The following is a 69,052-nucleotide window of genomic DNA, read 5'->3' on the forward strand; positions in this document are numbered from 1 at the left end:
AGCATCTTCTCCAGGGTGTCCTGTCTTCTCAATATGTGGCCAAAATATTTCAGTTTTGCCTTTAGTATCATTCCCTCAAGTGAGCAGCCTGGCTTTATTTCCTGGAGGATGGACTGGTTTGATCTTCTTGCAGTCCAAGGCACTCTCAGAGTTTTCCTCCAACACCACAGTTCAAAAGCATCAATCTTCCTTCTCTCAGCCTTCCTTATGGTCCAGCTCTCGCAGCCATATGTTACTACAGGGAACACCATTGCTTTGACTATGCGGACCTTTGTTGTCAGTGTGATGTCTCTGCTCTTAACTATTTTATCGAGATTTGTCATTGCTCTTCTCCCAAGGATTAAGCGTCTTCTGATTTCCTGACTGCAGTCAGCATCTGCAGTAATCTTCACACCTAGAAATACAAAGTCTTTCACTGCTTCTACATTTTCTCCCTCTATTTGCCAGTTATCAATCAAGCTGGTTGCCATAATCTTGGTTTTTTTGAGGTTTAGCTGCAAGCCAGCTTTTGCACTTTCTTCTTTCACCTTCATCATAAGGCTCCTCAGTTCCTCTTTGCTTTCAGCCATCCAAGTGGTATCATCTGCATATCTGAGATTGTTAATGTTTCTTCCAGCGATTTTAACTCCAGCCTTGGATTCCTCAAGCCCAGCATGTCGCATGATGTGTTCTGCGTACAAGTTGAATAGGTAGGGTGAGAGGATACAGCCCTGCCGTACTCCTTTCCCAATCTTAAGCCAGTCCGTTGTTCCGTGGTCTGTTCCTACTGTTGCTACTTGGTCGTTATACAGATTCCTCAGGAGGCAGACAAGATGACTTGGTATCCCCATACCACTAAGAACTTGCCACAATTTGTTCTGGTCCACACAGTCAATAAATATGATCCCTACCAAAAAAAAAAAAGGCTCTTCTGGAGTCCTCCATAATTTTCCAAATGGGAAAGGGTCCCGAGAGAAAAATAGTTTAAGAAACACTGCACTACACCAAACTGGCTCTCATCTTTGAGAAGTAGAGATATGAAACGTGGCCCTCTGGTCACCTCTCCTAGTTTTTCTCTCTATGCTCCCTTCTTAGCCAATTAGAACAGCCACAGCGGAGAGGACGCTCCTGATTGGCGGCGTGGGAACAAAATGGCTGCGGAACCTGGTGTCCGCGAGACAGGCAGGAAGGGGGACCTTTTTAGTGACGGACCCCAGGAGCTGCGGGGGACCGGCCTTAGGGAGACCTATTCAGATTCGTGATTCTTCCGCCGCGTCGCCGTGGTTACCGCCTGGAGGGTTGGGGGCGTCGCTGAGGAGCATGAGCGCGGCCTTGGGGAAAGTAGGCATCTTGGAGGGGGGGACGTCCCCCTCCCGACCCCATTTGGGGTGCCTCTTCCCATCCTTCTCTGCCTGTTGGGGAGCTGCGGGTGGTCGTGGCACGGCTGCCCCGGGGATCCTGTACGGCCTTGGCGGCTGACCCAGCCTCCTTCAATCGGGTGTCCTCGGGGAATGGCTTGGATTCCTGCTCCCATCATGCCCAGCCGAGCCCATCTGGGGGTCCCCAGGGTGGGAAGCGTGTGCGGATGGAGGGGGGTAGAGCCTGCAAATGGGGAATTGGTGGATTCCCCGTATGTGGGTGCTTCTTTTGGTTTATCCAAAATTTGCTACGAGGACATTTTTTTCCATAACGGAGATGGAATTACTGAAACCCTCTCTCTCTTTTTTGCACTATTTTATTTATTTGGGATTTAATAGACTTTCCCCCTGCCCCAAGAATAGCTATTTTCTTCCTAAAAATGCTGGTAGATAATTTCAGTTTACTTCTTTACACATTTCTAGGCCTTTTTTTTTTCTTTTTAAAATGTAAATCTAGTGTCAGGACTTTCAACTATACTTGCCTAAGGGTATGTATATCATAAATTTAAGTCAAGAGTGCATCATCAAGAATGAATTTAGAATTAGGTGTTTCCCATGCCACTAAATATTATACTTTTGAAATTCCCTTGTTTTGCTCTATAGCAGCCTTTCTCAACCTTTTGACCCTGGAGGAACCCTTGAAATATTTTCCAGGCCTTGGGGAACCCCTGCACATTCAGGCTCAAAGATAGGCCAGAAGTCACAAAATTATTATATTCGTTTTACATGTAGGCCTGTATATATGCCTTGACAGTGTTCTTAAACTAAAAATAAAGAATGAAACGTACCTCTTTAATGTAAATTTGCCTGAATTTGAAATAATTTTTTAAATAAATCGAGATCTCCCAGGGACCTCCTAGTGACCTCTTGTGGAACCCTAGGGTGAAAAACCCTGAGTGAGAGGAACTAAGCAGAAAGAGAAATGTAGGACGTTTTTTGCAAACACAGCTTTGAAGGCTTGTACAATCAATTTGAGAAGTTTGCTGAGGAGCAACCTTGTGCTTTGGAAAGCTCTTGGTAACTTTTCTTACTTTTATAACAGATTATTTAACTTTTTTCTTCCAGGTGCTGTCCTTAGGAAAGGAATCTTTTTTAAAACAAAGATTTGCATTTTTCAGGTAAGATACACTGACCTGCTCTTCATCTTGTATGTTGTTTTGTGTCCTGATGGAAGATAGTACTAAAAGGACAGGAAGAATTCTTGATGCTCAGCCTTATTGTAAACATTCTAAGAGGGCAGCCATGTGAAAAGCTGCTACCAGACTCCTGATTTTCAGCCTTACTGGAAAACTTTTCTGCAGTTCTGATTTCTGGCAAGAATGATTGCTCCTTTCCCTGAAGTCTGTGGATTGGAGGAGTGAGAGCATCAGAAACAGAAAAAAAGAAAAAGAATAGGTGTCCCCACCCAATTTTGGGTCTGGTTGTAGCTATTGCTTGGTTCAGTCCCACCTAAAGAGGTGCTTAAAAGTTTGTGAGCTTTGGATTTGGAGTTTTGGATCATTTTCCTCAATAAATAAATGAACAAGTTTTTGACTCATTTGTTTAATTGGGTTCTCTATCTATCTCCACGTGTGTGGAGAACAGATAATGTTTTAAGTCGTATTTATGCAGAAATATCAAAAATTGTTAGGATTCACAAACTTTTAAGTATCACTAACTCATGTAAATATGTTGTTAAGGACATAGAGGTCTCAACATTAGAGTTTGCCCAATTGTGACTGGTGGCACAGCATCTGGTGCAAACCTAGCCAAGGTTGAGTTATTCAACAAACCATGGTGCAGTCTGATATGTGGGAATTGTTCAAACTGGGATATAGTACCAGGGAAAAGAGAGGGTATGGGTGTCTGTTTTCTTGAAAGAAGTCTACTTTTGATCAGACTTACTTCCAAATAAATTAATGCAGGATTTTTTCCTTTGGCTTTATGACTTGCCCTCTGTATAGATTTGCCAATTGGGCTAGGGGCCTTGCATTTTAATTACATTTTAATTGGAGAATCTCAGGAAGGCTCTGTAAGTTTTTGTACTGTGGAAGCACCAGCAGAGCATAATGAGGATTTATCTATCTGTTTGTTTTTTAGCCTTGCATTAAAATCGTCCAGAAGGAATCCAACCTGTTCTATAGGTAAGAACATTTTGTTTGTTTTTAACCCATTTGTCATAACCTGGGAAAGAGAATTGTCTTTGGGGCTATGCTGTGGTATAATGAAAGAAAATTATATTCTCCCCTCGCTGGTGGAAACAAGGGACTAGGGAAGGCACAGAGTGGGTCTTTCCCCAGTAATTTTCCCATTATAAAAATGTTTAAGATATACTAAACCAGCCTTTCCCAGTCTGTTCCCTTTGACATGCTGGATTACAACCCCCATATTTCCCAGCTACTGCAGTTGCTCCATGGGGATCGCATTGCTGCAGAAACCGTACACTGTGTAAAATAATATTCAGCCGCAACCAAAAAGTGTTAACATAAATAATCCAGTAATAGGCAGTTATGTCCTTCCTGTTTTGTATTTGTCTTCCTAAAAATACAAGATTAGACCAGCTGAAACCACCTACAGATTGAGGCCCAAGCTGATAGGAACCTGACTGGGTATCTCTAGGAAAGACCAGTATAGTTCCTATAGTACCTTCTCTCGGCTAATGTATATAAATCCTCTGAAGGTTTACTTGCAAAAAAGCCCCGTAGAACTCAGATTATATCCAAGTAAGCCGGCAATGAATTGAGGGCTAGTTTAACTGAACAGCTTGATCACCACGTTATTTATGAAGTTGGACTCTATCAAATTAGACTGTGGTTGAGTTCTCCTGTGCTAAATGGATATGTAGTTTGTTTTGGCTTTGTGTGATACGTGAAGCAGCCACTGTGGTTTGTAAACTATAGTTTATGGCTTAGTACTGTTGAACCCAACCAGTAGTGCTAACCTCGACTACTTAGAACAGAATTTGAAAAATGGATTAAGCTGAACTAAATTTGTATTGAGAAATATCTGTCATGGCTACTTCAGAAGTACAGTCTAGACCTTCCATGCTTTCTGTATTGTTTTTTTTCCTCTCTCTCTCTCTCTCTCTCTCTCTTAAAGGCAGCCTGCAGCAGAATTTTCAAAGACACTACAGATCCCAGCCTACCCACAGTATTGGCCGGTACAGACATCTCCTTCCCCCAGAGGTGAGCGTTTCAAATCTTAGCCTCTGCTGATTCGGTAGCTTCTTAAAGATGGATTTCTAGATGGACAAGACTATCAGCTGAAGGCTCTCTGGGTTAGAAGGGGGCTATTGGTTCCTCAGCAAAGCCAGGGCAGGGATTAGACATTTCTTGCATCTTAGAAGTTGACATTCCAAAGGAGTTGTAACTTAGCATTATCCTTTTCGTCATGCAGAAAAGGGAATCTTGACAAGTATCGGGGCGGGGGGAAGAGGAGCATTCACTGCAGCCTTCTGCTCTCCATAGTGTTTAAAGCAGGGTTTCCCAACCTGGAAAGATGTGTGGACTGCAACTCGCAGAATTCCCCAGCCAGTGTTGCTGGCTGGGGAATTCTGGGAATCGCAGTTCACACATCTTAAAATGGCCCAGGTTGAGAAGCCCTGGTTCAAAGTATTCTGTTTGCTTGTTTTTCTGAATTAGATTCTGTCCCTAGCTGCAGAAGGTACAGCAGAGACATATACAGGTAGTCCTCACTTAGTGACCACAATTGGGCCTGAAATTTTGGTTGCTAAGTGAAGTGGTCATTAAGTGAATCTGACCTGATTTTACGACCTTTTTTGTGGTGGGTGTTAAGAGAATCACAGCAGGTGGTAAGTGAACCATGTGGTCGTTAAGCAAATCATGTGGTTCCCCATTGATTTTGCTTGCCAGAAGCCAGCCACAAATGTAGAAAATGGCAATCATATGACCATGGGACACTGACGGTCATAAATGTGAACCGGTTGCCAAGCTCCCAAATCGTGATCATGTGACTGCGGGGATGCTGCATCAGTCATAAGTGTGAGGACTGGTCGTAAGTCGTTTTTCCCAACACCGTTGTAGTCTGAACTGTCACTAAACAAATGGTTGTTAAGTGAGGACTACCTGTATTCACAGTGTTGTGTCCTAACTGTGGCTCTGCATATAAGGCTTAGGTTTTGAGTTAAGAAAAGAACTTTGGTGTTTGCCAGTGTCCCAGCTCTTAAACTCTGCTCTTTCCCCCAGCCCTCTAAGAAAAGGAAGAATCATGTGGAAATGAAGGAAATTGACCCTGGCACAGAACACAGCTACGGAAGCTTGAACATTGTGGTGACTGGCTATGACGTCACTCTGGTCGAGCACTATGCTCAGTATGTTCATCGGCTGTGCAACAAGCTGTCCATCCGGGTGGTAGAAAGGTAAGAGGCTTGCTGTGTGAAGAGGTTACCTGCCCTTAAGATCCAGAGAGTTGCGGGGCTAAACCTCCGTGTGACTCGGGTGTTTCCTGACTGTATCGTTTCACCCCGAGGACCAGGAGGCCTCATGGGCGTGGTATGCCTCACCTTCCTGCTGAGTAAAACCCGCTGCTCTTTGGCAATATTAGTGGAATCGTCTAGGAGATGGCATGAAATGGGAGCATGTTCCCCCAACTGTGGGAAAATATATGCAGGAAATAAGTTCCCAAATTGATACAGGTAGTGCTTGCTTAGCGGCTTTAACTGAGACCGGAATTTCTGTCGCTAAGTGAAGCGGTTGTTAGGCAAAACAGAACGTGACTGTGCCGCTTAGCGAATGCAGTTCAAGGAGTCCTGGTTGCAGTGGTTAGGCAAGAACCTCACGCTCCTCCTGCCCCGCGTGAACAGCTGGTTCCGTCCTGCTGCCTTCTCCCCAGCTGGGCCCAGCGAGCTCCCTTCGGCAGACGAGGCTCCACCGCCCTGCCGCACTCACCTCCACTTCAGCTCTCCCCACCCTGGTGAAGGTGGTGGGTGTTGGCACTGTGCAAGGCCTCACAGATGCTGAGCAAACCACGTGGTCTTTAAGCGAGTGACGCAGTTCCCCATTGATTTTGCTTGCCAGAAGCCGTCTGGGAAGGTCAAGAATGGTGATCACGTGGCCACAGGACACTGACATGTGGTGATAAATGCAAACTGGTTGCCAAGTGCCCAAATTGTGATCATGTGACCGGGGGGGGTGCTGCAATGGTTGTAAGTGTGAGGACTGATCACAAGTTGCGTTTTCTGGTACCGTCGTAAGTCCAAACCATCACCAAACAAATGGTTGTTAAGTGAGGACTACCTGTATAAAAATAATGAAGGCGGGATAAAAAAAATCTGAAGTGTGCCTTGTTGAGTTTGGCAATATCCACCTTCAGTGCCAATTTTTCCCATCCATGGACCCGGGGCAGGAATTGAGTGCAAGCTGGGCTCCTTAGTGAAAGCAGCCTCACGCTTTGATGGAACCCAGGCAATCTCATTTGCAGCCCTGCTTTGCTGGGAAGAGCCTCTTGCACGCCTGGTCTCAGAGGCTGAAAGTTCATGTCTTTGTGCCAAACAGTGAAAAAAAGAGTTTCCCCTCCATTTCTCACTCTCTTCTCTCCTGTTGGTGGCCCCCCCAGCTATGCCTTGCCCACGAAGACCATGGAGCTGATGGTGGCTGGGGAACAGGACAACAAAATGCGTGTGGACGCCGTTCTGACCAGCCACCAGCGGGTTGTTCAGGTAGGCTGCCTTGGGGGTTTGGATTTCCAAAATGGCGTGACGGCAGGATGTCTGTCAACAGGCCTCCAGTTTCTTGCTTGAGGTCTCCCAAATGCCCACAAAGCAGGAGCGTAGGGGCTGAAAGGGCAGCGCTTTCAGGCCATGAAAGGCCCTTCTTGGGCTCCCAAAGCAGGGGTCAGCTCGGTCTGAGAGCTGCAGTCAAGGAACATAAAACCCTGCACCAACTAATAAGGAGAGCAAGCAAGGGAGGGAGGGAGGGAGGGAGGGAGGGAGGGCGGGCAAAAAGAGAGAACAGAAAGAAATAGAAAGAAGCAGCTTCCAATTTCTTCTGCAGCAAATATAAGTACAATTACAACATTAACTCGTACTCTGTGGCAGTGTTTCTCAACCGTGGCAACTCTAAGACGTGTGGACTTCAACTCCCAGAATTCCCCAGCAAAGCAAGGCTGGCTGGGGAATTCTGGGAGTTGAAGTCCACACATCGTAAAGTTGCCAAGGTTGAGAAACACTGCTCTGTGGTTACAAAAAAAGGCTCACTTTTTCCTGTTATCCAGTTTTTTTTCCCCTAATCATCAAAATCACAAATCATAAACTTTTAATAAAATTTATATTAAAAGAAGTTGCAGTCAAGGGCATCTTTACCTTAATTCTCTTGGAGATGGGCATTTCTGCCAGATGACCATCCAGGCTGAAGTTCAGCCATCTTGCAATTGCCCAGGCTGAGAAACTCTGCTCTAGCCCATTCCAGTAGAGTTCCAGTCAATCTTGTGGAGTCTGTTTCCTGACCTGGCCTACCTCAGAGGGCTGGCAGAGGGGGAGTGGATGAATCTTCGTTGCCCAGTTTACTGATGGAGGCTGTTAGAAAGGAAGACCATGGGGAAAGATCCACCCGTCCCTACCCAGCTGTGGAATTCAATAAATACTAGAGGAATGCAAAATGGGAGCTTGGGAGAAAAACGGATAGTGAAAATGATGAGCAAAGAAACCATTTTCCAGTTAGTCAGACCTCTAGTTTTATGCTGTGCCTCTGATCTTTGTGCTTGAAATGGATTCCTTATCTCTAGAAGGACTGAGGCCATCCATCATCGCTCTTGCTATCGTTTTATTATTTTTATGACAATAATCTAATCTCAAAATAATGTTTTCCTGTGGACGTTTTAATTCGGGTTGATTTTTGTATCAATATGTTTTGAAACAGAAACTGTGGGGAGTCTTTCTGTAAATTTAGGGGTATAAAAATTCAACAGATAAATCAATAGGCCACAACAATATGCCCCACTTTGCATTTTTGTTTTCTTTTTTCCTCTGGAAAGTGATTCTTCCTCCTTTTCTCCAGATTAAACAACTGAGCGCCGCGTTCAGTCCTATTTTCTTGGAAATTATTCAGAATAACCTGCCTGAAGGAGTCCATCTGCTAGTGAAAGAGGTATGTGGATTCTTACTGAAATATTTAGAGAAAAACCAACAAAAACCTGAAGGACAGGTTTACTAACTTTGACTAAATTAAACCTCAATTTCATAAGCTTTCATGGGCCGCAGTGCCCTTTGTAAGGCATATGCAAGCTCATGTCACAGTAAATTTGTCTCTTAAGGCAGGGTTCCTCAATCTTGGCAACTCTAAGCTGTGTGGACTCCAACTCCCAGAATTCCTCAGCCAGCAAAGCTGGGGAATTCTGGGAGTTGAAGTCCGCACAGCTTAGTTGCCAAGGTTGGAGTTGCGTTGAAGTTTGCACAGTTGTGTTGAAGGTTCAGCTGTGTTGAAGTCTGCACAGCTTAGAGTTGCTGAGGTTGAGGAACCCTGTCTTAAGGGACTACAAACAATTTTTGTGGTTTCTACATGACTGGAATGATGATCTGCATCCATATTTATGATCCACATCCCTGTTCAGCAATATGGATCTTGAATTTAGATATGCACAAAGATCTGTGTGTGTGTCCCTGTGAAGCATACAAATACTCCCCACAATTTGACCTCGGCATGCGTGCACATTGCATCTGAAGGAATTTGCATCTGACAGCTATCTCAGGGCACCCTTGGAGGGCGCTTTTCCTGGGACCCTCCCTTGAAACAGAACAAAATGTCCAGGGCCCCGGGACGCCCTCCCTGTTCTCCAGTGAAGCGCATCGGATGGCGACCCCTGAAAGCTGCGTCCTGAGGACTTTCTCATGCTCGTGAGAGGACCCCCGTGCCGCTCCTCCTCTCTCAGGGTCAGCTGGAACGTCTCTGGGGCCCTCCTGTGCGGTGAGCTGCCACCCCAGAACAGCCGGAGGAGGCAGCTCTGGTTAGGCTGCTCTGGCTCTCCTGGTGCTGAACTCGCTGTTTGGGAGAGTTTGCTTGGATACGTCTTGCCTGGTAGGCATTTTCTTGCCCCTGAGACCGAGAGGCTGAATGGCTCTTCCTCTCCTGCCGTGTCAGCACCTGCTCACTCGAGCATTCACACAGTCACAGTCAGGAGGCTGGGACTCCTTTAACTGTTTTAATGAAGCGTAATGAACGGTACAGAAGGCAAGCTGCAAATAAAGATTTCCCGCTCAAACCTAACTTAAAACTACATCCCCTTAGTTAGTCCCCTTTCCCACGAAACCGTGTCACCCCCCCTCCCATCCAGATGGTGTTCCTGGCGTATCTCGACCCCGCGTCCTTGATGTGCTCCATAGCCATAACAAACCACTTCACACTCCAACTTCACACACCCCTCCCATCCGGCAACCTTAGAGGATGACATGATGGGAGATGCCCTGATAAGGGTTTCTGTGAAACCTTTGATCGGGGGATCTGACATGCCGTCAGTTCTTAACTGACGCACCATCAGGCAGCCATGAGGCATAAATCCCAGGCAGCCCCTTGCAGGAGAGCTGCAGTTGAGGAAGAAGCTGGCTGAAGAGCTTTGGGGAAGGGGAGGTCCTTTGGAGCAGTGCTTCTCGACCTAAGCTACTTTGTGGACTTCAACTCCCAGAATCCCCAGGCTGGCTGGGGAATTCTGGGAGCTGAAGTCCACAAATCTTCAAGTTGACAAGTTTGAGAGAGACTGCTTTAGAGGGAGCGGTGTCAGCAGCCTGCTGGATATTTTGGTTCTCCTGACTGAATGTGCTTGGCCCCTCCTGCCTTGTTTGCATGATATCTGGTTGGAAGACGGGTGGATTTAACAGAGCCTCACCGTATCAAGGAATTTGTTGTTGCACTGTCTAGGGGCAAATCCAACTCTAAAGCAACCTACTTGTTAGCTACAGGTAGTCCTCACTTAACAACCATTTGTTTAATAATGGCCCGAATTTACAACAGCCTCAGAAAAAGGCTTTACGATCTGTATTCACACTTACAACTGTCATGTGACCCCTGCAGTCACATGATTGCAATTCAGGCACTTGGCAGCCATCTTGCATTTACAACTGGGTACAGCGTCCTGTGGTCACATGATTACGATTTGTGACCTTTTTTGCTGGTTTCTGGCAAAAAAAACATCCATTGGGGATGCTGGATTCGCTTAACGGCCATCATAAAGATAGTTGTAAAATGGGTCCGGTCATGTGACTCACTTAACGACTGCATCGCTTAACAACCAGTTTCCCGTCCCTATTGTGGTTGTTAAGTGAGGACTACCTGTATTTGAGGAGTACTTGTCGATCTTGGGTTTTCTTGGAAGCATTTCTGGTTTCAAAGACACATTATCATCTGTTTCTCATATTTGCAACAGAACATACCACTGTAATATTTATCAGAATGGTATCCATAGTTTACCTTCCCCTAAGCTCTCAGAGAGAGACAGGTGTTAAATTATATCATGCCCTTCCCTGTGTACAAGGTTTTACTGTAGCAGTAAAATTCCCCCAAATCAGGAATTTTTATGGAGTTCTGGACAGGAATGTTACATCTTTCCCCTCCTCAAACTCACATAATTGCTGTTTCTGGCCCTATCATCCATCAGGAGTGGGATTCACATAAACTGAACTGGGTTGCTCAGCCCAAGCCAAAACTAAACAAAATAGATTGTAGCTTACTGCATTATGTAAATCAGGGTTTTTCAAAGCATTTCCAGATTAAGTTAAGATTTTAGTTAAAAGGTTTCCTGGAACTTTTGATCAAGCGGCAAAGCTCTAGGGATAGAAAACTGGCGATGTATAAGCGAACATTTCACCTTGCCCTTAGTGTTGCATGGAATTTCATGGAATCCTAGAATTCTGTGGAACGTATTTTGATAAACCAACTTAAAGGCTGGATTCGTAGCGTGGATTGTTTTGTTTCAAGTGAAGCATATTGTGCAGATCCAGCCACAGTATTTTATAAACCATTGTTTAGGTGATCTAAATCTTGGCAAGTACAAAGACTTGGTAACTTTCTTAAGCAACCATGATTTAACATTGCATCAGATCTGAATGCCCAGTTTGCTTCCTCCCTTCAGCACACAGAGGAGGATTTCAGAATTCGATTGAAGATTCGCACAGAACTTGACGAGCTTCGTGCCAGACTGCAGTGAGGCAGGCTGGTGGCTCATTACGCCTTCCGTTGGTCCAAGCCACCCTCCCTGCAGCTTTCCTGACCTGGTGAAAGTTAATCTGTTTCCTGGAAAACCCAACCCTGCCGCCACATTTCTGTGATATTATTATAGCATGCAGAGGTTTTTACAGAACTGGGAACAGAAAACAGCTCCTGCAGCAGAGGTTAAATAAAGGTTCTTGAAATTACCTGCTCCTGTCCAAATGGCTACTCAAATCTTTACAGTTAGGGTGGAAGCCCAGGTAACACAACCATGACTGTATTCACATGACACCTGGAATCATAAATGTTAATTACATTTGAAGCCGTTTCAATGTCTTTGATACATCGTAACGTTTCGCATGTCATGTCATTAACTGGATGCGTGTTTCATCTTTCTCGGGAGGATGGGAGTAGTTATCTTTTGGCTTTGCTTTGGAATGTATTTGCATTATCTACTGCGCTCAAGGTTACTTTCCCAGGCTAGCAACTCTGACGATTGCTAGCACCTGTGCCGGGCGGGGCTGTTACGAGGGAGGCGGGATACGTTTGCACCAAGGGTTTAAGTTTGTATTTGGCGCGCTTTTGCTCATTCTCAGCTTTCTCTGTATTTGCCTTTAGTTCCTTAATAAATCAGATTTCATATAGCAGCCTCTTGTGAGTCTGAGTATTTGGGCTAGGGCAATCATTACATAAAGCTGAGAATCTAAGATCCCAACCCCGCTGGCCCCTGTCCAGGAAAGACAAGTGTCTAACCCTGTGAGGGAGAGAGCCCGCGATGACCGAACCCGACATCGTGATGATGGAAGAAGGGGAACAGGACTCGACCGTGAGGCAGGCCGACCGACCGTCCCAAGGTGGGGAGCTGTCAGCCATCCTAGAAGAGGCGAGCTCCGAGTCGGAGGAAGAAGCCGGAGGTCTGAAAACCGCCCCGGAGACTACCGTAAATTCTCCGGGCGAGCTGGTCACCTGGGATGAGACCCAAGGGGATGCCACGGTGGCGGGGGGCCCATCCTGGAGGCAGAGATACCCATTATCCCCCAACGTGGTGCAGGTGCAGCCAGCGGAGGGCTCCCCCACCCCGGATCGGATCCGAGTGCTGGAGTCAAAAATGGACTCGTTAGAAGCTATACTGAAACAGCTGAGCTTAGAGGTGACCTCGTTGCGGGAAATCCGGGAAGGATCAAGCCAACGGCATTCAACCCCTTCGTCCCATGGGCAGTCCCCGGAGCAGCGACGGCCGGCGCGGAGGCGCGAAGGGGACCAGTCGGTCCAGATGGAAATCGCGGCATCGCCAGGGCGGCCGCCCCGGGGCCCCGCGCCGCCGCGAGCCAGGGAGGCGCAAACCCCTGCAGCACCGGTGGTGGGGCGCAGCCCGGCGGGAGGCGGGATGAGAGACTTCCTTGTCAAGTTTGATGGGGACCCAACCAAACTCTCATTTTTCCTGACGAATGCTAAAGCCTACATGGAGGAATGGGGGTCGCTTTTCCAGTCGGAAAAGGCAAAGATCATCACCATTGCCACCAAACTGAAGGGGAGGGCGGCAGACTGGTATGTCCAGATGTGCCAGTCGGAAGCGCCTGAACTGGAGAAATTCGATGAGTTCCTCTGGGCATTGAAACAACACTTCGAGGATCCCTTGGCGAAAGAGAGGGCAAAGCGAGCCCTGAAGGAACTTAAGCAGGGGTCAAGATCCGTGGCTGATTATGCTTTGGAGTTTAAAGCGCTTGCTGGGAAGGTGGATGACTGGTCCCAAGCCACCATTATCGAGCTATTCAAGGATGGCCTGAATACAGAGGTGCTGCGCTGGTCCTTGGGGAGGGACGACCCATATACGCTGTACGAATGGATCCAGCTGGCGGGGAGGGCTGAACATGCCCATGAGATCTTCGCCCATCGAAAGACCGTCAAATCGGGGCGGGAGGTGAAGCCCAGCCGCCCATCGAGCACCGGGGGGAGACCAGGACAACGACCCTGGGACGAGGAGCGAGAGAAGCGGTATGCAAAAGGCCTGTGCCTGAGATGTGGCTTCCCCTGTCCTAGTTGCCCGTTTCCACTCTGCTTATCCCACTAAGCCGGGTCCCTAGGGGTAATTTTAGGGGGGCGGTATGTCATGTTCGCCGTTTCAATGTCTTTGATACATCGTAACGTTTCGCATGTCATGTCATTAACTGGATGCGTGTTTCATCTTTCTCGGGAGGATGGGAGTAGTTATCTTTTGGCTTTGCTTTGGAATGTATTTGCATTATCTACTGCGCTCAAGGTTACTTTCCCAGGCTAGCAACTCTGACGATTGCTAGCACCTGTGCCGGGCGGGGCTGTTACGAGGGAGGCGGGATACGTTTGCACCAAGGGTTTAAGTTTGTATTTGGCGCGCTTTTGCTCATTCTCAGCTTTCTCTGTATTTGCCTTTAGTTCCTTAATAAATCAGATTTCATATAGCAGCCTCTTGTGAGTCTGAGTATTTGGGCTAGGGCAATCATTACACTAGCGTGTAATGTAAACCCAGGCCAGGGGACTTGGCTCAGGGCATCATGTGAGCTCAGAACACTGCAGCTCCTGAATAGACCACCCTTTGAGGACAGGTGAGCCTGCTGCACAGCCGCCACCGTAAGCGTGAACAGTTGCTCAGTCGCTTATGGTGCGCATCCTCAAAATGCTTCTTGATGTCCCAGTGCCACTTGGCGAGTCCCTAACGCAAGAAGTGCTGATCGCCATGAAACACTCTCGCCCACCACGCAGGCAGTGCTGGGGTGGGAGCTCCCCCCCCTCAACATGCCCTTTGCCATCGTAGGAGATGCTCTTCAGCTGCCTCGCTGAGCATCTGTTAGGCAGGAGTCCTTGCTCTGCAGAGGTTCAAGATCCTTGCCAGGTAAACAGACCTCAGCGGTTCCGAGAAGTGAAGCACGGTCAGAATTTAGCAGCAGCACCACTTGCCTCTTGTCACGTGGTCCCCGAAGCCTCCCTACAACCGGGAACAGTGAGTGACAAGGCTTTGCCTCTATTTTGAGGAGAAAAATTGATCCATTTAATTGATTATTCAAATTTCTATTACTGCCCATCTCCCCCCCAAAAGAAACCACAACACTGAAGAAACCACGAAAGCTTGGGGGAGCAGGAAAGCCTGGCTCTAGCCACGTGACGCAGCCTCTCTCCCCTGCACCATAACTGGGCTACCTACAGCCCACAAAAGATGCTTTTAAGAGTGATTTTTTTAAAAATAAAAGTGTGAAAAAGCCTGTATGTAGCACAACTCTTATTCTCCGTGAGCCGCTAAGCAGTCCTTTTCACACAGCTCACTCTGCAGCCTCTATGGAGTGATTATATTACAGCAGCCCCATTCTCTGGACAGACACAGAATGGCCCACCCTCCATAGCGGCAAATCGGTCTACAGTGTTTCCCTTCCGCCCGCAAGAGGGATGCAGTTGCCTTGGAAGGATCCTTGACCTGCAAAAGCAAGATGATTTGCAACTGAGCTGGTTTTGTAGACGGGAGTCGCTTCTGTGTTACTGTTAAGCGTCTGTCCTAAAAAAGTGGAGATGTGCAACCGTCAGCCCTTGCTTTTTTCACCCTGAGAAGTAGCACCACCTTAAAACAACAGAACAGCAGCCAGTTCTAGGCTTCAAAATTATCACAAACACAACTTTCAGCAGTTTCACTGCAATGTTTCTCAAACTTGGCAACTTTAAGATGGGTGGACTTCAACTCCCAGAATTCCCCAGCCAGCCAACTACCAGAATTCTGAAAGTTGAAGTCCTCACACCTCAAAGTTGCCAAGTTTGAGAAACACTGCTCTGCTGTGACTTTATGTTGCCAAAGTTTTAACAGAGGCATGCTTATAATGTAATGCAAATTTCATGGAGGACAAAAAGATCATGTTGAGAACTAGTCAATTTGTCTGTCTGGAAGGAGGAAATGTTCAAGATAATCCCAATGTGGTTCTCCCCAGTTGTGGCTGATCTAAAATTTGCAGGCTGAGTCTGCGCATCAGACTGAGCCTTGGCTTCTATAGCTGTTGCTGAACAAACTATAATTAGATCAGTGAATTCAACAGGACAAAATGAGTGGTCGATTTTTGGCTTAGCATGTTGTGTGAATCCAGCCACATATTGAGTACACAAATTTTGCTCAGCCATACTTTAGCCAGGAATAAATATAGTATCTGAAACCAAACTAAGCAAGGCACATTATGGCTTATAATGTGAACTGAATTCTCAACGAGCCTAACAATTTTGGTAATTCTGGTCCTCGGGAGGATATTAGACTGGAGAAGACATTCCCTTAAGGCTGCTTTTGTCAACCTGGGTGATTTCTAGATCAGTGGAGTTCAACTCCCAAAATTCTCAGCAGTGGCCATGCTGGCTGGGGAATGCTGGGAGTTACCCAGATTGGGAAAACACTGCCAATACCTCAAAGGATGAAGGAAAATAAAGAGAGTATTCATTTTGGCAGGAAACTTCACATTTTTCCTGTTGAAAGCAAAAAAGAATTTCACGCCATTATTACATTAACGGGTCTGACAGTACAGCATCTTTGTCTACAAAAACCAGGCTCTTTCTACATTTCTGAATCAGCGGCCAGCACTGCTGGGCTCTGGTATCTCTGCAGCCTTTGAGTCCAGCAGGCAAATTCCCTGCTTCTCTTCCCTTCAGTCAGCTGGTGGGCTGGTGCAGCCTCTGCCTCTCTTCTGCCCTCTGCTTCTGATGTTCCGCCATGCAGGTCCTAAAGCTGTGCACTTGCTCCTGGCACTTCCGCCAGTCCTGGTGCTCTGCCATGCACTCCATCACAGCATAATGGAAAGTGGCGCAGCCGGTGCGCTGGATCATCTGGTCAAAAGGGTCTTCCTCCTCCTCCTCCTCCTCCTGCCCCCTTGCTTTCGTCTTCTGGCTCCAGCTGTGGCCAGACATCTTGGCAGATCTGGGGAGAGGAGGAGACACAGGGCAGCAGAGAGAACCCACTGCTTGAAAAGTCCTTGCATCCACGCCAGCGTGATGCTACTCAAGCCAAGTGGGACAGCTAACCCCCAACCCAGCGGCTCTTTAACGGATTGACCCAACTTCCCCCTTTCCTGGTCTCAAATGACAGCATTACATCAAATGCAAAAGCAACGACAGGCGGCTGTTCTACACAGGCGTCTGGGCAGTGGCAGTCCCAAATTGATCCTTGACTCACAAACCAGCCATTACAAATTGCTCCATCATCCCCAGGATATGCCCTAATTACCCCCAGTTTAAGAACCACTGCCCTCTCTCATGCAAGGCATAGGCACCTGGCAGCGGTTGCCAATTGCCGATGGCTCTGGGCCTGACTGAATTAGGCTAATTAGCAGGAGCATCAACCAATGATAATCATTTTCTGCTTGGTTTTAATTACATCAACTTCACTACATTTTCTATTTTTGTAATTATTATAAGCTCTTTTGCCATTTATCGGGACACAAAGCTGGGGCAAGCATTTCTTTCTTTTTAACTTCTGTTTGTAAAAATTTGTTTTATGAATACATGTAATTTTATAAGCGCCACACTCCTATGACTTTAGGCAACTGGCATTATTGCTTTGAAACAGACTGCTCCTAGAATAGCTAGACCACACTTCCTTCTTCTATTTCTGAAAAAATTGGGAAAGGACAGTTTTTCAGAAAAACATTCGGGGACGAACTGAAGTTCCTGCCATCCCCAAGGGATGGTGCATCGGCCTAGCTGACATGTCGTTTATGGTTTGGTTTGTGAATTCTCCATCTTGTTTGTGCCCTTCTGTTGCAAACTGCTCAAAGCATCTTCCAAAATGGAGTAGCATGATGCTGAAATCAATACAGCACATATAGGTTGGTCCTGATTAGTGCGCATTTGAACAATGCAGTACCTGATTTAGTGTAAATTGTAGACTGATACCAGGTCACATCGAATGCGACTCGAAATTCAGTTAATGTGAGGCTAGCACATGTGCAATGGAGGTTGGGGGTTTTAGATGCTGCCAATGCTTCATGTGTGCAAAAAAGTATATTCTTTTTATCCTTTACTGTAATATTTCATTAATATACATATAAAGATTTATGTTTAAAAATGTCCATTGCCTACTTCCGTCAAGGCGGAACCCATTACCCTATTTTCCCTGGATATACCACTTTGAAGAGTGTGAATTTGAATGATGTGACCATTTTGTGGGATTCGTTAACTGCACTAACGCGTTAAAATACACATAGGATCAATCCAGCGCTCCTCGAAAAGCAGCCTCTGGGCTTTTATGTTGACCAGCCACCTCGCCCTTTTTCCAGCACAGATGGACAAACAGCCTCTCCTCCGATAGCGTCTCGGGTGGTTAAGATGGGCACAAACGGCCTTTTTCAAGAGGCTGCCTGGTTGTTTCTGGACTGTGCAAGGAGCCTCCCAGGCATGGAGGCTCCTTGCACACTGCATGTAATTGAGAGCCAGTCTGGGGTAGTGGGGAAGGTGCTGGCCTAGAAACTGGGAGCCTCAGTTCTGGGCCGCCCTCAGAGATGAAAGCCGGCTGGGGGACTTTGGGCTGGTCACTTTCTCTCAGGCCAGCCCGCCTCACAGGGTGGTTGTGGGGGGAAAAGGAGGCCTTTTGCCTCGGTATATCTATATATCTCTATCTACCTCTATCTCTAGCTATCTATTTCGCTTTTTTACTCCTATTTATATTTATCTGAGTAATTTTCTATTGGCAGATTCTATTTTTATTGTATGGTGGTGGTTTTAAGCAATTATTGCAAACCGCCCACAGTCCCCCATGGGAGGAGATGGGCGGAGACAAATTAAATAAATAAGTAAAATATAGAGCGATAGATATAACAATCGCTATAGCTATTTATATAGAGAGATAGATATAATAATAAATAACTTGGCTACCGGCGTTTAACCTTGCTAGCCCTCCCCTTGTTTTGAACGGCGCCCAATCAGCCCCGCCCTCACGGGCGCTCTCGCCTCCCCTTATTTGTTTGTTTTTTTTTAGGGAGAGATCCAAAAAGTACTTGATTTTCCCTCTTCGGCACAAATATCTGCAGCGACCACGGAGGAAGCGCCCCCCGCAGCCCCGGAGGTCCACGAGACCCCGCGCCGGCCTACCTCGCAGGGCTGGGAGGGGCGAAAGGGAGGGAGCGGCCGACTTTGCCCGGCCGCTCTCCCCACGCCAACCCTGCGAGGTAGGCCGGGCCGGGCCGACCCGAGGCCCCGCCCCGAGGCCCCGCCCCACCTTCGCGAGCAGCGCCGCGAGCGCCCCCAACAGCCGCCTCAGCCGCCGCCGCCGCCGCCGCCTCACGCCGCCTGCTGCCCGCCAAACTGCTGCCGTGGTGGGCGGCGCCCGGGCCTTCCGGGGGGAGGGCCCCGGGCGGCGGCTTCCGGGGCGGGGCCGAGGCGAAGATGGCGCAGGCGCCGGTGCTGCGGATCCAGAGCGACTGGGACCAGGTCTTGAGGTGGGAGAGGCCACGCCCCCCGCCGGCCGCGCCCGCGGCTCCACCCCGCCCCGCCCCTCGGCGTTGTTCCGCGCAGGGAGGGGAGACCACCCGGAGATCCCGGGGTGGGAGGCGGTGCGGCGTCCCCGGGGGGCTGCCCGGACGGCGGCGGGGGCGGCCTTTCCCTCCTCCGAGCGCATGGCCTCCTCTCGGGGTCCACGTAGACTGGAAGGTGTCCAGAGCAGCTCCTCTGGGCAGGGTAGTCCCAGCCCTCTGGGTGCGGGAGTCCAAGGTGGAGAAGACCCTGAGCCAGTCCAGAACTCTCAGGGACTACAATTCCCATCCCACCCATGCCACAGTAAGCTGCACCTGTGGGGCTGCCGGTCAGCTAATCCAAGCAAAACTGCCTTTTGCCATTGACTGATGGTGATTTGGTCGATTACCGTGGTCTTCGCCATCATCCAGCTCTGGTGCGACTCAGCTTTTCGAAGTTAGAGAAGCAGCTGCTGCTGCCAACTAGCAGGACTCCCTGGCTGGCTGGGGAATTCGGGGAGTTGCCGTCTGCCCATCTTAAAAGTTGCCAAGTTTGAGGAACGCTGCCGTAAACTCATATACTTCACAGCTAGGAAATGGCTGGCATTAGGCCTTTGGCCCTCAGGATGCAACAGGACAGTCCTTCGAGTTACTGCTTCCTGGGCTAACTGGGATTTTTGTTTTCCACTTTTCTAGGAAGAATGAGGAGGAGGCCTGGCTGAGCTGCAGGAGTCCGGGTGAGTGCAAAAATCTGCCACTCCTGCTTTCGTAGAGTGATTCTGTCAAGGAGATCCAGTTCTTTCTCTTCCTACTCCGACGTTACGGGGCCGTGGAAAGCAGCCACCTCATCAGCCCGTCAGTCTTGAAATGGAGCCGCTCAAACTTGGACGTTGCGGCTTCTCTGCAGCAAGAAAGGCCAGAGTAAAATGTGGTGTGGTTCGAGTTTTTTGAAGCAGGTTTTGGGGTTCCCAATATTAGGTGGTGATATTTGCAGGCCCAAAACTTTGAGAACACATAACAACACAACTCATAACACAACATGCCAACCCTCAACTACTCACAAGCAATGCTGGCACAAAGGTATATGGTGCCCCTAGGCCACATTGATGGTGCCACCGATGCAAAGATTTGCAGAGGGTTAACATTTTATGTACTTATAAAAATGTACATTTTATGTATTAGGACATGACATTTTTTTCCTTTCTTTTCCAAAGGAGGGGCAGCTTTGGCACCTCCAGAGCTTTGGCACCCTAGGCCACCTGCCAGCCTAAAGCTGGTCCTGATCATCAGGATAAAGTTTCCATGGAGTTGGCCTTAAGTCCTCGTGGTGGTTGTGTCCCATGGGGGTTTTTTTTGGGGGGGGTAGATACACACAAGTGGTTTGCTATTGTCTTCTTCCGCAGTGTTCTTCCAGCTAGCCAGTCTCATCTACAGCTCTGAGATTTCCTCTTGGCCTCCTTTCCAAGAACTAACTGGGTCTGACTGACTGGATCAGCCAAGATCCACTTGTTGCTGCCATCTGCTGTGACAAAAGCAAAAGAAAAAAGGAATCCACCTAAATTTTATAATCTGTAAAGCTGAGTAGGGTGATAACCCTCACTTTTTTAAAAGTTCCAATTTTTAGATAACAATCCTATATATCAAAACTTTGTGACAGCACACCTTTTGCCAGAGACTTCTCCAGCTGTTTCCACTAAGATTAATTTATTACCCACCTTGTGGCAGGAAAGTGACTTGGTTCTAGCTAGGCTGTTGCCTCCCCTCAACCCTCACTGGACCATCATAGTTAATTTCTTTGTGACAAGGACCCCAGTGAAGTGTTATAATTTGATCCAGTCTTATTCTGATGTTACTATCTTTTAAAAAAAACTTACAAGGTTAGTTAGAAAGATCTGTACCTGTAATGTACTATATAAATAATTGGAAATATAATATAAATAATTGGAATATATATGTATAATATAAATAATTGGAAATAAATGCAGGCTTCAAACCAGGGATCATTTGTTAATCAAATATATAAGAAGTGAATATATAAAGTACATAAGAAGTAAAGTGGTCCATGAGCTAATATAGTCCATGAAAATTATATGGGGTGTATGTGCAGGAATGGGAACACAGCACCTCTTTAAACCAGCTAAAAGATGTATCTGCTTTAATGAGTCACGTTGTTGTTGTTGTTTATTTGTTTAGTCGCTTCCGACTCTTCGTGACTTCATGGACCAGCCCACGCCAGAGCTTACTGTTGCTACTTGGTCATTATACAGATTCCTCAGGAGGCATACAAGATGACTTGGTATCCCCACACCGCTAAGAACTTGCCAATTTGTGATGGTCCACACAGTCAAAGGCTTTAGAATAGTCAATAAAACAGAAATAGGTGTTTTTCTGAAACTCCCTGGCTTTTTCCATTATCCATCGGATATTGGCAATTTGGTCCCGAGTTCCTCTGCCTTTTCTAAACCCAGCTTGTGCATCTGGCAATTCTCGCTCCATGAATTGCTGAAGTCTACCTTGCAGGATCTTGAGCATTACCTTACTGGCATATGAAACGAGTGCCACTGTTCGATAGTTTGAACATTCTTTAGTGTTTCCCTTTTTGGTATGGGGAGATAAGTTGATTTTTTCCAATCTGATGGCCATTCTTGTGTTTTCCAAATTTGCTGGCATATAGCATGCATCACCTTGACAGCATCATCTTGCAAGATTTTGAACAGTTCAGCTGGGATGCCGTCGTCTCCTGCTGCCTTGTTATTAGCAATGCTTCTTAAGGCCCACTCAACCTCACTCTTCAGGATGTCTGGCTCTAGCTCACTGACCACACCGTCAAAGCTATCCCCGATATTGTTATCCTTCCTATACAGGTCTTCTGTATATTCTTGCCACCTTTTCTTGATCTCTTCTGCTTCTGTTAGGTCCTTGCCATCTTTGTTTTTGATCATACCCATTTTGGCCTGGAATTTACCTCCAATGTTTCTAATTTTCTGGAAGAGGTCTCTTGTCCTTCCTATTCTATTGTCTTCTTCCACTTCCACGCATTGCTTGTTTAAAAATAATTCCTTATCTCTTCTGGCTAACCTCTGGAATTTTGCATTTAATTGGGCATATCTCCCCCTATCACTGTTGCCTTTTGCTTTCCTTCTTTCTTGGGCTACTTCTAGTGTCTCAGCAGACAGCCATTTTGCCTTCTTGGTTTTCTCTTTCTTTGGGATGTATTTTGTTGCCGCCTCCTGAACAATGTTGCGACCTTCTGTCCAGAGTTCTTCCGGGACCCTATCTACTAAGTCCAGTCCCTTAAATCTATTCTTCACCTCCACTGCATATTCCTTAGGGATATTAGTGAGCTCATATCTAGCTGATCTGTGGGTCTTCCCTAATCTCCTTAGTCTGATCCTAAATTGTGCAATAAGAAGTTCGTGATCGGAACTACAGTCAGCTCCAGGTCTTGTTCTTACCGACTGTACAGATGTCCGCCACCTTTGGCTGCAAAGGATGTAGTCAATCTGATTTCGGTGTTGTCCATCAGGGGAAGTCCATGTATAAAGCTGTCTCTTAGGTTGTTGGAAGAGATTGTTTGTTATGCAGAGTGAGTTGTCTTGGCAAAATTCTATCAGCCTATGTCCTGCTTCGTTTTGTTCTCCCAGGCCGTGCTTACCTGTCATTCCAGGTGTCATTTGACTGCTCACCTTAGCATTCCAGTCTCCTGTGATGAAAATAATGTCTCTTTTAGGCGTGTTGTCCGGTAGGTGCTGCAGATCCTCATAGAACTGCTCTACTTCAGCTTCTTCAGCATCTGTGGTTGGGGCGTATATTTGGATCACCGTGATGTTAGATGGCTTGCCCTGAATTTGAATTGAGATCATTCTATCGTTTTTTTGGATTGTATCCAAGCACTGCTTTAGCCACTTGACTATTAATTATGAAGGCTACTCCATTTCTTCTGTGGTCCTCTTGTCCACAGTAGTAGATCTGGTGGTCATTTGATGTGAAGTGGCCCATTCCAGTCCATTTCAGTTCACTGACGCCCAAAATGTCTATCTTTAATCTTGACATCTCCCCAATAACCACATCCAATTTGCCCTGGCTCATAGATCTTACATTCCAGGTTCCAATGGTGTGTTGATCCCTAGAACATCGGATTCGCCGTTCACCACCAGCACCGTCGGCCGCTAGCCGTCCTTTCGGCTTTGAGCTAGCTGCGTCATCACGTCTGGGGCTAGTTGAGCTCATCCTCTGTTCCTCCCCAGTAGCATTTTGACCATCTTCCAACCTGGGGGTCTCATCTTCCAATGGTATACCGACATATCTCTGGTTGTACTGATCCATTTAGTTTTCATGGCAAGAATACTGGGGTGGGTTGCCATTGCCTTCCCCAGGGATCGCGTTTAGTCTGACCTCTCTGTCATGACCTTCCCGTCTTGGGTGGCCCTTCACGGTTTAGCTCATGGCATCATTGAGGTGCTCGAGCTCCAGCACCATGGCAAGGTAACGATCCGTTGCTGAAGCACGTTGCAGGTACAGCTGCTTTAACTAATTGACTCCTTAAAGCACCCATGTTTTTTTCAGATTCACATGGAGGTTTGGGGGGAAAAAAACTAGCTGTTTTAAAGAGGTGCTATGTTCACACTCTCTTTATGTTCCAAGGCACCTTTTTGAACTATTTTCAAAGCATTAACAATCATTTTTTCAGCCTCAGCACCATCCCTTTAAAGTGAGAATAATTATATTATGTATCTTCATTTGAGAGCCAGTTTGTTGTGGTTAAGGCGCCAGGCTAGAAACCAGGAGACCGTGAGTTCTAGTCCCACCTTGGGCATGAAGCCAGTGACCTTGGGCCAGTCACTCTCTCTCAGCCCCAGGAAGGAGGCAGTGGCAAATCACTTCTGAAAAACCTTGCCAAGAAAACTGCAGGGACCTGTCCAGGCAGTTTCTGAGAATCAGAGACGATTGAACGGATTAAAAACAAAAATCTTCATTTACTGTACATTCTACTGTAAGTGTTACTGTGAGAAGATTATTCCATGGGCACGGATGGTCACATGGACTGAAAATATCAAAAATATATTTTGGATACTGGCAAACAGAGCTAAACTGATACACCCTTTGTGTCTTAAATTGGGAATTGTCCTCCTTGAAATATGAAAAAAATCAGAGATGGCTTCTTCGTAATAGTATTGTCTGCTTAACTACATTTTAGTCTCTTGTTTCCCTTTAGGGAAATCGACTTTATATGGAACTCTGACCTGTCAGGGTTTAAGCACAGATGGGATTCCTGAGATTGTAGCCTCTGAAGGATTTGAAGTCAGCCAAATCACTAAGGTATTGTCTAAAACCAAACAGAATCTGGTAACACTTTTTCCAACAAACACATTTTATTGAAAGGCCTTTGTGAACTGCAGCTCACTTCATCCATGCAGAGAGTGGCTAGACTGATGGAGGATTTAAATGGGGGGGGGAGGTGGTGGGGAGAAGAGAGGGGAAGACAGGTTGGCTATGCAGGTGCAGGTTATATATGAGGCAGATTTCAGGTATATTATCAATTAATTATTGTAACATGTCAAAAACCCACTGTGTGTGTTGAGACCTTTTGAGATAGCCCAAAAGAAAAGAAAAGAAAAAAGAAATAGTTAGAGCTACAATTGCACCATGGTGGCCACCATCTTGCCTTTTCTGACCACACTCTGCAGACACTCCTAAGCTATTGTGTCTGTCTGCTGAGCTTGGCCCAGATTGACCCCAAGTTGTTAGACTTTGTGATGAATGAATGTTGAGATAATCTGCTTTTGATCAGTCTCATCCCGGTATCGACTTTCCTTTTCCACCTGCTTTAGAAAAGTCTTCTAGTATCCTGTTCGCGTGAAAACACCTCTACCAAATTTCTGGCACCCTATACCACCTTCTGCAGGATCCATCAAAAAAGTGTATGTATTCTTTACAGACTGGTTGGGAAGGAGCGGATTTGAAAGACGTTGCGCTTGGAGTACAGGCAGATGTCTCACCAGGGTTGCAGTTGCAGGGTTGTCCTTGTTTCTTTTTGCTAACAGGTTGGTAGTTTTGCTCTAACCCTGGAAATCCCTGCCCATCTTTTTTTTTTAATCAATGGACCTCTCCATCCAGCTTTGAGTTAGCAGAAAACGATTGATTGAGAATGATTATGTGCCATCAAGTCAATGTTGACCCCTAGCGCCACATAGATGGATTTTCTCCAAGAGGATCCGTCCCCAACCTGGTCCTTCAGGCCTTCCAACGGTGCCCCCATCACCACTGTAACTGAGTCCCTCCCCCTTGCTGCTGGTCATCCTCTATCCTTTCCTTCCACCTTTCCCAGCATTATGGACCTCTCAAGAGAGCTGGGTCTTCGCATTGATTGAATGATTGATTGATTATGTGTCATCAAGTCAAAGTCGGCTCTTAGTGATCACTTAGGTAGACTTTCTCCATGACAATCTGTCCCCAACCTGATCTTTCAGCTCTTCCAACTGTGCCCCCATCGCCATTATAACTGGATCCATCCCCCTTGCTGCCGGTCGTCCTCTTCTTCACTTTCCTTCCACCTTTCCCAGCATTCTCAGCCTCCTCCAGAGAGCTGGGTCTTTTCATAATGTGACCAAAGCAGGCTAATTGGAGCCTGGACATTGGTGCCTTGAGGGAGAACTCTGGGTTGATTTGTTCGAGGATATATTGGTGTTTCTTGGCTATCTGGGTTTTTTTTTTCAAGACCTTTCTCCAACACCAGAGTTCAAAAGCTTCAGCAGAAAACAGAACCACTAAGGGTGTGAATCCCATAAGCTTTTGAATCATTGACAGCAGAGTGGCTGCAAAATTCCACACTGAATGTGAATAAAAGGTGTAAAATGAAACGAAAGGCCTAAGCAAATCTTGCTAAATTCTTATTTCAGTTCCCCACATTATGCAACATTTTAAATTGTCTGTGGCTCAGAACTCATCCTGCACTGTTCTTGGCCTTGATGTTACTGTCATTTTTCATTTTTCAAAACCAACATATAAAAAACAGACTGGAAGAGCAAAACACCAGGACGAAACCAAAATAGATAAAACTAAAAGAAAACAAAGCAAAACAATATCAAAAAGGAGGCTCCAGGATCACCTTGTCCCCAAGGCCTGGGGTGACAACCAGGCCTTCAGCAATTTCCTGAATGACAAAAGAGTGGGAGCCACCTGAATCTCTGGGGAAGATCATTCCAGAGGGCTGGAATTGCAAAATGATGATCCCTCGAGATGACATTCTTGAACTGATGGGAACAGGGGCGCCCCTGCTCTGCCCAGTCATACCAGATGGGCAACTGGAGACAGGCGGTCCCTCAACTGACTGGGCCTTATGCCAACGGAGGGCTTTATAGGTGATAACTAGCACCTTGATTTGCACCTAGAAGCCAACCAGCAACCAGTGCAGCTCACAAAGCAGCAGGGGTCACTTGTGCATGATGCAAGTGCCCCCATCGCTGCCCACCTCCCTGCATTCTGGACTCACTGTAGCTCTGGATGGTCTTCAAGGGCAGTCCATGTAAAGCGTGTTACAGTAATCCAGTTGCGAGGGGACAAAGGCATGAGTGACTGGAGGGGCCCCGATCCCGGAAAGGGCAGCTGGTGCGCTAGAGGGACCTGTGCAAAGAGGACCCCCGGATTGCACCCAAGTCTGGGATGGGGAAGAGCGACTTTATCTGCCAGATAGCAAGCCTCACGGAGGCTCTGTAGATGGTCCTGTGGCGCCTCCCTCCCCAGGAGGGATTGGGCTGCCCTGGACAGCTTATTGCCACTGTGTAATCCTTAATAGTCATTCTTACTTGTGCTCGATTGGATTCGCTGTTCCTCCAGCGCGCTCCAGGCATCTCTTCTTGCGCTTCATTTCCCGGAGCTCCTCAGAAAACCAGGGTGCCTGCCCTGGGTTCTTCTTCCTTACGCCTTCCCCTTTCCCAGGACTGAGATGTTGTTTCCTTTCTCCTAACACTTCTTGCATTCCTTCCAAAAAACCCCAAAGGCATTCCTCTCCCCAGATGTTTGAGGCTTCTTCTGGCAGGAAGATGGTTTTTGTTCCAAAATGGGGAAGAGGCATTCCCTATAGCTGGTGTCAGCCCTTTGAGGTAGGCCAGGTCCAGGAACAGACCCCCCCATTGATTGCAGGAAGACTACTTTATTGTTGGAGGGTACATTAACAGAATCTTGAAAGCTTCTCCAAAATCTTCACTGCTCCTTTCTAAGGACCATGAGATCAAGGTGGGGCTGTTCTGAGTCACTTTCTCACACTTTCTACTTTCCCAGGACTGAGTAACCGTTTCCCTTCTCCCACCTCCCATCTCAAGGCCAGGGCTATGTCCCTCTGCACTTCCATAGAGGCACTCGATATCAGTCCTGGCTCAGAGGAACTGTCAGCCTTACCGGGGAGACCATGCAAGAAACATGACCAGATAAGCTAATTCTACCTTACTGTAAAGCTACACACAGAATCTTGCAAGTCTGAAAGTACAAATCTCCTTTACAGCCCAAGAAACCAGGGGGAATCCCTTCTGAGACTCTTCTCTTCCCATTATGCAGCTGCGGGCTAAGCTCTCCCTTATCTGACTGTTCCCTTGGCAGCATGCCTTCGCCCCGTCTCCCAAGGTTTTTCCAACATACCATGACAGGAACCTATCTCCCTCTAGGATTTTATGAATGACAAATTTTCCACCGCTCTTACGCTCTCTTAATTTTAGATCACCTGCCTTGACATCTCTAGCGGAGGTGGGCTTGGAGTATCCACCAGTGCTGACGGCACTATGAAAATTTGGCAAGCTGCTAATGGGGAAATTAGGGTAAGTATGATCTAGGGGCCAAGTCCTACCTTTCACAAACCTTTTAATAGGGAAGCCAAATTTGGGGGTCATTTTCCTTGAACCGCACTTTAAAGTCAATCATTCTTTGCGGATTAGGAAAAGAGCAAGCTGGGGAAACACCGGATATATCTTAATACATAAAGCTTGTTTCCACCGGCACACTTGCACACTTGTTCAGTGTTGGTGAAGATCTGCTTTTTTTATTTCTCTCCCCGTAGCTAACGCTTCTCGGTGTTTTTTTTCTCCCCAGTGGCTCAGGAGTTTTAACTAATCCTCCAGCGTTTTTCCTAAAAGAATTCAGAGAAGAAATTGCTATTCCAGAAGCCCCTTCTAGTTAACAGAGATACCTGCAGAGATATCAGTAAAGTCAAGATGGCAGCCGCAACCATGTGATTGGAGCCCCGCCCCTTTTTGCCTGTGTCGTTGTGCACGTAGAAAGGGGCGGAGCTCCAATCGCATGGTTGCGGCTGCCATCTTGACTTCATCAATCTCCATCCCTGCAGATACCCCCGAACAAAGAAAATACTGACTTCTTTGACCCGACCCCATATCCTGCAGACACCCCTGGACTGTATGGTTTAGTCCTCTGGAGCTGATAAACATGTGCCCCACCCAGAACTCTATGTGGGCAGAAGACCAGCTAAAACGATTCCTCCTGGCATGCTGGAGGGTGGCAATTATATCTTTCTGTAGAAGCTCCATACGGCAAGCATGAATTAAATGAATTTAACTTAAGAACTTTTTAGCATCTCTGCCTTGGATTTTATATTTTTATTTAAGTATTGTTTTTATTGTACTTTAATCTTTATTGATTCCAGTTTTATTGTAAACTGCCCAGAGTCGCTCTTTGAGTGAGAGGGGTGGTGACAAACTTTGAAATATAAATAAACAAACAAACAAATAAAAATTTACTTTTAGCCCCTGACATGAGCATCCATTTAAAACTTTGATAAAAACTAAGTCTAGAGTGCCCGAAGATTGGAAATGTAAGCGCATCCTCTTTGGGCAGTTAGCTTAGATTTGATCTGCCTGATCATGGCTGAAACCCCCATAATGATTTCCGCTAAGAAATAAAAAGGTTATTGAATTAAATTAATTAAAATTAAAAATCAAGTCACTGATTCTGACTGTTATGGAAGACATCTTGTTTACGTTCTTGGTTCACCAGTCAGCATTTGGCTGATCAACAGATGTTTCTTAGCAAACAAGCCATCAGTCGACAAAGAGAACCCTTCACCGGTGCCCAACTCATTGTCTTTTCAGAGGAATTTGGAAGGCCATGTGTACGATGTGAATTGTTGTAGATTTTTCCCATCGGGCATCGTGGTGCTGAGTGGAGGGATGGACGCCAGGCTGAAGATCTGGTCTGCAGAAAATGGCCGCTGCGTTGCAACCTTTCAAGGACACAAAGCAGGTACAGAGAAGTGACAGCTGGAGATAGCCCAGTGAGAGGAGCTGTTGAGTTAAACTGCGCCGGCTGTGTAGATGGCCAAAGCCGCAGGAGATGCATCTCAGTCCTGTGTGGGTCAATCTGTCAGCCTTGTGAGGTAGTCCAAACGAGAAGCACACCCAGAAGTACCAGCTCTAATTTTACTGTAAGGTTACATTAACAGAATCTTGCAAATCTGAAAGTACGTTTCTCCCCCATCCCCTTTACAGGCCGAGAAACTGGGAGGGTCCCTTCTGAGGTACTTGCCACGTCCCATTCCTGCTGTGGGCTCAGCTGCCTCTTATCTGACTGTTCCCTTGCCTGAGGCTCTTCCCCCACCTCCCAAGGTCATTCCCACATGCCATTACACAATTTGACAAAAATATAAGGAAAAGAACTTGCAGCTGCCTTCCAGCGCCATTTTGGTACATGGTGCTGGGTTGGTCTGATGCCAAGAGAGGATTAACAACTCGGAAAGTGCTAGACCAGGGTTTCCCAACCAGGGTTCTCTGGCACCCTCGGGTTCCGCAAGAGGTCACCAGGGGTGCCCTGGGAGACCACAACTTATGTAAACAGTTATTTCAAATTTGGGCAATTTCACATTAAAGAGGTAAATTTCATGCTTTATTTTCAGTTGAAGAACACTGTTCATGCATCTATACGGGCCTGCCCATGAAACAAAGATAATAATGTTGTAACTTCTGGCATATCTTTGAGCCTGAATGTGCAGGGGCTCCCTGAGGCCTGAAAAATACTTCATGGGTTCCTCCCAGGTCAGAAGGCTGAGAAAGGCTGTGCTAGAGAAAAAGGTAGACCAGAAATTCTGACGCTTATCTGGGCCTTTGTTTCTACGTAGGTCTGACCACCAGGTTGCGAAAAATAAGTATTACTGCAAAAGGTTCAGAGATGGGTAACCCTGCTGGGTGAGCCCTTTATGACAGGGTTCCTCAACCTTGGCAACTCTAAGCTGTGTGGGCTTCAACTCCCAGAATTCCCCAGCCAGCAAAGCAAAGCTGGCTGGGGAATTCTGGGAGTTGAAGTCCACACAGCTTAGAGTTGCCAAGGTTGAGGAACCCTGCTCTATGAGACCTCGCCACTTCCCCCACCCTGCCCAGCCTCAGCCCCCCTCCAAGTGAGGGGGAGTGATTGACAGATGTGTTCCCTACCAGCAGGGAGATTCACCAATCACTGCATCATAACTTGCCATACAATTCACTATTGGGACAGCACCCCTTCCTGGATTGGTGACCAAGGCAAATTAGAGCCAACTTCTGCCAGCATCCTTTAGAATGTTATCCCCCTGGAGATTAGGTTGGCCCTGACCCTTCTGGTATTCCATAAGGCTTCAAAGATGTGGCTATCTTGAACACTGGGACTGTTTTTGTAACTTGGCTGCTGATAGTTTTATGGTTTTTAATATGGCCTTTAACATGGTCTTTATATGACTTTTTATGTGTTTTTATAACACATTTTGTTTACTCTTTTGGGTTGTGTTGTAACTTGTGAGTTGCCCAGAGTCATACATCTGAGATGGGCAGCTATGCAAATTGCAGGAACAAATAAATACTTCATCACGGCCTGGAGGAGAGGACATTAAAATTGCTCTCTTCCTGCGCCCTAAAAGCAGTGGCGTGCTGGAGCCAGCTCATCTGGGCTCACAAGAGCCGACTGTTAAATTTTTGGGAATTTGGGGAGCTGTTTGAAAGCAGAACTGAGCCCGGGCACCGAGCGTGCAATCAGCTGTTTGGCAGCGTGGCACCGTGGGGGTGATGGAGCTGGCAGAGCCAGGTATTAAAAGTGTTCATCTTTTATGATGCTGTAGGAATTCTTGACACGGCCATTGTGGAGCGGGGTAGGAACGTGGTCTCCGGCTCCCGGGATGGGACAGCGCGCCTTTGGGATTGCGGGCAATCGACTTGCCTAGGAGTTGTGGCTGATTGCGGCTCTCCAATCAACGGGATAGCTCTGAATGAAACAGACAACTCCATAAATTTGGGCTCCCCTGAAAAAGCTCCCAGTAAGTAATTATATTGCAATGGGTTCGTTTTTCTTATAAAAGCAGGACAGAGCTCTTTGCATCTCCTGCAGAATCATGCTGAAAACCACACCGTGAAAGAGACTTGGTTTCACCTTATAGTATATGTAAATTCCTTGTGCATATAGAATACAGGTAGTCCTCACTTAATGACTGTTCGTTTAATGATGGCCTGAAATTATGATGGCCTCGGAAAAAGTGCTTTATGACCTGTACTCACACTGACGACTGTCGCACCACCCCCACAGTCACATGATCACAATTTGGGCACTTGGCAGCCGGCTTGCATTTATGACCAGCGGCAGCACGATTTGTGGCCTTTTTTGCCAGTTTCCGGCAAAAAACATCCGTTGGGACATCGTAAAAATGGTCGTAAAATTGGGTCTGGTCACGCTGGTGACTCACTTAGCGTTGTACCACTTAACAACCAATTTCCCAATCCCTATTGTCATTAAGGGAGGACAACCTATAGAGAGAGGGAGCGCTGTATGAAAGAGTATTAACAGGTTAATCTCCAAAGAGAGAGAGTGGAAAGTGGACGTAAAGAAAAAAGTTGATGGAACCTGCTGGGGACAGAGAGAAAAAGAATAATATTGGAGTACAATAGGAGTGCAAAGGGTCACACAAATGGGAAATACACGAGGGTGGTTTGGTTATACCAAGAGAGTGAAGGAGGGTCACGTCTCAGGATAGTTACGTGAAGGAAGAGGGAATGGGTGGAGAAGAAGACCGAGGCTGGACGGGGTTGATGAGACCCTCAAAAAAAGAGATGTGAGAAGTTTAAAGGGCAAAAATCTGTGTGTGGAGCGGTGTGTGGATATCGGGGAAACAAAGATGGTTTGCAGGGCGAGTCTGTTTCCAAGGGCTGGCTAGGGAATTCTAGGAACTGAAGTCCACACATCTGGCATTGAGGAACACTGAGCTAGTCTATCATGAAGGGTAGAGTGGGTGGTGCTGGTGTAAACTATGTTTAGCTGTACAGGTGGTCCTCACTTAACAACCATTCATTTAGTGATGGTTCAGACTTAAAGCGGTGCTGGAAAAAAAACAACAACCGTCGCTCACCCTTACAACCGTCGCAGCATCCCCATGGCCATGTGATCACAATTTGGGCGCTTGGCAACCGGTTCACATTTATGACCATCACAGCGTCCCATGGTCACGTGATCACCATTTTTGACCTTCCCAGCCGGCTTCCGGCAAGCAAAACCAGTGGGGAGCCACGTGATTCGCTTAAGGCCCATTTCTCCTGAAAATGCAGGGCTTGCTACCCCATCATCCCTCCTTTCGCCTTAATTCTAGCCTTCAGCAACTCTGTGCTTGAATAGGGGCCAACTCTAAGAACACCTCCTTCCAATACAGGTGAACGCGAGGTTGGCACGGAAGGCAAGCTTTTGCTATTAGCTCGGGAGGACAAAAAATTGCAAGGCGTGGGGTTACAGAGCAGGCAGCCGGTAAGATCGTTTCGTTTCGTTTCGTTTCGTTTCGTTTCGTTTCGTTTCGTTTCGTTTCATTTCATTTCTATAGCAGCCCATCTCAACAAGGGACTCTGGGCGGTGTACAATCATAAAAAAACATAAAACAATTAGAACAATACAAAACAAATATATATGGCTGCCGAGTAAACAATTGCCACAGATGTTAATATAGCCAAGAAGTGGGGCCCTTAACACACTAAGGGCCCAGGCCTGGGCACATAACCAGTTCTTCACAGCCTTACAGAAGGCCAACAGGGTCGGAGTCATCCTGATTTCTTTTCCATGCAAGATCCATACTTTTTTTTAAAGGGAATTTCTTCTGCACCTGGGGTAATGTGGCCAATTTTCTTCCTCTGTCTTGGTTGCCTTTGGATTGCAAATGTATCTCAAAGGAAAATAAAGGGAGGCGATCATTTTGCTACCAAGCAGCTCAGCCGAGCTTTCCATATGATCTGTCAGGTCAGGATGCAGCATCCTTTGTGAGACAAGCTGGTTTCACTTTTGCAGTAAACCCTTTTGATTTCTTTCCCATGCAAGATCCATACTTTTTTTTTTAAGGGAAATTCTTTTTTGTTCCCCCAGTAGTATTTTTTTCTTCTCTCATCCACGGGCTCAACGTCCATCCCTGGCTGATCTTGCTGGATCTCACAATGCTAAGCCAGGCCAGGCCTGGCTGATAGTTGGATGGGAGACCACCAATGAAACCTAGATTGGGAAATCCAAAAAAATCCAAGAAGGTGGTGACAAACCACTTTCCTACTGTTGGCAGGACGGGGAGAGGTCCGTGAAGTCCTCAGGAGCTGAGCCGGATTTGCCAAAAACATTACCTTTTATAGCCATGGAAACTGGATTTCGAAAGTTGGATTTCAGACCACAGTTTTTCTCTGATTTCTTCCTCAGGTTTTCCTTTTTCTTGGTTCTGATGCTTTCAACTGCTGTACCTTCCTCTCTAACACGTATCTCCTGGGAGGGACACAGGATGGGAACATATACCAGCTGGATGTCAGAAATACCAAGTGAGTCAGATTAAAGGCTGCTTTTCAGTGGCCTGAGCAATCCAACTACCATTTCCCATGTAGCTCGAGCATTGTGTGCAAGGAGACAGAGGCTCATGGAAGCAGCCAGTTCCTAAAACAACATTCCCACCCAGGGGGCGAAGGTGAAGATTTCTTTGCAGTAAATATTGGGTTCTTGCTACGTTTTCCAGAGCTCCCCTTCGAGTGATCCATAGATCAGGAGCCCCAGTCCTTTCACTGATGCCTCACAAAGATGGATTTATTGCCAGCCAAGGTAACACCTCTCTTTTACTCCCATGATCTGATCCATTGCCCATCACCGTCCCATTGTAACTTCCGCTCTGCAGAGGAAGAAACGGTTTGTTCAGCAGAGTTGAATAAAACGTTGCAGCGCCACGCAGACGGCTGATTGAGGGCCTAGCAGGGTTCCCTCAGTGGATTCCAAGTGCCTTTCTGAATCGTCATCTCCCCACGAGGACATCGCATCTCCTAAAGTCATAATCTACAGTCTCCTCCTTTAACTTCTTAACTTACCTGTTTGCAGGTGATGGGACCTGTTTTATTATGCAGCAAGATCTCGATCACGTTCTCGAGCTGACCGGACCCGACTGTGACCCTGTGTACAAGGTATGTTTAAAAAACAACAACATCCAGCAAGATCTAGCTCAGGGTTTCCCAACCAGGGTTCCGTGGCACCCTGGGGTTCCGCGAGAGGTCCCTAGGGCTTCCCTGGGAGACCACGATGTATTTAACAAATTATTTCCAATTTGGGCAACTTCACACCAAGGAGGTAAATTTCACTCTTTATTTTTAATTTAAGAACACTGTTAATGCATATGTACAGGCCTACATGCGACGAATATAATAACTTCTGGCCTGTATTTGAGCCTGAATGGGCAGGGTCGCTGAGGCCTGGAAAATAGTTCAAGGGTTCCTCCAGGGTCAAAAGGCTGAGAAAGGCTGCTCTAGCCTGAGCAAAGAAGGGTCACATGGCAGGAAAAAAGGGATCAGTGTTCTACCCAGAAACCAACATAAGGAAGGAAGTGTTTGGATATCAGTAACCAGCACGTATGTTCAGTGCTGGTTCTGGGCACAGAGTGATCCAGATTCGTGTTTCGTTCAGCCATGAACCTCCCCGGTTTGGGCCTGTTACTCTCTTCTCCCGGCCCAGGATTTGGGCCAATACCTTGCCTTGAGCTCCTTAGCGGAGCAGATACAAACGTCATAAATCCCTATTATGACAAAGCAATTGTGATCATGCAGCAGACTTTTTACCCTCACCATCCTTTTCTCGCGTAACCCAATTCTGGGGGCTTATATAGCACAGTGAATCCTAAATGAAGCACACTGGATGGGATTGCACAACACTCCAGACTGGCTAGCGTGGCATTCATATATGTTGTATATTACTTACCTTCCAAATATTTATGCCGAATGGATTCTGGCCCTTGGGCAAAATGGCTACCAGCTCCAGTTCTGTGGCGGAGAAGACATCCGTGGGTGTTCAGGGCTGCCAAAGCCCTTGCCTTTTTCTACCCTAGGAAGACATTCTCAGAGAATCATAGAATTCTGGAATTAGAAGGGAGCACCAGGGTCATCTAGTCCAGTCCGCTGCAACGTACAGGACAACCCATTGAACCATTCATGGAAGGTGGCGTTTAGCCTCTTCTTCAAAAGCTCCAGAAACGGAGAACCCACAACCTAGGCTGTTCCTCTGCTGTACAGATCCTCCATCCCAAAGTCCCTCCTTATATTTAAATGAAATCTAGGCCGCTGCCACTTATATTCAGTATTTCTGTCCCTAGTTGGCCAGAAAAATAGCCTTTATGGGGCCATGAGAAATGGTTCTTGACCATCTTCCTCGTAGCTTCCTTTTATGAACCTGAACCCAACTATTATGTCTCCCTTAAGCCGTCTTTTCTTGCAGCCTATCCTGGGAGAGACTGTCCTCAAGTCCCTGGGCGGTTTTCAGGACAGATAAAAAATATTGGGATGGTTGGTTTTCCAGTGATGGGAGCTGTGCTTTGATCTAATATGGCCCTATGGGGAACTGGGCTACGGAGAGAGACTAGCTTCTTCCACCCCTTTGAGACTGACCCTAAACCAGCTTTCCACTTCAGTATGTCTTGAGATATTTCCTGTGATTTGTCTAGGTGGCAACCTGGGGAAAAGAAGTATACATATGCTGCAGAGATGGGATAGTGAGGCGATACCAGCTTTCAGATCTCTGATCGGCCTAGAGTTTTCAGTGCTGGACTACAAATGCTGGATTTAGTTCAGGGGTTACTCTAAAAGACCAATTCAAGAGGAGCCAACGTGGTGCCAAGTTTCTAGACCTCGATACAGTCACTTGAATAGAGCCAACCGGTATGACTTTATGAAGACCCCATCAAGGGCTGAACTGAGTCTTCCTGCCGAGACAGATGCAGAATCCTCGAAAATGTTGTTTTCCTCCCTAATTAGCCAAGAAGATTTGTTGCCATTAAAGACCACCTGGTATTTGGAAAAGCACGTTGGGCTTCACCCGCGGTTTGATGATTCCTCAGCCAGGGAAAAGGAACTGACAGGTGGTAGGAGAACCAAGGCCAACTGACCTCATGACAGGAATGCCTTTTAAGTAACCACAGTCCACTTTTGACAATCTCTCAACTGCAATCTCAAAAGGCAGAAACAGTGGTGTCTGCAGGGTGTGGTCAAAAAAGTCAAGATGGCAGCCACGATGGCGTATAAAGGACAGAGCCTTGATCGCCCCATCAAGGCTGCCATCTTGACTGTTTTGATCACTCCCTCTGCAACAGAAACCTTTTATCCTCACGCCCTGTCCCCAGAATTACCCAGTAGGGTGCCCGGGTAGCAAGCAGTTTTCATCCAAAATACCACCATTCAGATCTCAGGTGGTTTCCTTGCATGGATCCCCTTAGGAAAGGCAGCATTTATTTGTTTTTAAAAGAAGAAATGTGGGAGATCAGATGCAAAGCCAACCCAGATGCCAAGGGAAGTCCACAGGCAGGACATTAAGCAGTGACTTTTAGCACTACAGTCTGACCTGCAAGACAGTTGATTCCTCTCCCGACTCCCTGGGGAAAGGAGAGTCCCCCTATTTATTTGTGCCTTTTCCTCCAGGCAGCAGGAACAAGATGCATAACCCAACCTTTAAATTTTTTTAGCATAAAATGGAGGAAAAAAAGGAAGGACGTATTGTCTTCCTTTCACTCTACGATTCAGGGCAGTGTTTTTCAACCCCAGCCATGGTGTCTGGGGAATTCTGGGAGTTGAAGTCCACACATCTTAAAGTGGCTGAGGTTGAAAACCACTGCTCTAGGGAATCTCTGCCCCTTTCTTTCAGGGTTGTGCAAGGATCCAAAGGGTCTGATCGATTTGATCAATCGATTGGAACATTCACATTGATTCAGTGAGGTGTTTGATTTGTTGAATCAGGTAAACGTGAATCCATTCAGATGCTTTCCAAGAGACAGGCATCAAGCCCAAATCAGGTGCCGTTCAACCCCTGTGTTCCAATTCATTTCAGGCATTCAGGTCAAACAGATGGCCTGGGTGGACTCAAACTGCCCAAGAACCGACTGGAGGGCATATAATCAATCAAATCAGTTTTAAAAGGGGTGATTCCTACCTCTCGAGGAAGTACGTGCCACCATTTCTGTGGGTCCTTCTTTGCTAGACTTGATTTCCAGCAACTGCAGAAGACTTGTTTTCACAGGTTTCTTTTTATCTTTTGCATTCAGGCAAGACGTTTAATTTGGTTGCGAGTTTTCCAATTTTGCATAATTTTGCATGGCTAAATGGAATCCCAAACGAATCAGACAAGTTGGGGTCACACAACGCCCTAACACCTGCACCCCCCAAAAATCTGAAAAACAGGTTTACTCAAATGTAGCATGTTCTGTGAATGGAATTGTTGGGTCTTGACCTAACCTGCTTTTGTTTATTAGCTCGAAACAAGAAGTCAAGGGTATGTTTGCACCAGCTCTTTCCAGCAGGTTCCAGAATACACTGTTCCTGTTTTCAGACCCCTGCAGTACCCAGTGTGTTGCCCCCACCACCACCACCAAGACCACTGGGCCTGCAGGACACTTCTCCTGGCATCTGCCAGTGTTGCCGGCCCACCTAATTTTTGAATCTTTTTTTACATTTTATCTTTAAAATCCAGTGGGAAGCCAAGCAAAGGATCAGCTTCAGCTATTATCTTTATTTCTAAGAAGGTGAGAGCGATGGGAAGCTGCTGCTTATATTTTTTTTAAAGGCATGTGCTGCTTCTCCAACTAGGCTTTTCTGAAGTGTGCCACCTTCAGGCCCCAGAGAAAAAGAATGCCTTTGTGCCCCACATACAGGCCCCTCATCTTCTTCAAAACCAAACGTGGAGGTTTTGTTCAGAAGTTTGCCCACCCACCCAGAGAAGGACGGAGATGATATGGATGGTGGTACCTCTTCCAGAAGTAAAACATTGTATTTAATTTCCGCATTACCAAGTTGTAAATGCCGTGGCTGGAACCTGACAACATCACCACACCTACATCTGGCTTCAGCTTACTGCCTTCATTCATACCACATGACACTGAGCTAAAATGGGGTTGACTGGGTTGAGGTCCAAAGTCCTGTGGGACCCCAACTTTTGTCTTAGCCTCCTGTGCAAACCAGGCTGAACTAACGTGGTTGGTTTGGGCTTCGCACGTGCTGTGAGCAGAGCACAAAGGTTGCGTCTCACAAGTGTGACCTCGGCCACTGGGAAAAGAGGGCTTCTCTGACATTCATGTGTTGGAACTCTACAGAATCATGGCATTCAAGGTCTGGAGGGACCTTGCGGATCCTCTAGTCCAGTGTTTCTCAACCTTGACAACTTTCAAGATGTGTGGACTTCAACTCCCAGAATTCCTCAGCCAGCACGTGCTGGCTGGAGAATTCTGGGAGTTGAAGTCCACACATCTTAAAGTTGTCAAGGTTGAGCAACAATACTCCAGTCCAACCCCATGCCCAGCGCAGAAATCTGAACTATAGCATCTTCACCGAGTGGCCCTTCAGCCTCTGTTTAAACACCTCCAACCAAGGGGAGTCCATCGCCTGATTCATTCTTCAACAGGTCTTACGATTAAGAAATTCTACTTCCTAGTTTAACCCCTTTGATTCTTGGCCTGTCTCCTGAAACTCTGATCAATTCAGCTCAAGCTTCAATAAAAGTTTCCTTCAGCTACTTGAAGATACTTATTGCCCAGTCTTCTCCAAACTAAACATCCCCAATACCTAAATTTTTCCAAGAAAAACCACACCACTGGTATGATTCTCGGCACCTTAGCTGTTCACTGTACTGTTTGGGAATCCTAAGACTCCCCATTTATTTGGGGGTGCCCATGTTTGGTCAAGCTGGCACATGAGGACAGATGCATGCAGTATCTTCTGCTGCACTGAAAGGTAAATGCATAGAAAGGGGTCCAAGAAAACAGTTCCCAGACTGCAGCTGCTGATATATTTGAACTTTGATAAAGTGCCATCATATAATTATGTTTTCCTAGTCTATCTTTAACCCCAAGAGCATCAGCCTCTTGGCTTTTAAGTCAGTGCAGGAACAAAATGGTCGAACAGTAAACAGAGAGACTGGCCACTGAAGCATTTTGCAGCCAGGTATAATAATGTAAAGAGGCAATAAAATTAGGCTTTGCAAAGAGTCAGTGATTTCCTGATTTAAAAGTCAACAGAAAATCATAAAAGCTGCAATTACCAGACAAGGCTGCATCGACCTCCATAATGCCAAACACTCGGGCCAACGTGATACAGCCGTACTTCACTTTTACAGGTTATTTTCAGCATTGACCAACCCTGCCCTGAAAAATGGCTAGAAAAACATGGGTATTAATCATGCCTCCCCACACAGTTCAGTGACAGGGCTCACATATTGTGCAAAGTCACAGGTTTTTTTTAATGGGGCTTCTGGACCAAACCACTCATCGTTACAAGCTTAGCATGCTGTGCAAATTAGGGAACATTCAGTAAGGGGGAGGGGGGCTGGGGAGGGCAACTTCTAAACAGATGCTCCCATGTGCTTTTTTAAGTTTACTCCTCAGCTGAGCATCAGCAGTAAAAGAGGCATTTTAGGATGCTCTCTTGTATTCACTGGTGGCGTCTGGAAGTTGTTTTGACAATTTCTTGCTCAAGATATGGAAATAGTTTTTTTTCCAGCTTAGTCCCCAGCCAGGATTTCCTTGTAGTCTCCTGTCCTTACAATGTTGGGGCAACATGGACTAAGAATTATCCCAATGGCTGTGTTTTTCCGAGGGATGGGTGACCCTAGGAATCCCAGGCTGTTGCCCTTAATTTTGTCCACTTGATGTTTTTCTGTTCGTTTCTGGATCTCTCGGCTTGACATCATTGGCACGTCTGGAGGGGCCTGAACTGGCCATGCTGACTGGGGATTATGGGGGTGGGAATCCAAGATGGAGAGCAAGGTCCTGGGAAAGCCTTTGTCGGATGATTGTATTTTTGCAATACGAGCGGTTAAGGACAATATTGGACTGGGCCACTGAGTCTGCAAGCTGTATTCCCACAATGTGCTCAACTTGGTTAATGCATTAACCCATTTTCTCCAGTGCCATTGAGTTGTGTTCAGCTCCTAGGGGCACCAAAGCTTGCCCTCCCCTTCAAGAAGAAGGTAAAGACTCCCTGAAGTGAACTTTAGTGAATTTCATCAGCAACAATAACAGAAGGATTTGCTACTGTTTCCCCTTCCCAGTTAGTCTTGGGATCGCCTAGTGGTCTCCCATCCAAGACAAAGCAAGCCACCAGACCTTGCAAAACTTCAGACTATCGCAAACACCCCAAGGAAATTGGATTTCCGGGGGGGGCACGTCCTCCTCCCCAAGCTTTCCAGCACCCTCTGCATCCCAGGCTTTGTGCCCCCTGCCCCGAAGCGGTTGCAAACCGCCCCTCCCGGGGGACGCCCCTTCTTGCCCAGAGGAGCGGGGGTGGGGGACGATTCCCACGGAAAACGCAGCCCGCCACCCCGAGACGGGGCTCCCGCGGCTGCTCCCGACTTCCCAGGACGGCAGCGGACAGCCCGCGGCAGCCGAGGAACCGCCCGGAGACGCGGGACTACAACTCCCTTCATGCCCCGGACGGGCGGCGGCGGTAGCCATAGCAACGCCCCGGGCGAAGCAGGCCGCGATGGGGCAGGATTACTACGCGGTGCTGGAGCTGACCCGCAGCGCCAAGGATGCGGACATCAAGAAGGCGTGAGCCCAGGGGAGGCCTGGGGTGGAGGAGCATTGGGGGCCGGTTTGCAGTTGGACTGCAGCGCCCATCCTCCTCGGCCGTGCCACATGGGGTTTGTGGACCCATCGTCCAGCCCCGCTTCGCACCGGTTGTAAATCACGCCTGAGAGAAGAGCTGCGGTTGGCCAAGTGCCGGAGGCTGCGTTCACCCAGGGAGCCGCACCCAGGGGTCCTCTAAGCCCCCCTCTGCAATGCGCAGGGAACCCCAAATCTACCATCTAGCACAGTGCTTTTCAACCTCAGTCACTTTAAGATGTGTGGACTTCAACTCCCAGAATTCCTCAGCCAGGGGAATTCTGGGAGTTGAAGTCCACACATCTTAAAGTGGCCAATTGAGAAACACTGCTCTAGTGCGTGGCACAAGGCTTTGTACCATCAGCCACCCCAGAGCTTGCAATGATGCAAACAGCATTAATGGAGGTGATGCCCCCACTCAGCCTAACAAACCTGGTGCAGCTGGTTGTGTGAACCCGGCCTCAAGGTGGGTGTTTGGGAGGAAAAAGAAACGTAGGGGTGCCTTGGAACAAAGTTGGCAGCTTCTCGGTGTGTCTTTTGCAGGTACCGGAAGCTGGCTCTGAAGTACCATCCGTACAAGAACAAGGAGCCGTGGGCTCCCACAAAATTCAAGCAGCTGGCCGAAGCCTACGATGTCCTGAGCGACCGTAAGTACAGGCAAGGCGGTGTCCCGCTGGACCCCACAGAGACGCGGCAAGGAAGACCTGCTTGTCTTCCTCTTATCCTCGCTTCCCAGGAGGGATGCCAGTGGCTGGCTTCAGACCACACGCCAAATTCTATCCTTAGATCAACAAACCACGACTGCTGTGTTCACATATGTCCGAACTATGTAATATCTATCAGGGAATTGAGAGCTGACCTGGGGAAGATAGGAGCAAACCACTAAGGAGGGACTTGAGAAAATGATTGATTACACATTCCCTGGATAGAAGGAAGCATGAGAACGAAACTCAAAATTTATTTGTTTATTTATTTAGTTAAAACCTTTATATAGCTGCCCATCTTATTTTATTTATTTATTATTTTATTTATTTAATTTTTATCCCGCCTTTATTGTTTTTATAAATAACTGAAGGCGGCGAACATACCTTATACTCCTCCCTCCTATTCTCCTCCCAACAACAACCCTGTGAGGTGGGTTGGGCTGAAAGGGACTGGCCCAAGGTCACCCAGCCGGCTTTCACGCCTAAGGGACTAGAACTCACAGCCTCCTGGTTTCTAGCCTGGTGCCTTCACCACTAGACCAAACTGGCTCTCAGACTGGTTAAATGTGTTGTGTGAACACAGCCTGTAAGTATTCTGTCCTGGCTAATCCTCCCTATTAATCTGATAGTGTAGAATTGATGTGTGGAATTGAATTTTTAGGTTCATGGAAAAGTATCTACAGGTACCTTCTCCCAGTACAGAATAGTTACAGGCTGTGTTCACACAACACATGTAACCAGCCAGCTCAGAAAAAAACCTAGCAGCTGCATTAGCACAATATGCTAATATGTGTTAGGGTTAACCTTGGTTAGGGTTAACCCTAACACCGCGGGACGCGGTGGCGCTGCGGGTTAAACCGCTGAGCTGTCGATTGGAAGGTCGGCGGTTCGAAACCGCGCGGCGGGGTGAGCTCCCGTTGCTCGTCCCAGCTTCTGCACACCAAGCAGTTCGAAAACATGCAAATGTGAGTAGATTAATTGGTACCGCTTCGGCGGGAAGGTAACGGCGTTCCGTGAGTCATGCTGGCCACATGACCCGGAAGTGTCCTATGGACAACGCCGGCTCCAAGGCTTTGAAACGGAGATGAGCACCGCCCCCTAGAGTCGGACACGACTGGACTTTACGTCAAGGGAAACCTTTACCTTTACCTAACCTTGGTTAGTCTGTTTGTGGCTGGCTGGGGAATTCTAGGCGTGGAAGTCCACACGTCTTCAAGTCGCCAAGTTTGAGAAACGCTGATTCAGAGGGACACAGGCTCCTTCCTGGTGGGAGGAGGGAGAAGTGGAAGAGGAAAGGAGGGAGAGGACAGTGGAAAGAAAACAGGGGAGTTTGTGTAAATGTAAGAAAAGGACTTGGCAAGCTTCCTCCTCTCCCTTCTGCAAGGTCTGCGGTGCCCACCTATTACCCTTCCGCCCTCCGGTATGACCGGTGGAATGTTGCCTCTTTGATCCTTAGCGGTGAAGAAAGCAGTGTACGATAAGTTCGCAGAGGAAGGCCTGAAGGGAGGGATTCCCTTGGAGTTTGGGATCGACACGCCCTGGACGGAAGGCTACATCTTCCATGGAAACCCCGAGAAAGTCTTCCGGGACTTCTTCGGAGGGGACAACCCCTTTTCTGGTAGGTCCAAACACCCAACTTGGATGAAATGGTGCCCTTCTCTTGAGCATGTGCTACTCTGGGATGATTTCCTGTCCAGGATTATTTCCGAGTGAAGGCGCGCTCAAAGGGAACCGCGTGGAGGGAACGTATTGTGCTGTGATTCTTACTATTTAGTGAAGCTACTGCAGTGTTTCTTAACCTTGGCCACTTTAAGATGGGTGGACTCCAACTCCCAGGGTTCCCCAGCCAGCCCATACTGGCTGGGGAACTCTGGGAGCTGAAGTCCACCCATCTTAAAGTGGCCAAGGTTGAGAAACACTGGGCTGGTGGAATGTAACCAGTGCCAACCTCTCCTCTCACTGCCTTAGAATTCTACACTGCAGAAGGGGGTGAAGTGAACTTGGCTTTTGGGGGCCTCCGTGGCCGTGGGGTGAAGAAGCAGGACCCACCCATAGAGCGGGACCTCTACCTGTCCCTCGAAGATCTGTTCTTTGGGTGCACCAAGAAAATCAAGATCTCACGTAGGGTAAGGAAGGAAAATGCAAGGTGGAAGGCCGTTCGGTGGAGGGGGTTTATTGGGGGAGGGGGTCATGTAAAAAGGGGTGGGACTTCGATGTCCTGGTTGCCCTCTGGATGTTTTTGACCCCTGGTACACTTTGCCTTTCTTGCTCCCACCCCCATTCTGTTGGTAGCACAACTGCCATAACACCAAGCTTAGGGATGTTGGCTGTCCAAATGAACATTCCCCATTGGCTGGTCCAACCTGCCATCTGAGGTTGTATGTACAGGTAGTCCTCACTTAACAACCATTCGTTTAGTGATGGTTCGGACTTAGAACAGTGTTGAAAAAAAAACTTATGACTGGTTCTCACACTTATGATTGTCACAGTGCCCCCCTTGGTCACTTGATCATGATTTGCCACTTGGCAACCAGTTTAGATTTATGACCATTGCAGTGTCCAGTGGTCCCCTGATTGCCATTTTCGACCTTTCTGGCCAGCTTCTGGGAAGCAAAATCAATGGGGAACAGTGTGATTCACTTAACAACCACGTGGTTTGCTTGAAGCCTGTGGTGATTCACTTAACACCACCACAAGAAAGGTCGTAAAATTGGGTCAGATTTGCTTAATGACTGCTTCGCTTAGCAACCGAAATTCCAGTCTCAATTGTAGTCATTAAGCGAGGACTACCTGTAAAGGGTATCCACCTCTCTTTCCAAACCCTCAGGTGATGAACGAGGATGGCCACGCGTCCACCATTAAAGATAAGATCCTAACGATTGACGTTCAACCCGGCTGGAAGCAGGGAACGAAGATCACTTTTAAAGAGGAAGGAGACCAGGTGTGTTTAGGAATGGGCAGTTAGGGTGGGTGCTTTGTTTTGAACCTTCTCTGCTTGGTTCTGTCTCGGTATCCGTTTTCTCAGATGCTGCTCCATCTTGATGCGTTTGTGGGCTTCTCACTTGGGAAGGGACCCTCAGGAGTCCAGCCTTGTCAGCCTTATGAGGTAGACCATACCAGAAACATGACCAGATGAGCTAATTCTACTTTATTGTAAGGCTACATTGACAGAATCTTGCAAGACTGAAAGTACCGATCTCCCGCTGTCTCTTCTACAGCCCGAGAAACCAGGGAGGGTCCCTCCTGAGCCTCTTGCCCCGCCCACTATCCAGCTGCGGGCTATGCCCCCTCTTATCTGACAGTTCCTTTTGTAGCATCTCTTGGCCCAGTCTCTCAAGGTCTTTTCCACAAACCATTAAAAACCTCCACTCGGTGCAGAATGCAAGTTAAAGCCCCCCCAACAGATGTCCACGTAGCTTCGGCTTGAAGACTTTAAGAGTAGGGTTGCTTGGCACTTCTCTAGAGAATGAGTTCCACTCCGAAGCCACTCTGATTCTTAGCAGTTTTTTCTAACTTTGAATCAGGGTTTGCCTTCTCCTAACTTTAGACTTTTAGACCACACCTTTCACCGTGGGACACTGGAAAACAGTCCTGGTACTTGACTACTTGGATTAAAGAAAAGACTTTGTCTAGCTATATTCAGGGGGAGATAGGCAGTGATAGAAATTTGAACAATAAACAAACAAACAAATAAAATATATTTTTACTTGGAAATCCCTTTTGGACTTTTTGCTTGAAACTGAACGAAATGAAACTTCAGTTCTGGGATTTGATGATTAGAATTGTTTATGGTTATAGAAATACCGTGTGCCGTTGTTAACTTTTAGAGTAAGAGGTTAACCTATCTTATCTTTCTACCTGTACCAAAGAAAATCACAAGCTATTCTAGAATAGCCATTCTATTCTTTTCTTTCTTTTTTCTCCTTTCCTTCTTCTTTTCTGCATTCTTAATTTTGCTCCATTTCTGACCTTTTCTTCTTAATTCTTTTTTTTTTCTGTTTCTTTATATTTTATCTCTTCTTTATGTAAAAAAACCCAAAGAATGAAAGGCCAAATTCCTGCCAGTACAATGAGCTTTACTAGCTGTCTGTAACAGGGAGAAGGAATGACCCTGAGGGCAGGAGGAAGAGCCGCAACCAAGGCCACCATCAGATAAGAGAAATCTGAGTCTGGGGTGGAACTGTAATTTGAGAAAGCATCTCAGGCTTGATCCTCCCCAGTTCTCACAAAGATAAAGGGAGGGAGAGGGAAGTGCATTCAGACTTGCAAGAATCTGTTCCGATAACCTTATAATAATGCAGTATTGGCTTGCCTGACCTCAGTTTCCTAGTCTGGTCTACCTTGAAGCGCTGATGCTGTCGAGGTACATTTTTCCCTTTGATCAAGGCTGTTGCATTTCCAGGTTGATAGAAGCAGAACCGGTGCAGCATTTCCTGGAGGAACTGTTCCCCTGCACGCATTTGCTGCTCTTGCACAGTCTGAAGGGGTAGTGGAGGTGTGGGGAATCTCCTTTTCAACCCAGCCTGAACTGAAACTTCTTCTGGTCTTTCATTTTAGGGCCCCAATATTATCCCAGCAGATATTATCTTCGTTGTGAAGGAGAAACTTCATCCCAGGTTTAAAAGGGAGGATGACAATTTGATATACGTGGCCAGCATCCCTCTGGGAAAGGTAACACAAAGGCTGGAAGCCGTGACAGGGGAAAGCAAATGCTGCTGTCATTTACGCTTACACACACACACACACACACACACACACACAGTGTCCATCTGACATATATAACCATAGTTGATTGACTTATGGTTTACTTGATTACGTGCCATCAAATCAGTATTGACTCTTAGTGGCCATATCAATTTTCTCCACAATGATCTGTCCCCAACCTGGTCCTTCAGGCCTTCCAACCGTGCCCCCATCGCCACTGTGACTGAGTCTGCCCACCTTGCTGCTGGTTGTCCTCGTCTTCTTTCCTTCCACCTCTCCCAGAATTATGGACTTCTTCAGAAAGCTGCATCTTCGCGTAATATGGTTTACTTAATCCAGTTTTCTAGGTTTGTCTGACACACCAAACCGTAAGCCACTGAGTTGGTTCACCGACGCTACAGGGCTAAAATACTAAATTGAGTGGTGTTACTGGCTAGTTCGTGGTTTGTGTGTTACACAAACATGGCTGTTATCCATTAAGCAAGGAAGCCAAAGCCAGAAGCAACCCCTGTGCCGGACTGGTGCAAACATCCTTTCCACCCAGAAGTGAATGATGTTGGCGAACCATTAGCGCTGCGTCCATGCTGCACTGAGAACAGACACCTTTTTGCAGCCAAAAGCAGGGTTAGCATTTTTCCAGAGGCCAAAGGCCACGATGTGCGTGTAGCTTGTGTCTTGAGTTCAGAGATGGTGGGTTAACTATGATATATCTATTTTGGGCCTAACATATAGCAGCTCACGAAAGCTGATGCCTCGTAATTAAAGTCAGAAGAGGGGCTAACGGCATCCTCAGTTTGGGCTCCCGTGCGCGCTCCTGTGATGAGCACCGTTTCCTGTGTCCTCAAAAGGGTCTGAATGGGTTCCGAGGACTACAGAAAGTACTATTTTTAGAAAACAATGCAAGCAAAAGGAGTTACAATGCATTAAAGAAGTACAAGAACAAAGTACAAACAAGCAAAGAGTCTAAAAGATTGCAAGCTACTACTTCAAATTTACAATATTATAAAGTGCATCAATTAAAAAAAAACCCTGAAAGTCCTTATTTCAAACTACATAAAAATACCTGGTTAGCTCAGGATAAATCGCTAACTCGGACTCTAAACTACACGCCGTTAACTCAGCATTAGAAATCAAATGGCTGCATAAAATTAAAGCCACAGGTTGCCCGTCTCAAGTCGTGTTACTTAGGGCAACGTGCAAATCCAGCCCCAGGTCACCCTTGGATGGCCAATCTCCGCCAGTCCCTGTGGTTTGCTCCCCCAGGCGCTGATTGGCTGCACTGTGGACGTGAGGACCCTGGACGAAAGGCTGCTGAACATCCCCATCAATGATATTGTCCAGTAAGTGCTGCCTTGGAGGAGGGGGGGAAGCTGGAAAGCTGCCAGTTACAAGCCTCCCCGGCTTTTGCAGGACGGCTGATGAGCACAGAGGCGGTCCGGCTGAGTCCCCTTTTTAGCGGAAAGGGGAAAGTCGCTTGTTCTCGCTTCCAACAGCAGGAAGCAGTGCTGTATATCCTTGAACCCCCAGCCTGTGGGGTTTATTTGGCAGGGAAATTCTCTCTCCCTTCCCAAGCTAATGGAATCAGGACTGCATCCTCAAGGAGACCCCTGCCCTTGGAATGAAAGGGCCCTACCTGCTGAGCCCTGAAGCCAGCCAGGCCAGCATGTGTGGAAGGCAGGGAAGGCCCCTGCCTTCTGCAACCAGGGCTCCCTTGGTGAAATGGTACTGTATGTGGGAAAGACACTGGGAGACAGGGGTGAAGAGATGCTGCCTAGGGGACGGTCAGATAAGAGGGGGCTTAGCCTGCAGCTGCATAATGGAGGGAGAAAAAGGCTCGGAGGGACCCTCCCTAGTTTCTTGGGCTGTAAAGGAGACAGCGAGAGATTGGTACTTTCAGACTTGCAAGAGTCTGTTAATGTCAGCCTTACAATAAAGTAGAATTAGCTCATCTGGTCGTGTTTCCTGTCTGGCCCACCTGGTAAGGCTGACACTTGGGCCAACCCGGAGCACCTGAAGGGCCCAGTAATGCTGAGGGTTGCAATAGAGAGGGGCGAATTTCTTCCCTTCTCCACCGCTGTCCACTTCCCTTTCCTAAGGGGTGCGCGCGCGTGTGTCAGACCCCTGGACTGCCCTCCTTTTCCCCAACGCCAATCTCCTCCTTGCTTTTACAGTCCAAAGTACTTCAAAGTGGTACCTGGCGAAGGGATGCCCCTGCCCCAGGACCCCACCCACAAGGGAGATCTGTTCATGTATTTCGACATCATCTTCCCGGCCAGACTCACCCCGACAAAGAAGGCAATCGTGCGGGAGGCCCTCCTGGTGTGAGGAAGATCGTGGGAGGACCCAGCCACCTTTCCTCAACCTTGCTTCTTGAAAGAAATTAAACATTTTCTATTTAATTCAGATGCAAATGACCCCTCAGCTGTGGAATGGCAGGGAACAGAGGTGCCAGCAAAAAAGGGCAGGATGCTTATTCGCTGGGGTGCCCAGCGTTGCCTCAGGATGCAGAAACCACGCATTGGGTCCATGGAAAACCGCTTCCTTGTGTGGGTCTCAAGGGCTGGATGGGGGCTCTGGTTTAAAAATGTGGGGTAAAAAAGCAAGTAGTGCAGCTTGAAACAGTCAGTGCTTTGAACTGTGGGATTCATGTCCATGTAAATATGAAAATCTAGTTAGCAGGCAGGGGCCAGGTTTAATCCCAACACGCCCCCCCCCAGCCAAGCAGCGCAAACGGAGTAGATGTAGTGAGGATGGGCATTGTCTCAGTTAAGTGTTTCTCAACCTTGGCAATTTTAAGATGCTGGCTGGGGAATTCTGGGAGTTGAAGTCCACTCATCTTAAAAGTTACCAAGGTTGAGAAACACTGGTCTAGAAAGCCCTACAGGTGCACCATAGAGATGCAAAACAGATCCTGGCTAAGTCTTTCCTCAACATGTCTATGGTGGCTCCAAGCCATGCAGGCCACTGTAGATTCTACTCCTGGTAGAAGCAGAGCAGGCCTGCCTTTTGTGGATGGCTGCTCCTTCACTAGCCGAGCCATTTACCTACCAGGCTCAGCCCCGCCCTGCAAACTCAGCCAGCGGGTGCCCAGGGCTAAGTCTAAGGCCTCCCCGGGACCCATCTCTTACCCCACAGATGCAACAATGCAAGGAGGGGTAACGGGGAACAAGACTGCCCCCCCACCCCTAGGTTGATTTCAGCTGTAAGAGAATACGACAGAACAACAGGTGATTTTCTGCTTCAGCTTTATTTTAAAAAAAAGGACATGCGCAGCACATAGCTCTTTAAAAAAAAATCCATTGCAACATCATAAATAATTTCACAGGAGGCTCCCACACAGAAGCAGCCTTAAGTGCCATTTTTCCCAATCTGCAGCTGAACAAAGTGCCAGTAAGCGAGATCCTTCAATCAACTCTGCAGAAGAAAACGGCTGAGAACGGGGAAGCCTGGTTCCGAGAGGAGAGGATGGAGAACGGGGTGGGAGATGGCATGCCGCCAAGCTCCTTTGCAGTCCATGCTCTGAATTAGTCTTTGTAATGAGAGTGGGCAGTTCTAAAGGACCTACAGTGAGGAAGGGGGGTCCAAATGCATTTGGACTGCGGCCACCCCCAATTCCAACCAATTGGGGAAGGTTGCAATTTTAAGACATCTGGGAGACTAGCAGGCTTGGAAAAATTGGTTTCTAACCTGAATTCCAAAGGGGGCTTCAAAGTAATTGGCCAACTGAAGCCCCTTGGACAGAGTCAAGTGAAGCACTGAAGTGGAACAAAATGCATCTGTCTGTGTTTAAGCGTCCTGTGCCAGGTGTGCGTGACGTAGCATGAAATGCGATCCTTCGGGTGATGTTCTGCAAGTTGAGCACGGGCATCCGAGATCCTCCAGCATTTTAATAAAGCGTCCACTTCCGAACAGCAGGCTTAAAAGGGGGGATTGGACGGTGGCCCAGGAAGAACAAATCACTTTAAAAAAGACAACCTGAATCAGCAGCTACAGTCAGGTTATGACAAGGAAGCCTAAAACAGTTCTAACATTTTAAAGTGGAAATCTATGGAGATGTAGAAATGCATGGATGGGGAGGGCGGGGGAATCGATTTATAGGATTTGGGCAGGCGTGCAAGAGCTGGACTGCGCCTCGCCAGTCGGCTCACGATGGGGTCCCCCACGATCCCCGGGCTGCCATCAGGGCACGCTTCAGCTGTTCGTAGGTCACAAACATCACCACGTTCCAGGAACCCAGCCGAAGAAACGAGGGTGTAAAGCTAGGAGGGAGAAAAGGGGGGGAAAAATTGCTCAAGATTCTACATGAAAGGAAACCAGAGGGAACTATTTATGGGAATAGCGAAGTAGGACCCATTTTCCACACTGCAGAGGATCCTAAGCAGTTAAACTTGCAAGTCATCCTGAGACGTATCTTTTTTTTTTTCCTTCCTCTTGTCCGAGCACACAACTTTGGGCTCCAAGTGGGCAACACAATTTCACACAACATGCTTAACTAGCTTCCTGAGTTAATTCATTTTTAGGGTTCAGCATGCAAGACATTTGGAGGGAACTGGGTTAATGAAATCCAAGCTAAGAGGAGATTGATTTAGCAAAACAGGAGGCATCAGCGGGAAAAGTTTTGTAAAACAAAGAGAACAAAGCACATCAAGGGTCAAAATCTGTTGGCTGGCTAAACACAGTCGTTTATTATTTATCTAAAATGCTCCTGACCCATTTTTCTTTTCGAAACAATCCCAAAGAACCTGGAGCAATAAAATTGCAAAAAAAAAAAAATGTTGCAAGTTAAGAAGGGAATGCAGAGCAGCACAGCCAGCTGGGGGCAGCATTCCCTCCCATTTCAAGAAAACTGTTCCCAGAAACAAACCGAAAGAAGCATTATTTAATTAATCAATTTAATCCCCCCCCCCACTGTCAACATGTCTGCAGCTGGGCCCTTGTCCTTGGACCCCTGTAACTTTACACGCTCCCTCAAGAAGATGCCTGGTTTACCCTTTGTAGAAAGCCAGTGGTCCCTCGGCGCGAAGCATCACCAGGGCACATATCAGGGCACTTCCGTACTGGTTGGGAGCGGAATTCATGTACCTGGTTTTCACAACGTCCACCGGGGAGGCAATAATGGTAGTGCAGAAACCAGCCCCAAAGGCAGAGAGAAAATGGCAGGGGATGTTGTCTGCAGGAGGACAAGCAGGTTGGAAAAAAGTCATGGAACTTGGTTTTCATATATGGCAACGGCAGCGAGATTATTGCATGCACAAAGATGGAAAGATTCGGCATTGCCCACAATAGAAGAATGGTTGGTGAAGATGATGGAACTCACTGAGATGGCCAAATTGACTTCTTCGATCAGGAAAGACCATATCTACATTTAGTGCTGGCTGGAAACCCTTATGGACTGTTTGCACAAAATAGAAAAAAATGAGCTTATGATTTCTGGTTTTGATGATTAGACAGGATAGATTACAGAAAGAAGAGAGCTATGTTGTAACCATAGAATAAGAGGTAAATTTATAATTGAACTTATAACTGCTGTAAAGAAGATCAGAAGCTGCTACTTTCTATTTTTTCTTTCTTTTCTATTTTTTAAAACACTTTTTCCTTTCTTGCACTTTTTAGCTTTCCCTTTGATTTCTCCCTCCCTCCCTCCTTCCTTCCTTATATTAGTTTGTATTAGTTTTTATCTTCAAAAAAATCTTTAATAAAATTATATAAACAAAAAAAGAGGAGAAACGAGGTTGGGCACATAGGGGGCATGGCTTTGATAGAAAATGTATTTATTTATATTTCAAATTCGTCACCGCCCATCTCCCTCAAAAGAGGGACTCTGGGTGGTTTACAATAAAACTAAAACTAAATACAGGTTAAAAATACAACAAAAACCAGTTAAATAAATAAAAATATAAAAACCAGAAAACGCAGCCAAAATGCCCCCGGATGATCTGGCACCAGCAACACCTCCCTATCTTGAACTTTGAAATCTACATCTGCATGAGCCCAAAACCATTGATCCCCAGCTTCAAACTGGAACAGGAGGCCTCTGGGTTGGCTAAGCGCTCCCCAAAAAGGCAGGCTGCAGATAGGCTGGGATGCCACCTCTCTGCTACAGCAAAGGGGTCGGGAAATGCGAAGGCCAGGATCTGTGGGTCCTGTTACGGAAAGGATCCACAACGTGGAAAGCTCACAGCTGCACCCACACCTGCTCCAGACTCTGCCAAATTGTAATTTTTATTTATTAAATTTATGTCACCACCCATCTCCCCCAATGGGTATAATTCCTAATAAAGGGGGCATATATTAGTCAACCTGGAGGTCGCTAAGAGTCAACACCGATTTGATGGTGCATTATTAATCAATATTAAATATATGGGCTGTAATCACAATAACTGCATTGACCTAATCAAAGTTACTTTGATTCACTTCTTTGTCCTGCTCTGCTTTGGTGATTGCAGCTCTGGGCATGGCTCTTAAGAGAGAGATCTGATCCTTGGTCCGCAAAATAAGGGTGCATGCACATACAGGCCCCTTCCGACTGCATTCCCAGAAAAAGAGCAGGACTGCACCAGCTCAGTGCAGTCTACCTTTCTCACCTGTCATGAGACGGTATTTCAGAAGGGTATCCTTGATGAGATCATAGGTCACCAGTTCAGCACAATTCACAATGGCGTTTCGGGATACATTGGGAAATGTCCCTAATCACGTGGAGAAAAAAAAAGCAAATTGAGAAAAGTGGAACCAGCATCCTCACAGTGATTCAAAGGCCGTGCACAGAGTCTTTAGTCAGGGACCAGAGGCCTGGGTTCAGAAAAGGATGCGCAAGGCAAAATCAACTCACTGGTCCATCACAGCACACCAGCATCCATAGCAAACTCCACTGACGCCAAAATGCGCTGTGACATTATCACTTAAATGCCACCATTGCGTACTTCTGTCCCCACATCTAGCGCATCGTGGGACCAATCACTTGGTCACGTGGGACCAATCACCCACTCGCTGTGTTCACGCAACATGCTTCAGTCAAGACCCTGGTTGCGTTCCAAAAACAGCTAAGCTTGGTTAACGTTAACCCTGGATAGTAAAGGTAAAGGTTTCCCTTGACGTAAAGTCCAGTCGAATCCGACTCTAGGGGGCGGTGCTCATCTCCGTTTCTAAGCCTTGGAGCCGGCGTTGTCCCTAGGGACACTTCCGGGTCATGTGGCCAGCATGACGACTCGGAACGCCGTTACCTTCCCGCCGAAGCGGTACCAATTCATCTATTCACATTTGCATGTTTTCGAACTGCTTGGTGTGCAGAAGCTGGGACGAGCAACGGGAGCTCACCCCGCCGCGCGGTTTCGAACCGCTGACCTTCCGATCGGCAGCTCAGCGGTTTAACCCGCAGCGCCACCGCGTCCCTTAACCCTGGATAGGCATTCTGTAAACTTGGGCAAACAGCACTGGAATAATTTATTATTCCATCCACTGTGCAAACCCAGAAAATAGCTTAATGGTACCCAGGCCAAGCAACAGGTGTGAATGGCCCCTTGTTGCATCACGTGTAAGGATCCAGCATTCTAATGAGCTTCCATTTGATTTTCTTGTTTTTCTTTAAGATGTTAAAAAGCAAAGGAAAATGTGCAAAAAGCAAGTTTCAAGAACTCAGAATTGTGCCTGAACCAAAAGGGGTCTCCCTGGGTCACCATATTTTAGAAAACTGTAGAACAGGACAGTAAGGGGCCTTGCAATTATTTTAGCCTTCGGAGCCACTCTGACAAAAATCAGCTGGGTGGGTTTCTGCCATTTTAAGGCAAGTACACTCAAAAGGCAAAGAAGTCTTTAAAAATTTGTGTTGCAAGAAAAAATAATCAACGTGTCCTTGACATGCCCTGCCTATTTCAGCACCCCTCCCCCTCCAAACTCTGGTTATCTCCAGCACCTACAAAGGTGCCCTGCCTCTGGTCGGGGCCATGGTCCAACTGAAATTGGGGGATGTTGGACCGTGCAGCTGGCAATCATCTAAGATCATAATCTCAGATCAGTCTAGCCACATAAGACCGTTCATACAAGACCCTACCCCTTTATTAATTCTATTTATTCAATCAATTTCTACAGGGCTCACACTCAGCATGCAACTTAGGACAGCGTACTTCATTAAAGAAGAATGCAATCAAGCCCTTTCATAAAAGGATGTTAAAAACATAAGCCAAAACAGAGACACACTGACATAGAAAATGCGAGTGGGGGGCAGGGGATTCACCCAACGGGTCATATCACTCCCTGAGCAAACAGCCAGGTCTTTAATGCCTTCCAAAAGGCTGGCTGGGTTGGGGCCAGATGGATCTTGAGGATGCTACTCTGAAGGATACGGGCAGCAACAGAGAAGGCATGTCTCCCGGGCCACGCCCAAGCAACGGGACCCAGAGCGTGTCGACCCCACCAGATCTTGCAGGATGGGCAGAGAGGACTGGAGACAGGCAGTCCTGCAATCATGACTTGGCCCCCAAACCCAGATTGGTCACACAAGACCGTAGGGCAAGGCTGTGGCAAGGCCCGGTCTTTCAGGATAGCCCCTTCGCCCTTCACCCACCTTTCCACAGGCCTCTGAGCCCCTCTTCCTTGGCAATGGTCTTGTACGCATCCAAGGTCCCCTGGTACCGCCTGCCACCTCCCGTCCGGACCTGGGCCTGGAACCTCACTTTCACCACGTCTGTGGGCTGGGCCACCATCACCGCCATCGCTCCTGTGGTGCAACCAGCAAGAAGCCGGCTGCCCACCCCAACATCTGCCAAAGTCGGCAAGAGAGAGAGAGCAGTTTGGTTCAAAACAAACACGTGGGCACCATTAAGCTTCTTCCAGGAACGAACCCACTGCTCTGGCAACGAAAAGACCGTGAGGCCCTGAAGCAAATAACACCCTCCACAAATTTTAATGGCCGACATATCATTGAGTCATCTGAAGCGCATCGATAAAGCAAGCAGAAAACCTGGCTTCATTCCAGTTCCCAAAAGGTAGCTTGATGGTCACCCCAGGTCCACTCTTACTTGCCCTAGGTGAGCAGCTGTTGAGATATGTCTAAAGTCCCAGCCTTTTTTTGAGGGGGGAGAAGTGCAGTATTTATACTTTTTAGAAATAAAAGAGGTCTACTTAGTCATTCAGGTAGGGTCCTTCTCCACCCCCACCCTACCCCCCCAGGTAAAACAGATGAGCTAAATTTACTGTTGGTTTAAGGTTGCTCTTTGGGATTTTTCTTTTTCTTAAATAAACAAACAAATCTGCTGATCACAGGAGCTCAAGGTTGGGGGTTCCAGAGGCTGGAAAAATGGAAAAGGAAGAAACAAATCTATGGAGGGGGTCAAAAAAGTCAAGATGGCAGCCAGATCTGCGCAATCGAAGCCCAACTGTTTTTACATCTGTTGCATATAAAAAAGAAGCTGGGTATCTGTGGCCGCGGCTGCCATCTTGACTTTTTTGACCACTCCCGTGGATGTCCCTGGAAGAGAGAGGCCACGTGTGCCTGCAGAACACGGTCTCCAACCCTCTCCTGGAGAACAAGGAGGGGAAGACTGAAATCCTTGATGCTGTGATCTACATTCGGTCCTAGTGCCGACGGGCAAGTGCAGAGTGTATTTCCTCTTAACACGAAATATTCAGAGCCAGACTACAGAGGGGCAGCTGCCCTGCCAGCCTCTGCCCAGCAGGCTTCTTGACACCCCACCTGAAGCCAGATGCCAACTTACGCTCTGAGCCTTTGGTGTAGAAGTGCTTCACCGAGTCGTACAGCCCGATACGGACCGAGGCGAAGCTCATCTGGCGCTGCAGCCCGGCCACCAGGCCGCTGTAGAGGCTCTTGGGCCCCTCATTCCTCACCATCGTGGCCATGGTGCCAAAGACCCCCCGGTACTCCACCGCTTTGGGGCTGACACACGGCGTCTTCTCTCCCTGGATCTGCACAGGAGAAAAGCGGGGAGGCTTTAGCGTGAATCGGGCCCACCCGGTTCAGCTCAGCAACGCCCTCCTGTGCTGGAGGGTGATCTGGATCCATCCAGGGGAGAAGGACGCAGCATCCCGGGCCCTTGATCCTTTGATGGGAAGGAGAAAAAGGAGACACAAAATGGAAGAGGGGAAAAATTGGGTCAGAGGAATCATACCCAGTACCTTTTGTAACAATCCCAAGAGCCACATCGCTGTGCAGTGCCAAGCCAGGATCTTTTCAAACCGTGGTTTGCTGAGGAAGCCATAGTGGCCTGGTTTGCAAGTCACGCTAAGCCACAATGGTAGAGTTTGCACGCTACATTATGCCCCCAAACCAACCAACCGCGTGGTGGCTTCGGGTGACGGGCCATCCCGCCTTGTGGTTTCTCCGAAGGAAAACCAGAATCTGTGGGGCTTTGAGGCAGGCCATGTTCTGCAATGAGGAGGGTGTCGACTCCTGAAAACAGGACCCCAGTTTGGTACTGGGCAACGGTTGGGGTCTGGGGGCAACCTTGCCAACAAAACCCTCCATCGCCATCATAATTTTTAAAAGTGGGAAGGGGTCCTCAGAGCAGAACATTTAAGAAACACCTAGAGCAAAAAGGTTGAGGGATGCACGATCAAACCATTGCAACTTCAGCCCCCAGTCCCTTTTCCAACTTTGCAGCCGATCTCCGAGACTTGCCCCAAAGAAATCCGCTCGCCCAGCTCTTCGGATCAGACTCCCTCCTCCCCACTCGGCAGGAGCGTGTCCCTAATTAAGGGCCGTCACCTGCCTGGCTGCTTTGCCAATGCTGTGATGCTCCAATGCTCAGCAAGCTGCCTGGAGGGCCCCGCCACGCCCGATGCCGCCGGGCAGACTCGGCACCGCTCCCTTTTCCTCCTCTGTCGGCAGTTTCACACGAAAGGAGAAAGGGACCCGCTCGAACGTGGCAAAATCCAGCCGTGGGGCCCCAAAAGCCATGGCAGCAAAGGAGAAAAGGGGGCTGCCCCTTGTCTGACCGGGGGCTTCCCAACCCGATGGATGCCCCTGCAGATGGCTGGGACTGCCTCTCCCATCCTCCCCAGCCAAAGGACCAGGGTGGAGAGGGTGAACCCCGGAAGACCCCTGGGGTTGAGTCCTTGGCTCTAACAAAACCGGCAGCTGAGGTCCTGCATCCGCCCCGGAGGGGCAGCTGTGCCAAACCCCAACCGGAACTCACCTGTAACCGGACCTTTGCCGTATCGAGGGGGAAGGTGATGAGGTCCGCGATGCAGGCTGCCGTCCCGGCTCCCAGAAACTTGACGGCGGCTGTTGGGGGGACCTCTGAGGGCTTGAATCCAACCATTCTGACAGCTTCGGGCTGGTCTTGGGGATGGGGGGGACGAAGGGTTCAAAAGCGGCCAGGAAAAGCTGCCGGGGAGTGCAGGAGCAGAATAGCCAGAGGCAGGACTCTGCCCTTGAGGAGGAGGAGGAGAAAAAATTAATCGCTTGCAGTCTGACACACTCAGGCAAACCCTAAACTTCACTACCTTCTGGGGAGTTACAGGTAGTCCTCGCTTAACAACCATTCGTTTAGTGATGGTTTGGACTTACGATGGTGGTGGGAAAACACCTGTGACCGGTCCTCACACTTACGACCATCGCGGCATCTCCACAGTCATGTGACCACAATTTGGGCGCTTGGCAACCAGTTCGCATTTATGACTGTCACAGCGTCCCTGCGGTCACGTGATTGACATTTTCAACCTTACCAGCTGGCTTCTGGCAAGCAAAATCAATGAGGAACCATCTGATTTGCTTAATGACCACTGCAAAAAAGGTCCTAAAATCGGGTTGGATTTGCTTAATGACCACTTCACTTAGTAATGGAAATTCAGGGTGGTCGTTAAGTGAGGACTACCTGTAAAGGATTGGGGTATATCTAGTCCCCAGAAAAGGTAACTGAAGAACAGGATTTAGTGAAGTTAACCAATATTTTTGGAGTCTAAAGGCCATACATTACTTTGTGGACTGCACACGCATTATGGAATGAGTAATTGAAGTTAGAGGTTAGTGAAAATAAAGTTGTCATTTTTTGCCCAGCCAAGTTTACAGACCCACAAAATCTACCACGTCAAGCACCCCTCCCTGGTGGATTCTGCATAGACTGAGGGGGTGAAGGCCCCTTTTTAATTTTTTGATTCTATGAATCTCTGAGCTGGCAATCCAAAATACCTGGAGGGTACCAGGTTGGGGAAGTCCTGGGAAAAGAGCCAGCCTTTTAGAGTGTTTTTGAATGCAGCAAGGATGGGGGGGGCAGGTATATTGGGGGAGACGGTTTCCAGAGGATGGGTGCCTTGACAAAATGGCCTGCTTCTAGGTCTCATCAGCTTCCTTCACAAGGCCATGCTGGCTAGACAAAGATGGGAATTGTAGTCCAGCACATCTGCAGGGCACCTGGTTCAGAAAGGGGATTTTGGCCAGTGAAAGTCCGTTTTCGATCCTCATTTCTCCTTGCAACTCAGACCAGCCTTGAAAAATAATGTTTGCTGCAAAGTGGCGGGTCGGGAAAGGCCCAGCGAAGGTGGGTTCCTGCTTCCCTTTGTTATGACAATGTCTAGATTAAATCTGCAAGTTTTGTGCAATCCACTTCCTATTCTTCCAAGCAGAGAAACAGCCAAACGCCACCAGCTCGTCTCGGATTGGCTGTTGCTAAGCAACACAGCCAACTCAATGCAAACATCAAAAAAGAGCATCTTCCTTTTTTTTAAAGAAAGCATGTGACGATGAGCGTAACACAGCAAGGATCACATGCTCATCTACATTAGTTCTATCAGAGTCAAGAGAAGAGAAATTACAGATGAAGGATGCAAGAAATGCCTTGTGGATGCGTGTCTGGGCGCGCACACACACACAGGCACAATTCCTACAATCTTGGCCATTAAGCAACTTCAGGGAGGCAAGGGGGGTCAAAAAAGTCAAGATGGCACCCACTCTCAAATGAAGCCCTGTCCCTTTCTTTCATATCAGAGTCCTCCATCGGGGGAGATGGACAGTGACATAAATTTAATAAATAAATATCATTTGCGACTTTTTACCTCCCCGTGAATGCCCCTGCGCTGAGCTATGCCAGTTGGCCCACACCCTTCCTCCCAAATTTTCTTCACTTCTTGCAGAAAAAGTGTGAACTACCAGTTAACACCAAAACAATATGTTGGAATGAAGGCTTGTAAAGGAACGCGGATGATTTGGTTTCAGGATTTACAGAGAACAAGAAACTGGGTTGTGCCCGATTGTTGAGAAACAAGATGTATCTCTGATCATATCCATATTCTGAAATGCCAATTTCAAAACGGTCACAGGGAGAATCCCGGTTAACGTTAAGCTTGGTTATTTTTTCTTCTGGCTTAACGTATTCTGTGAGCCCAGCCCCTTTGCTAGCGTGTATCCAGAACATGGGTCGATTTGCAGGTATAACCAGCCATTGAAGCAGGTCTTAGGGCAAGATTAAATTTATCAGCCTCAGTGTACCTGAGTGTACTACAATATCCAGAATCCCCAGCATGCCAGAACAGTCATACTTGAAATTGTGGACAGACAGTCTCAAGAAAACAGTATGGAGGCCTCAGAAAGCTTAGCTGTGCTATGGATATTCAGGCAAACTTTGTTGTCATACAGTCTACATTAGTGCCCAGATGCTCATCTACCCTACTTCTACATTTTAAATATCCCTTGAAACATCCTTTACGTTTTACACGCTATATTATTTAAACTTCAGTGAAATGCAGCTCTCAGCCCGAAGTTTGCATCCTCAAGGTTAGAAGCTTGTCAAATGGAAAAATTGGATATTTGGGTTGCAATGCCTCCGTGATAAATATCAAGTCAGCTGAGTATTTGGGCCAACACTCCCAGAAAGGTAAAACAGAGATGGGGAAATTTAATGGATGACTTTGGGTAACTCTGAGTGAGACGTAAAATCTTTAATATCCCTTTTGCACTTTTTCCGGCTTTTTAAATACACGGTAGGAAGTGACAAGTTGCTCTATCGCATGAATTTTTTATGTATCTCCTCATTATAAAAGTCCCAAAGCAGTCCCCAGCATTTTAAGTAAACTTTTCCAAACACTTGGAACCTTTTAAAAGCTTAGATTCTTATGAAATTTAGCATTACTCCGAAGATTTTTTCCCCCTATGCCTGCATGACATTCTGGCACAGACCCAGGCTCATGAGTTCTCCCTTTTCAAGGCTTGAATAATCAGAGTTACCTTATTCAAGTATATCAGGATCAAATGATCAGTTTGATCAAGCTTCTCTAAAGGTTCCCCATTTGTCAAATGTATTCAACAGCAATCCAGCCCAAGTCCCTTGAGGTCCCATAGAAAGACGGGTGGACAGGTGACACCAAATAATCATAATATTTGTCCTGCAGAAGCAAAAGGATAAAGAGAGATGCCTGAACGGAGGGCAGCAATGACTCTATTATTATGATTAACTTTTCAATCTAGAAAGTCAAAATAATCATTAGTCTCAGCAAAGGCTCATCTGGCCCTGATCTGCTGTGATCTGCTTTGCACCAACCATCTTTCGCACACACTGCGACGCTCAGTGATTCCCAGAGGCAGAACCAGTTCAGGCTGGCACCAGACCGGAGGAGGACAGAAACTAAAAAAAGGTCCTTTTTAGTGAAACCAGGCATGGCCAAGATTGCAGCACATCTGGGGCAGCTTCCAAGCAACGCCCCCAGATAAGAAAGGGTCATTTAGGCAAACTTCGAAACTTTGAAAAAGGGAGACTGGCAGGGAGGCATCTGGTGAAGCAAAAAACCTTCCTTCCTTCTTGTTGGCAGTCCTGATTTTATAAGGGCTCACTAGGAAAACCTGCTGGCCCCAATTCTACCCACTTTTTGGCACAGTTTACAGCAAGTTGGAAAAACAGCTCAATGAAGTTCAGTGTTCCTCAATCTTGGCGGAAAAACTCCATACACTACAATTCCCTTGCTGGGTGGGGAATTCTGGGAGTCGAAGTCCACATTTATTTTATCTTATTTATTTTATTTTTATTTCATATCTTCAAGCTGCCAAGGTTGAGAAACACTGACGTAGTTTATGGAATTTTTCTGGCAATTATGTTTTGCTTCCTAGTCTAATCTATAAATCTGGAATTCCTAGTGGTCTCCCATCCAAATACTAACACGGTCAGGCACCGCTCACCTGTCTGAGTTCATCCAGTTTTTAGATGTTTATAAGCCCCTGGAAGCCAGTGTGAGAGGTTCCCAAGGTGTTGGAATAGAAAGTTTATCTCCTGGACCCCTTAGTTTTCTTGGTAGCAGCATGGAAATGATTTGTATTTGCATTCTCCTGGGATGTATTTTCAATTTCCCACTCTAGCCTCCAGAATTGGCCTCTCCTGGTGGTCTCCCATCCAGGGACCAACCAAGGCTTGCCCAACTGGTTCCTATCATCTCCTGCAACAAGAAAACTACAAGACTGAATTAAAAAATACACATTGTTGGTCCACAAGGAGCACAAAAGGCAGATGTTGACAACTTCAGTTTCCATATGCTAAATTTTAATTTTCTGCTTTTGGCCTTCTCATCTCAACGCTTGGTGTGGCATCCATTCGGTGGGGAGGGGTTGAAAGCTCCCACCCTTACATTTTTTGAATGATTGTCCTAAAGGAAGTCTTTTGCCGGTCAACTGTGGGGAACCACAGAAGCTGATTTGCAAACATGAAGGAAAACGTGATTTGCCTTGGTAACAAAAAGCCTGCTCAGTTCTTTATGCATCCTGATGCAGCACCAGAGAGACCATAAATGACTTTAACGCTCCCTCTCTAGTATGTAGAGCAGCGCAATCAACCATCTGGTTTCTTTATTTTAAACACTGCTTTAAAAACAAAAACAAAAAAACAAGCCATGCTTTTAAACTAGGGGGCAGCTTGTGAGCCTCCTGATAACACTTCTGTTTGGAATTCTGATTTTGGACAGCACCAACAGGCAAATCTGTGATCTTACCTCGCAGTTGCGGGTGATACACTCAGCCAAGCCACAATTTATTTTAAATGTGGTTTATTGAGTGAGGGTAGCTGAGCTCACCCATCACCATTACTGACCACGAGGGCTGAGCTCACACCTCACCACTAACCCCAAATGCTAGCGGCTGAGAAAGACCCCCAAAAGGAGCCAGCGAGGAAGAACTCCAATGCTCCAAGGAGCCTGGGAACAGGCGGGCCGGGCTTCCTAATTAAACACAAACAGAAAACGTGGGCTGTGTTCACACAACACATTTAGCCTGGTTCCTAAACCAACCCATTTTGTGGCTTGGCAGAACCACACACCAGCCAAAGAGGCTGCATTCGCGCAACACCCAAGGCATGGGAAGAACCCAAGTTAAACCAAACCAAGTTTTGGATGCTGCATGAATGCACCTGTCTCGTCTTTATCTAACCTGGCTAAGCATGTTGTCTGAATGCATCCCCAGCTTCCTTCCTGCGGGAATGAACAGCAGGAGCCCAAAGACCACCACTTAGAGCCTGGCCGGGCGGGGCGGGGGGCGCTGCCCAAGGCGAGAGCCTGCCGGCCAGCGGGGCTACCCCATTCACCTTCCCTGGCCCGCCACGCCGGCCGGGGAAGATGGGTGTTGCAATCGCCCGCTCGACCCAAAGCGGAGACGGAAGCCCCACTTCCCAGGCGAGCGGCGAAAAAAGAGGCGACCCCCGGGAGGAGGAGGAGGAGGAGGAGGACGAAGAAGGGAAAAGGGCGCAGGGAGCCGTTCGCGAGAGCGGGAGGGGAGGAAAAGCCCCCTCCCCAATCAGGGGCGCACCTGCAACCGAGCGGAGCGGAGCGGAGCACCGGGCGAAGCGCTGCAGCGGCGTCCGGGGAGCGAGGCGAAGCAGGAGCAGCGAGGACGGGCGGGCGAGGAAGAGCCGCGCGGGGCCAGCATTTATGCCGGCCGGCCGGCGCCTCGCCCCCGGCCCGCCCCGCGGGGAGCTCCCGCCCCCGCCCCGCCCCGGACCCGCTTGGAAGGCCGGGCGGCGTTCCCACGACACGCTGAGCCCGGCCATCCCGTTAGCCCGTCTTCTAGCCTGGGTTCGGCTCGAGATCCGCTGGATCCGAAAGCGACAGTCCGGGTTGGGCTGGCCCGAGAGCAGACGCCGGAAAGAACCCCCAAGCTTAGCGTGAGGCGGGAATGAGGGTTTGTAAGGCTGTTGCCCGACCTGGTGGTTACCTGCGCTGTGTGAACGCGGGCACAGCCTGCAACCCCGGAGCCCGGCGTCATAGCAGCACGCCGCGATCCGGCCCGCTGGTCCAGAGGTGGGCCCCACCCGCCTCCGCTCTGGCGCCTGCACGACGTGGGACTACAATGCCAGTGATCCCCAGGCAGCCAATGGCTGAGCTGCAGCCCTGCTGCGGGACGGCCCCAGATGCTCCAGGGCAGGTGCTGCGGCTGCAGGCCCACGAGATGCCAAGCCACCAATTGTGGTTTAGAGACCAGGTAGCAGAATTGGAGGCCTGGCTGAACTCTTTCTCATTGGGCTGATGGGGCTGGGGAGTCCCACCGTGGGCTGCCCAGTCCGGGCCTTGGTGATGTCACAGGCGTACGGTGACGTCAAGATGCATTTGCTAACACTCCCCCCTCCCTTCCGGTTGCAAGACTGGCCAAAGACTGGGGGCGCTGCATTCCCACCTTACCTAGATTGTTGCTGTTCTTAGTTGCCATTGAGTTGTTTACAACCCATGGCGACCCTGTGTATAGCTGAACGAAATGCTGTTTGGTCTTGCGCCATGCGCCTGGCTGTTCCAATGTCTGCATCCATTGTTTCGGTGGTTGTGTCAATCCATCGCATTGAAGGTCTTCCTCTTTTCCGCTGGCCCTCAACTTCACCAAACATGATGTCCTTTTCAAGCGATCGGTCTTTCCCGACGATGTGCCCAGAGTATGAGAGTCTAAGCCTAGTCATCTTCGCCTCTAGGGAACATTCTGGTTGTATTTCTTCTAAAACCGATTTCTTTGTTCTTCTGGCAGTCCGTGGTATTTTCAATAATCTTCGCCAACACCACAATTCGAATGCATCAATTCTTCTTCTGTCTTCCTTTTTTAATGTCCAGTTTTCACAGGCATATGTGGCAATTGAGAAGACCATGGATAAAACAGGTTAAACAGTATCCTAGAATTGATCAAAAACAAAGATGGCAAGGACCTAACAGAAGAAGAAGAGATCAAGAAAAGGTGGCAAGAATATACAGAAAACCTGTATAGGAAGGATAATATCGGGGATAGCTTTGACGGTGTGGTCAGGGAGCTAGAGCGAGACATCCTGAAGAGTGAGGTTGAGTGGGCCTTAAGAAGCATTGCTAATAACAAGGCAACAGGAGATGACGGCATCCCAGCTGAACTGTTCAAAATCTTGCGAGATGATGCTGTCAAGGTAATGCACGCTATATGCCAGCAAATCTGGAAAACACAAGAACGGCCATCAGACTGGAAAAAATCAACTTATATCCCCATACCAAAAAAGGGAAACACTAAAGAATGTTCAAACTATCGAACAGTGGCACTCATTTCACATGCCAGTAAGGTAATGCTCAAGATCCTGCAAGGTAGACTTCAGCAGTTCATGGAGCGAGAATTGCCAGATGTACAAGCTGGGTTTAGAAAAGGCAGAGGAACTAGAGACCAAATTGCCAATATCCGCTGGATAATGGAAAAAGCCAGGGAGTTTCAGAAAAAGATCTATTTCTGTTTTATTGACTATTCTAAAGCCTTTGACTGTGTGGACCATAACAAATTGTGGCAAGTTCTTAGTGGTATGGGGATACCAAGTCATCTTGTCTGCCTCCTGAAGAATCTGTATAACAACCAAGTAGCAACAGTAAGAACAGACCACGGAACAACAGACTGGTTTAAGATTGGGAAAGGAGTATGGCAGGGCTGTATACTCTCACCCTACCTATTCAACTTGTATGCAGAACACATCATGCGACAAGCTGGGCTTGAGGAATCCAAGGCTGGAGTTAAAATCTCTGGAAGAAACATTAACAATCTCAGATATGCAGATGATACCACTTTGATGGCTGAAAGTGAAGAGGAACTGAGGAGCCTTATGATGAAGGTGAAAGAAGCAAGTGCAAAAGCTGGTTTGCAGCTAAACCTCAAAAAAACCAAGATTATGGCAACCAGCTTGATTGATAACTGGCAAATAGAGGGAGAAAATGTAGAAGCAGTGAAAGACTTTGTATTCCTAGGTGCAAAGATTACTGCAGATGCTGACTGCAGTCAGGAAATCAGAAGACGCTTAATCCTTGGAAGAAGAGCAATGACAAATCTCGATAAAATAGTTAAGAGCAGAGACATCACACTGACAACAAAGGCCCGCATAGTTAAAGCAATGGTGTTCCCTGTAGTAACATATGGCTGCGAGAGCTGGACCATAAGGAAGGCTGAGCGAAGGAAGATCAATGCTTTTGAACTGTGGTGTTGGAGGAAAATTCTGAGAGTGCCTTGGACTGCAAGAAGATCCAACCAGTCCATCCTCCAGGAAATAAAGCCAGACTGCTCACTTGAGGGAATGATATTAAAGGCAAAACTGAAATACTTTGGCCACATAATGAGAAGACAGGACACCCTGGAGAAGATGCTGATGCTGGGGAGAGTGGAGGGCAAAAGGAAGAGGGGCCGACCAAGGGCAAGGTGGATGGATGACATTCTGGAGGTGACGGACTCGTCCCTGGGGGAGCTGGGGGTGTTGACGACCGACAGGAAGCTCTGGCGTGGGCTGGTCCATGAAGTCACGAAGAGTCGGAAGCGACTAAACGAATAAACAACAAAGAATTGGAAGAGGCTATTAAGGCATGGTTAATCAGGTAGCAATGTTTCTCAACCATAACCTGGGGAAGCTGGCTGGGAAATCCTGGGAGTTGAAGTCCACCCAGCTTAAAGTGGCTGAGGTTGAGAAACGCTGATGTATAGCCTCTTTCAGCCCTCCAGGATGCTCTTTCGCTGGCATTACCCAGGTGTGTTGACAGTAAAGGCAGAGCACCATTTTCAGCATGGCTCTTGGCAGCCACCAAGACCAGCATGATCCATGTCACTCTTACTACCCCATGACATTTTCTTTTCCCATGACATTGCTAGGTCGAAGCAGAAAGGATTCCTTCCACCATGCTGATGTCACTGCAGCATCTCAGGTAGAGCTTCGACAAAAGGATTTAACAAAGGTACACCTCGGCCGTTTTTTTCTCCCCAGACTGCTTAATTTTAGAGACAGCCAGGCAGACGAGAGCCACAGGGCGATCTTCTGCATTTTTGCTTGGGTATTATGGCTTTCTGCCGTTGGGTGGAATTTGCTCTTTGCCGAAGTTAGTTTATTTATTTATATATATTTCAGATTTCGTCATTGCCCGTCTCAGAGAGCGACTCTGGGTGGTTTACAGTAAAACAAGAACAAAGGACCCGTTAAAATACAATAAAACAATAAAAGTTATTTCAGATGCAGTCTGAAAGCAGTTAATCGGGATCGTGTTATCTTTGTTTCTGGTTGATGGTTTCGATGTAAAGATAAACAGAGGAAGGGGCCTTCAAGTTGGTCTGCCGGTGCCTTCATTCACACATCTCCACGGTTTTCTTGGCCGTGGTAAGAACAAAGTTGCCGTGCGCAACTTGCCGGATGGTTTTCAACTTGCCCCTCTGGTCTGCAGTCTGGGATTTCTTGATCCCTCCCATCCAACAGGCCTAACTCTGTTTAACTTCTGAATCTTTGCATAATCGTTAGAATTCAAGGTAGCATTCCGGACTCTGTTTTGGTCCCCCTTTGGCACAGAAAATGCCCGTGGGTGATTTCCAGTTCAGTTTGCACCCAGCCGAGCCTATTGCTCTTCCTACTCTGATAACGTAACATTAAGGTGAAAAACAAGGGAATAAGGGCTGCTTTGGAATTTCTGTAATTTCCTAGCGCCACAAAGCTTGAAACCTTTCAAGTTTTGCTCATCAGAATGTCCCAAGTATTAACTGGCTGACTGATTACCTTGCTCCACGTTCAGAACATTTTAAAAAAAATGTTACGCAGAACTCTAGACTGCTGTGGCTAAACCATCTTCCTTTCTGCTTTTTTTCTAGAGAAGGAACCCGTGAAAATATGAGCCTGTTTTCTGAAATCCTGTCCAGGTCAGAACAAATGCACAACCTGCTCATTTCAACTAGCAAAAAAATTAGCTTGGTGTTTATTTATTAAACATCAGCAAACACTAGAAATGGGATAAAATGCAGGCAAAAGCAGGGAGGGAGGGGACATGAAACATAGCCCAGTGATTTATATTAACTACAGTATCTGTTCGCACTGAATCTTCAGCAGCCATTAGAAGCAATACTGTGGGTAAATGGCATGGACAGTCTCAAAGGGAGGGCCCTTTGATTGGTCCAGCTTTAACCCTTTTAAGCATATACAGGTAGTCCTTGACTTATGACCATTTGTTGAGTGACTGTTCAAAGTTAGGACGGCACTGAAAAAAGTGACTTACAACCTGTCCTTGCACTTATGACGGTTGCAGCGTCCCTGCAGCCACATGATCAAAATTCAGGCACTTGGCAACTGGCTCAGCCTTACGATGGTTGCAGCATCCTGGGGTCACGTGATTGCCATTTGCAACCTTCCCAGCCAGCTTCTGGCAAGCAAAGGCAATGGGGGAAGCTGGATTCCCTTAACGACCATGGCAAAAAAGGTCGTAAAATTGGGTGTGACTCACTTAATAACTGCCTTGCTTAGCAATGGAAGTTCCAGTCCCAATTGTGGTCGTAAGTCAAGGACTACCTGTAACAAAATAGAAATAGAGGGTAGGACACCAGGTGATTTTTCCTCTATTCTGTACCAAGAAATCGTCTGTTGAACAGGAATGATGTATCCAACAATTCTTTAATTCTGATTTTAATGCAGACCAGAGTTCCTCACAACCAATAGAATAACAGGAATTGGAGGAATTCATGTGTGTGACCCTTTAGGCATATTTCTACAAAATTTTATCTTCAAATATTACACACACACACACACACACACACACCCATATCCATTCTGAAAAGTTTTTCACTTTATTGTAGTGTCCAAGTGCCTATTTTTATGCCATGGAGTTGAATGGAGACATGAATTGGACATATTTACAACTCATATAGTACCCCTCATCTTGGGAATCCCAATTCCGTCCTCGGTTGGGAACTGGGGCGGCTGATTTGTAGACGGTGAGATCACGTTGTTTCCATCTCTCTTCCAATACATCGTCCCCACCATCAATCCATGTTGACCTCTTCTTCCGTCTTGCCCATTTCGTATTGATGATAGTTCCCCTTGGAGAACAGCCATCATTTGTTTAGCACTGCTGAGAATAATTTTTGTGGCGTGTGAAAGCGCTGCAGTAATAAACTGTATGTGTGGTGTTCAACCTGCTGAGATTTGAGGTTCTGGTGGATGCTGAAAGAAATTGCAGTGCCTCTCCGTGGCCCAAAACAGTCCATCGTTCCCAGTGGAATTAACCCAGGGAGCATTTAGCCCAGTGTCATTTAGCCCAGGCATTCATTACACCCAGTGCTTCTCAACTTCGGCAACTTTAAGATGTGTGGACGTCAACTCCCAGAATTCCTAGCCAGCGTGGTGGCTGGGGAATTCTGGGAGTTGACGTCCACACGTGTTAAAGTGGC

The 69,052-nt window shown here is 47.5% G+C and overlaps 5 protein-coding genes across 5 annotated transcripts; 3 read left to right on the forward strand and 2 right to left on the reverse strand.

Annotated features, from left to right (window-relative positions):
- Positions 1–1,136: 1,136 nt before the first annotated feature.
- On the forward strand, positions 1,137–11,734 carry MRPL48 (mitochondrial ribosomal protein L48). The gene is made up of 8 exons (XM_063305990.1): positions 1,137–1,320; positions 2,463–2,515; positions 3,477–3,520; positions 4,476–4,561; positions 5,582–5,754; positions 6,951–7,053; positions 8,390–8,479; positions 11,454–11,734. The coding sequence occupies exons 1-8, from the start codon at positions 1,300–1,302 to the stop codon at positions 11,526–11,528; spliced, it is 645 nt and encodes a 214-aa protein (XP_063162060.1). The 5' UTR covers positions 1,137–1,299; the 3' UTR covers positions 11,529–11,734.
- Positions 11,735–15,967: 4,233 nt separating this feature from the next.
- On the reverse strand, positions 15,968–18,805 carry LOC134499318 (cytochrome c oxidase assembly factor 4 homolog, mitochondrial). The gene is made up of 2 exons (XM_063305993.1): positions 18,741–18,805; positions 15,968–16,445 (listed from the first exon to the last, which is right to left on the reverse strand). The coding sequence occupies exon 2, from the start codon at positions 16,433–16,435 to the stop codon at positions 16,181–16,183; it is 255 nt and encodes an 84-aa protein (XP_063162063.1). The 5' UTR covers positions 16,436–16,445; positions 18,741–18,805; the 3' UTR covers positions 15,968–16,180.
- A 73-nt stretch (positions 18,806–18,878) lies between these two features.
- On the forward strand, positions 18,879–36,287 carry PAAF1 (proteasomal ATPase associated factor 1). The gene is made up of 12 exons (XM_063305992.1): positions 18,879–18,960; positions 19,669–19,709; positions 24,188–24,291; positions 24,804–24,893; positions 27,684–27,782; positions 29,067–29,217; positions 31,055–31,249; positions 32,630–32,721; positions 33,646–33,761; positions 33,953–34,035; positions 34,306–34,388; positions 35,915–36,287. Exons 1-12 carry the CDS (start codon positions 18,908–18,910, stop codon positions 35,990–35,992), a joined length of 1,185 nt encoding a protein of 394 aa, XP_063162062.1. The 5' UTR covers positions 18,879–18,907; the 3' UTR covers positions 35,993–36,287.
- A 4,616-nt stretch (positions 36,288–40,903) lies between these two features.
- DNAJB13 (DnaJ heat shock protein family (Hsp40) member B13) lies at positions 40,904–48,828 on the forward strand. Its single transcript, XM_063304494.1, has 8 exons — positions 40,904–40,999; positions 41,597–41,700; positions 43,214–43,375; positions 43,726–43,883; positions 44,585–44,698; positions 46,315–46,428; positions 47,725–47,801; positions 48,633–48,828. The coding sequence occupies exons 1-8, from the start codon at positions 40,932–40,934 to the stop codon at positions 48,784–48,786; spliced, it is 951 nt and encodes a 316-aa protein (XP_063160564.1). The 5' UTR covers positions 40,904–40,931; the 3' UTR covers positions 48,787–48,828.
- Positions 48,829–50,292: 1,464 nt separating this feature from the next.
- LOC134499319 (dicarboxylate carrier SLC25A8-like) lies at positions 50,293–57,763 on the reverse strand. The gene is made up of 6 exons (XM_063305994.1): positions 57,609–57,763; positions 56,172–56,379; positions 55,022–55,216; positions 53,046–53,147; positions 51,451–51,631; positions 50,293–50,720 (listed from the first exon to the last, which is right to left on the reverse strand). The coding sequence occupies exons 1-6, from the start codon at positions 57,732–57,734 to the stop codon at positions 50,606–50,608; spliced, it is 927 nt and encodes a 308-aa protein (XP_063162064.1). The 5' UTR covers positions 57,735–57,763; the 3' UTR covers positions 50,293–50,605.
- Between the last annotated feature and the right edge of the window lie 11,289 nt (positions 57,764–69,052).

The sequence above is a fragment of the Candoia aspera genome, chromosome 5 (genome assembly GCF_035149785.1).
Source record: "Candoia aspera isolate rCanAsp1 chromosome 5, rCanAsp1.hap2, whole genome shotgun sequence".
In the NCBI taxonomy this organism is placed as follows: Eukaryota; Metazoa; Chordata; class Lepidosauria; order Squamata; family Boidae; genus Candoia; species Candoia aspera.

Bases quoted from the DNA above. Each gene is read 5' to 3' on its own strand.
- MRPL48 (XM_063305990.1), top strand. From the start codon at position 1,300: ATGAGCGCGGCCTTGGGGAAA. The intron at 3,521-4,475 runs GTAAGAACATTT...TCTCTCTTAAAG, and splicing joins GAATCCAACCTGTTCTATAG to GCAGCCTGCAGCAGAATTTT. The intron at 8,480-11,453 runs GTATGTGGATTC...TCCTCCCTTCAG, and splicing joins TCCATCTGCTAGTGAAAGAG to CACACAGAGGAGGATTTCAG.
- LOC134499318 (XM_063305993.1), bottom strand. From the start codon at position 16,435: ATGTCTGGCCACAGCTGGAGCCAGAAGACGAAAGCAAGGGGGCAGGAG.
- PAAF1 (XM_063305992.1), top strand. From the start codon at position 18,908: ATGGCGCAGGCGCCGGTGCTGCGGATCCAGAGCGACTGGGACCAGGTC. The intron at 24,894-27,683 runs GTATGTATTCTT...TCTTAATTTTAG, and splicing joins GCAGGATCCATCAAAAAAGT to ATCACCTGCCTTGACATCTC. The intron at 27,783-29,066 runs GTAAGTATGATC...TTGTCTTTTCAG, and splicing joins CTGCTAATGGGGAAATTAGG to AGGAATTTGGAAGGCCATGT.
- DNAJB13 (XM_063304494.1), top strand. From the start codon at position 40,932: ATGGGGCAGGATTACTACGCGGTGCTGGAGCTGACCCGCAGCGCCAAG. The intron at 43,884-44,584 runs GTAAGGAAGGAA...CCAAACCCTCAG, and splicing joins AAATCAAGATCTCACGTAGG to GTGATGAACGAGGATGGCCA. The intron at 47,802-48,632 runs GTAAGTGCTGCC...TTGCTTTTACAG, and splicing joins CCCATCAATGATATTGTCCA to TCCAAAGTACTTCAAAGTGG.
- LOC134499319 (XM_063305994.1), bottom strand. From the start codon at position 57,734: ATGGTTGGATTCAAGCCCTCAGAGGTCCCCCCAACAGCCGCCGTCAAG. The intron at 55,217-56,171 runs GTAAGTTGGCAT...CGACTTTGGCAG, and splicing joins CTACACCAAAGGCTCAGAGC to ATGTTGGGGTGGGCAGCCGG. The intron at 50,721-51,450 runs GTAAACCAGGCA...TCTCCCTCCTAG, and splicing joins CCACTGGCTTTCTACAAAGG to CTTTACACCCTCGTTTCTTC.